The sequence below is a fragment of the Bombina bombina genome, chromosome 2 (genome assembly GCF_027579735.1).
Source record: "Bombina bombina isolate aBomBom1 chromosome 2, aBomBom1.pri, whole genome shotgun sequence".
In the NCBI taxonomy this organism is placed as follows: domain Eukaryota; kingdom Metazoa; phylum Chordata; class Amphibia; order Anura; family Bombinatoridae; genus Bombina; species Bombina bombina.
This window is the reverse complement of record NC_069500.1, coordinates 21,508,129-21,580,217: the sequence shown is the minus strand read 5'-3', so window position 1 is coordinate 21,580,217 and position 72,089 is coordinate 21,508,129. Positions and strand designations below refer to the sequence as shown.

General features: G+C 38.3%; 1 protein-coding gene across 1 annotated transcript; it reads left to right on the top strand.

Annotated features, from left to right (window-relative positions):
• The first annotated feature begins 32,501 nt into the window (after positions 1-32,501).
• On the top strand, positions 32,502-62,008 carry SIGMAR1 (sigma non-opioid intracellular receptor 1). Its single transcript, XM_053700980.1, has 4 exons — positions 32,502-32,759; positions 42,739-42,939; positions 57,873-57,965; positions 59,864-62,008. Exons 1-4 carry the CDS (start codon positions 32,609-32,611, stop codon positions 60,091-60,093), a joined length of 675 nt encoding a protein of 224 aa, XP_053556955.1. The 5' UTR covers positions 32,502-32,608; the 3' UTR covers positions 60,094-62,008.
• The last annotated feature ends 10,081 nt before the right edge of the window (positions 62,009-72,089 follow it).

Sequence of the window (72,089 nt, the reverse complement as noted above, 5' to 3'; positions counted from 1 at the left end):
CCACCCACCAACTAAAGGACTGTGACATTCAGCCGGGAAAAGCCAATGCTTAGGGGATAACACTGAGTTACCTCTAAGCATGATCGCTACTAAATCCCCTCACTCCTCTTGGATCCTGGTAGCTGTTACCCTTACATTCCTTCAGAATACTGTCCACACTCAAGCCTTCATTGATTCAGGGGGGCAGCTGGAAACTTCCTGGATCACCGTTTTATGATTAATGAAGGTTTGCCTCTTCTGCAGAAAATACATTGCCTCAAAATATCTACCCTGGATGACACCCCCTGTGGTTCAGGAGTGATGCATTTTGAGTCAGCACCCCTGACCCTGACTGTGGGAGTCCTTCACACTGAACAGCTGCAGTTTGAGGTCATTCATTCCCCAGCACAGCCTGTCATCTTTGGTCTTCCTTGGCTTCGGGTACACAATCCACAGTTCAACTGGGCTGAGGGACAACTGGCCTCCTGGAGCACCTCCTGTTTCCACTCCTGCCTTGCTAAAGTCATTCCTCTGCCCTGTATTTCCAAAGCCAGTATACAGACTCCTTCAAACCTTCATTCAGTATACACTGACTTTGCATATGTGTTTTGAGATGCAAGATTGACCTCTTTCTCGGAGCCCCACTTCCTAAAGGGAGGACTTATCCACTCTCCAAGGCTGAAACCAAATCCATGGAGGAGTACATCCAAGAGAACCTAGCTAAAGGTTTCATTCACCCTTCCTCCTCTCCTGCTGGGGCTGGCTTCTTTTTTGTCAGTAAGAAGGATGGTGGTCTCAGACCCTGCATTGACTACAGGGCCTTGAACAACATAACCATTAAGAATCGCTATCCCATACCATTGATCACCGAACTGTATGACTCACTCCAGGATGCTCGCTTTTTCACCAAATTGGACTTACGTGGGGCATACAATCTGATCCGCATCTTTCCAGGCCACGAATGGAAGACCGCCTATAACACAAGATCTGGGCATTATGAATACCTTGTAATGCCCTTTGGGCTGTGTAACGCCCCTGCAGTCTTCCAGGCATTTTTCAACAATGTCTTCCGTGACCTCCTCAACCTCACTGTCATTGTTTATCTGGATGATATCCTTGTTTTCTCTTCCACTTTAGAGGAGCATCATAGGCACGTGAGATAGGTACTTCAACGTCTCAGAGACAATTCTTTTGTAGCCAAGCTAGAAAAGTGTGAGTTTGATCAAATTCAGATCCAATTCCTTGGTTATGCCATCTCGAAGGAGGGTTTAGCCATGGATACTGCTAAACTCACCGCAGTTCTAGAATGGCCTCAACCTACCTCTTTAAAGGAATTAAAGAGGTTCTTGGGATTCTCCAATTATTATCGCAAGTTTATAAAGAACTTTTCTCAAACAATCGCTCCTCTCACTGAATTGACAAAAAAACAGAACAAAGACTGTAAATATTGGCCTCCTGAGGCCATAAATGCCTTCTCTTGTCTGAAAAAGGATTTCTGTTCAGCTCCTGTGCTCTACCATCCTGATCCTGATCTACAGTTCACTTTAGAGGTTGATGCCTCCGAGATAGGGGAGCAATTCTTACCCAAAGGGATCCTTTGACTTCCGAGTCACACCCTGTAGCCTTTTTCTCTAAACGCTTTACTCCTGCTGAGAGGAACTACGATATGTGGGTAATCGTGAACTCTTAGCCAATAAGATGGCTTTGACTAAATGGCATCATTGGTTAGAGGGCACCACCAATCCTATTCAGATTCTCACCGACCACAAGAATCTGACTTACCTAGAGAGACTGCTCATCGACTCAACCCTCGACCCAAAGTTCTGAATACAGTTTTCAAAGGAGTATAAGTAACATGTTTATAAACACTTGATATTATCAGACACAGCCCTAAGCACACACAGTGAATATGTATAAGCCTTATATACAGTGCTCATACATCAGCCTCTTGTGCGTAGACATTCTATTCGCCTGAGACAAATATACGTGCACACTATATATGCATAAGCCCCAAGCTCGCACACAGTTGGTACAAATTAGCACCCACCAGACAGTGTATACAAAAAAAGCGCAGTAACTTTCTATAACCACCTTGCACGTAAGGTTGTAGCTAAGTCCGGTGGTCCTGGTGATAGGCAGACTCCATTTGGGGCTCCGGACATATAATCTGACGGGTCAGTGTGAGACCCAAACCAGGAACTAGATGGAGATACGATGAGAGGCGATCAGGTGCAGCCACGCCTATCGCACGGATAACTACACCCAAAAACAAAACACATGTCCACCTCATATTGTTGTCTGGCTATAACCACATTCTCCCTTGTAGAGCTCCACCAGTTTCACTGTAGATCACCCGCTATGGTACAAGTGACCACACCCATTTGTTGGAGTTTTCCCGCCTACAATCTCTCTCAGCTACACACACACTGTAGTTAAAAAAATAAAAAAATAATTTCGGTTTCGTTTCTCGGCCAGGGGAATCCTGAATTTTCGGTATCGGTTTCGGTCCAGAATTTTCATTTTGGTTCATCACTAATTTATATACACACATATTTATATTTATATACATCACACACATATATTTTTATATATATATATATATATATATATATATATATATATATATATATATATATATATATTTATGAACATCACACACATATATTTATATACAACACACACATATTTATATACACATTTATATACATAACACACATATATATTTATATACACACATATTTATATTTATATACATCACACACATATATATGTATATACATCACACACATATATATTTATATACACACATTTATATGTATATACACACATTTATATTTATATACATCACACACACACACATTTATATACACACACACACATATATATATATATATATATATATATATACACACACACATATATATATATGCTGAAGTTAGCTCCTTATTCGGCCAGCTTCTTATTCGAATGCTGAAGTTAGCTCCTTATTCGGCCAGCTTCTTATTCGAATGCTGAAGTTAACTCCTTATTCAGCCAGCTTCATATTCGGAGATTGAAGTTAGCTCCTTATTCGGCCAGCTTATTATTCGAATGCTGAAGTTAGCTCCTTATTCGGACAGCTTCTTATTCGAAGATTGAAGTTAGCTTACTATTCACCCAGCATCCTATTCTGGTTAGCTTCTTATTCATGAAATAAATTATTTATTAAACAACAATTAGCAAAGTTAATATGATATTAATCATAAAATTTGGCACCAAAGGTGGCACCATAAGTTTCATTAATTTCAATGGGAAATTCTGAATAAGGTACCAAGCTTTTCCTAATTTAAATGCATTTCAATGGGAGATTTTGAATAAGTAACCAAGCTTTTAATCTATTAAAACCATCTTGGCACACTCACATTTGGATTGTTTTATTCTAATTGGGCATCCCTCTATATAAAAAAATTCAATGTAGCCTGAGCCAAATGATATTGATCATATAATATGGCATTAAAGCTGTCACCCTAGCATCCATGCATTTCAATGGGAAATTATGAATAAGTAGCTAAGCATTTTCTCTATTAAAACCATATCGGCTCACTCACATTTTACTTGTTTTATACTAATTGGGCATCCCTCTATCTAAAAAAAATTCAATGTAGCCTGAGCCAAATGATATTGATCATATAATATTGCATCAAAGCTGGCATTCTAGCATCTATGCATTTCAATGTGAAATTGTGAATAAGTAGCCAAGCATTTACTCTATTAAAAACATATTGGTTCACTCACACTTGGCTTGTTTTATGCTAATTGGGCATCCCTCAATCTAAAAAGAATCAATCTAGCCTGAGTCAAATTATATTGATCATGTACTATGGCACCAAACCTGGTACCCTAATTTCAATGCATTTCAATAAGAGATTCTGAATAAGTAACCAAGCTTTTAATCTATCAAAACCATCTTGGCTCACTCACATTTGGCTTGTTTTATGCTAATTGGGCATCCATCTATATAAAAAAAAATCAATCTAGCCTGAGCCAAATGATATTGATCATGTAATATGGCATCAAACCTGGTACCCTAATTTCAATGCATTTCAAAGGGAAATTCTGAATACGTAACCAAGCTTTTAATCTATGAAAACCATCTTGGCTCACTCACATTTGGCTTGTTTTATGCTAATTGGGCATCCCTTTATCTAAAAAGTATCAATCTAGCCTGAGCCAAATGATATTGATCATATAATATGGCACCAAACCTGGCACCCTAGCATCCATGCATTTCAATGGGAAATTGTGAATAAGTAACCAAGCTTTTAATCTATGAAAACCATCTTGGCTCACTAACATTGGTTTGTTTTATGCTAATTGGGCATCCCTTTATCTAAAAAGAATCAATCTAGCCAAATGATATTGATCATGTAATATGGCATCATACTTGGCACCCTTTCATCCATGCATTTCAATGGAAACAATTCTGAATAAGGAAGCAAGCATTTCCTTTATTAAAACAATCTTGGCTCCCCACAAATTTAGTTTGTTTTCCAGTAATTGGATATACCTCTATACGAAAAAGTATGGCACCCTAGCATCCATGCATTTCAATTGGAAATTCTGAAAAGGGAACCTTCTTGGCCTACTCACATTCGGCTTATTTTATACTAAACATTCCTCTATATAAAAAAGGTAAATCTAGCCTAAGCCAAATAATATTAATCATAAAATATGGCACCATGCTAGGTACCCTAATATATGCATTTAAAAAAAAAAAAAAAAAGAAAAAGTTGAAATTAGACTGAGCCAAATGATATTGATCATGAAATTTGACACCATACGTTGCACTGTAATATCCATGCATTTCAATGGGAAGTTCTGAAGAAGAAACCAAGCATTTTCTCTATAAAAAAACAACTTGGCTTATCCAAATTTGGTTTGTCTTCTATAGAAAAAAATTTAATCTTGTCTGAGCTAAATCATATTAATTATAAAATAAATGTCACCAAACCTGGCACCCTAACATCCATGCTTTTCAAAGGGAAATGCTGAATATGGAACCGAACAATTAAAATATGACACAAAACATGGAACCACAGCATCCATGCATATCAATATGAAATTATAAATACATAAAAAACATAATTTATACTTACCAGATAAATTCCTTTCCTTCCGGATAGGGAGAGTCCACGGTTTCATTCCTTACTGTTGGGAAATGCCCACCAGGAGGAGGCAAAGACACCCCAGCCAAAAGCTTAAATATCCCACACACTTCCTCATTACCCCAGTGATTCTTTGCCTTTCATCATAGGAGGTGGCAGAGTAGTGGCAGAAGATTTGGGGAGTCCTGAAAAAGGGCATCTGCCCTTTGAGATAGGACTGGAGTTTAAAGTAGTCATGTCAACCTCTCAGTGTCAGAGTATTGATGTAGGGAAAGTTTTTCTGCGAAACCATCCAGACTACTGCTAACAGCTCCTAAGCAATCAGTGTTGACAAGTTTCAGTGCCTGCTTTCTCTCACTCAAGTCCATGTCAAAAGCGCTGTTATAAGACTTTCACACTTGAGAGGCTGTGTTCTGTTTCATAGCATGGATCCTGGAGGTAAGATTGTTTCAATTTTTACACATAAAATGCTATAACAGGGTAACAGTGTGGCTCTTTTTTACCTTGATAGGATCCAGGGTAAATATCCTCTGAGGGGGGTTTATTGAACAGTTGGGGTTAATTAATCAGTGTATTAATTATTTACGTGCTGCTTTGTGTGATTTTTTTCCTGGGCTGATAGACTGTGTTTTTGGCTGGAACAAACAGGTTTCACTTTTAACTTTTACTTTAGTTTTTGAAAGTGTTGCACAGCTCCTATTAATTGCTGTACTTGTAATAACATCTATGTTTATTCCCTCCATTCCGGCTGAGACTTGAACCTGAGGAGAGAGTTCCTCTGTTAACTGTCTGGGTCTAGGAGGTGGTGAGTGCCCCAGCCATGGGGAAATTAAAAAAAACATTTTTATTTGTGTCCTTCTGTGGGTATAACCTGAATTATGGAAGACTCCATTTGCACATACGTATATATATACTTTTCAGTATGTGAGTGAGCACATACACATGTGTACATGAGTGTGTGCATGTATACACTCTTATTATTTTTTCAAACATGCGGTCTTGATTTTCTATACATATACATTCTTATAGATATATATTTTTCTTTTGATCGTTATACACTAGTAGGTATATTATTATTATTTTTCACATGTATCTTTCCTTGTGGTTTTCCATCTATCTAAATATCAATTGTGTTCCACTTTTGCAATATACATTTATCCATCATGTTTTAGATTTCCATGCAATATAATTATCAATCATTTATTGCTTATTTATCAAATATTTTTTTGCAATGAATATTACTATGTATGCATTGACTAAAATCCTAAATTTATACACTTGTATTTATCCAATATACTGTAGCATAGGGAATATCATTGTGTTTAGTTTAAAATGTTGTCTTAGGTACACTTTGACACATCATTTTACCGGTGTGTTCTGATTGAATTAGTTTTATCCAATAGGGGTGAAGTACACCCTTTTTAAGTTTCACATGTAAGCTTATACCTTTATCAGTAGTGAGTACGGTGCTTAGCCGAAATGTGTATACCGTTTTTTCTCAGTGTACCTTGTCCCTCCATGTACTTTTACCTGTTGACCGAATAAAAGTTAAATTTTATACAGCGGCTCCTTCCAGTTTCTTCTTGGTTCCAGTTCGTTTGTCCCTTAGAAGCAGCGCTACTTCCACAGTGATTATCGCTATTGTTTGGCTGTGTTGGAACCTCTTTGTACATGGGATACAGCAAGGATTACATTGGCTGATGAGTGACAAGCCTCCAACTGACAAGCCTCCCTTTTTGCCAGCATTCCATTGGATCACAGGGTGAGAGTGGGACATCCGGTTCACGCGGTGTGAGTGGAGAATCCGGAGCGGCACACGGATGCAGCTTTCCATATGGACCACCTGTGTTTAAAGTTTGATTTTCTTTGCTGAGCGGCATACGGAGAGAAGGGAGCTAATTGACTGCATACACGGACCGACACATTTGCTAAACTCAGGCCTGAGTTGTAGCTTTGGATAAGTACTAAATACAGAGGCATTTGCCCTTTTACACGGTTTATTATGCATGTGCTTTTGTGAACGCTCTCAGTCAGTTGTGATATCCATTGCTCTAATTGAGACATATCTCACTTCACTTTATTTGCTCCCAACCGCCAATTTTCTTACATATATTTATATATGGTTCATAGCTATCACTAACTTAACCCCTTCTATACCTGGCAACTTTTCTGGTTTTGTATTTTCATTCAGTGCTTTGGGGGGCACTGCTAGGTTGTGAAGTGTGGTTTTTTGGAAGGCATTTTCAACATGGAGGATACACAATTTTATTCCCTAATACCGGTCATCCCTAGGGATGAACCTGCTACAGAACTGGCAAAAATATTTTCTACAAGCAAGTCTGATTTTGCATTAACTGATTTATTTCAAGAGATGGATAAATTATGTATTAAAGAAACGAAACTACAATGGGACATTTGGACATTGGGGAAATATCTTGATCTCAATATGATTTCCAGAGGTCTTAGAATATCTAAATACCCCACTTTTGAAGTTGATGATATTGAATTTATTAACTCATGGAATGATATTCTGAATGAATGTTCTGCTAGATTAATAGTTTTGTTGGTGGCTCATAAGATCAAATTGTTAAAGGGCCACTGTAAGTAAATATTTTCTATGCCTGTTACTAACTAACTACCCCAAATACGCTTTTTATCAATAGCATTTCATTAACATATTTCTACCGTATATCAGAAATCTTGTCTGCAAATGTAATTGTTTTCCAAACCCACTCCGTGGGTATCCTTTGCTCTGTACCAATCAGTTTACAATACCTAGGTTTCAAAATGGCGCTTTAAACACAATTTCATTGGTTTAAGTATTTTGAACACACAGTGCTGAAAATAGTGGGCAGGATAACGTGACATCATCGGGGAATAAAAGATATAACTTTTATAACGTTATGAAACTTCGTTTTGGAGAAAATATAGGTCAGTAGGTTTTAATTAATGTTTATTAACTTTAATATGTTAGTTGTTTGGCTTAAAAATTATAACAGAAAGTAATCCTTTAAGTGAAGTCAGAGAAAATATTAATGTGATTCAAATTGAGTTAAACAAATGAAAACATGAAATTGATTACCCCAGGTTTGATGAGGTTCTCAGAAAGTCAGTGGCAGATATCAAAGCTGCAGTAATGAATGCGAAACACATTAAGTACCTGCGAGATCAGGCTGACTATGACACCAACACCATCCACGTTTGGAATAGAACACAGAGGTTCAATACACGCAGACAACACAATAGAAATAGAAGTAGAGGTAGATCCCGCAATAGAAATCAGGGACATAGGTCCAATAGTGGTCAGCGTGTTACATTCTCAGACAGTGATGCTGAATCTGGTGATGACAAATACAATTCAGACGTGGATACAGGTAATAAAGATAGACCAGGTATTCTAAAGAGCACTCATGTACAAGGAACACAGGCTCATGATAATGTCACATATGTCAAACCAAAGGATAAGAACAAAAATAAAAACACAAACAAATATAGTGCTTCAGTTACTGCTAACATTGATAAGACATTATACAATGAAACAGGCATGGCATCCACCTCAGGTCAGGGTCATAACAGTAGCCATCTAGATCAGGTTTTTCCAGTGGTCCCGAGGAACCCTCAGGGGGAGGGAGTATCCAAGGTCAACAGAACCGTTATCCCTTGAGAGCAATGAAACCAATCAACAAGTACACACCCTCAGTGTAATTAATTTGTCTAAAATGATATTAAATGACCAACAAATAAAGCTTCTAAGTTTAGGTCTTGGTTTTGTACCTGTTGTTGGGTTTGATTTGTTTAAGACTATGTTGGATGTGAACCGTTTGGTGTGTAACATCACTCTGAAGAAACATTTTTCAGACTGCAACAGAGATTTTCCATCCATCTCCCAACAAGAAGCGGGTTCTGCTATAACTAGGATAAATTTAAACACTGAATTGTCTTTTTCAGAGACATGTGATGTAATATCATTAGATACTATGGCTAAAGAGAGTCTCACTAACGCAGATGTGAAATGTGTCGACAGGTTTGTGGGTTTTAAAAAAGCTTCAACCTTTTATCCAATCCACAGCAGGGGCCCCCTCATTGAAAAATTCTACAATAGGGTTGAAAAAGATTTGAGAAATCTTGCCCTAACTAAAAATGACAGATTGCATGACAATCTCTCAAGATTGGAAAGGCAAGCCCTCAAAGATTTACAAAACAATGATCAGATTGTGATCCGTACTGCTGACAAGGGGGGCTCTGTTGTGGTTTTGGATAAACATGATTACAACATGGAAGCTTTGCGTCAACTTACTGACTCCACCCAATACTCTATTCTCCCCTCCAATCCCACCAAGCGTTTTCAGGTAGAACTTATGCACCTTCTGGATGATGGTTTGGAACAGGGTTTTCTTGACAAAGACACCATGGATTATCTATACGTTGAGTTCCCTGTGACTCCCGTTTTCCAACATCTCCCGAACGTGCATAAGTCCCTGTCCCAGGTGACTGGTCATCCAATTGTAAGTGGAATTGGATCTCTCTTTGAACATGTTTCGGAATGGCTCGATGCAATATTGTGTCCTCTGGTTCAGATGTTACCAAGTTACTTACAAGACACAAAACATGTTCTCAGAGTGATGAACAATTTAAAGTGGGATCCTACCATGAGTTGGATGACAGTAGACGTAACTGCTTTATACTCGTCTATACCACATGAGTTGGGCCTCTTGGCTCTGGATTTTGTTCTTACCAATTATTCCACCCTGAGTGATAATTTCAAAAAGTATGTTATAAGGGTCACAGGTTTTCTATTGTGTCACAATTATTTTGAGTATGGAGGGGTCTTTTATCTCCAGAGATGTGGGACAGCAATGAGGGCAAAATTTGCCCCCTCCTATGCCAACCTATACATGGGTTAGTGGGAGCTGTCCCACATCTATGGAGAATTGGACCCCTTCAGGCACAACATTTTCTATTATGGTCGCTTCATAGACGACCTTCTGTTCATTTGGACAGGTACCAAAGAGGACAAGGAAGGATTTCTCAGATACATCAATTGCAATGATTGTAATCTGAAATTTACCTCAGAGGTGCATGAGACAACCATTAATTTCCTTGATGTTTCCCTTCAGGGAACTGAGGAAGGTAAGATTGAAAGTAGCATTTACAGAAAACCCATTTCAGGAAATTCTGTATTGCATGCCAGGAGTTGTCACCCTAAAAACATGACATACTCCATAGCTAAAGGCCAAATAATCAGAGCCAAGAGGAATTGCTCAACTCATGAAACATTTATGAGACACAAGAGGGACTTACTTGATCGGTTAGACAATAGGGGTTACCCCAAGAGAGTTGTGAACAGGGCTGTTCGAGAAGTTGAAAAACTAGACCGTAATTCAATGCTTATGGAGAAGAGAAAATACTCACAGGTCAAAAAATCGGATAAAGCACCTTTGTTACTGATTTTAGCTCTGACTACCAGTCCATATGTGACATTATTAAAAGACACTTTAAGCTTCTTGTGGCAGACGACAAGCTCATAAACTGTGTATCCGAAGGGATTAGGTGTTCTTATCGCCGCAATAAGACATTGGGCAATTACTTATCACCTACAGTTTTGAGCAATCCTCGTTCCACAATTAGCTCTTGGTTGACATCTAAGGGTATGTTTAGGTGTGGGAGCAATCGGTGCAAGGCCTGTGACTATATTATCATATCTGACACTTTCACATCTGCAGTCACTGATCAGACATATGACATTAATTTTTGCTTAAACTGTACATCTAGTTTTTTCATCTACCTGATCACTTGCACTTTGTGCAAGATTCAATATGTGGGACTCACAACTAGGGACATCAGGTCCCGTATCAGAGAACACTTATCCACCATCAATGTGGGCAAATCTTCATCACCCATAGTACAACATTTTTGCACGAAACACAACCAAAATGTTTCATCTTTCAGATGGCTAGCTATAGACCACATACCTTGTCCTAAAAGAGGACGAGATAGACAGAGGCTCTTAGAAAAACGAGAGATGTTATGGATTTTTAAATTATCAACTAAAGTCCCTTTGGGCCTCAATGCTGAGTATGATTTAATTAATTATTGGGAGTGAAGATTTCTTTTACTCATCCGGTTGTTCATTTCCATTTTTTTACTTTTTGAACAATTATTTTGCTTAGCTATTGCCCATTCTGTTATTTATCATTATTATTAATTTTTGGTTATTAAATTTTTTTGTTATTATCTTTTGGTCACCATTTTTGGTTATTATTATTATTTTTGGTCATTAGTGATATTTGGTTTATTTCACTTTTTACTTAAATTTATTTCATCCTACTTTATTTGATACACATGTGTATGTTCTCTGTATATGGTTCCATATATACTAACGAATTTTTCAATGAAATATTAAATTAAATTTTATATTTCAACATCGGCTCTTAATGGTTATATACCTTGCCTTTGTATGTCTCACTTATTATCATGTTAATTATTTCGTAGTATATTATGGCCTCACTCTTTTACATATGCATTGTCATATGACATATATTGACTCTACATTTGCACATACGTATATATATACTTTTCAGTATGTGAGTGAGCACATACACATGTGTACATGAGTGTGTGCATGTATACATGTATACACTCTTATTATTTTTTCAAACATGCGGTCTTGATTTTCTATACATATACATTCTTATAGATATATATTTTTCTTTTGATCGTTATACACTAGTAGGTATATTATTATTATTTTTCACATGTATCTTTCCTTGTGGTTTTCCATCTATCTAAATATCAATTGTGTTCCACTTTTGCAATATACATTTATCCATCATATTTTAGATATTCATGCAATATAGTTATCAATCATTTATTGCTTATTTATCAAATATTTTTTTGCAATGAATATTACTATGTATGCATTGACTAAAATCCTAAATTTATACACTTGTATTTATCCTATATACTGTAGCATAGGAAGTATCATTGTGTTTAGTTTAAAATGTGGTCTTAGGTACACTTTGACACGTAATTTTACCGGTGTGTTCTGATTGAATTAGTTTTATCCAATAGGGGTGAAGTACACCCTTTTTAAGTTTCACATGTAAGCTTATACCTTTATCAGTAGTGAGTACGGCGCTTAGCCGAAATGCGTATACTGTTTTTTCTCAGTGTACCTTGTCCCTCCATGGACTTTTACCTGTTGACCAAATAAAAGTTAAATTTTATACAGCGGCTCCTTCCAGTTTCTTCTTGGTTCCACTATGGAAGACTCTGACATGTTAGAAGGTACTCCTCCTATACTAAATCATACCTGTTTATATTGTGAGGAGGCCATGGTTTTCCCACTAACTCAATTATGTTCCACATGCCTTAACACTGTTATAAAGTTTAAGGACGGAAACAAGCCTGCTAAGGCTCTTAGTCCCTCTGAGCCGTCTTCCTCTCAGGACTCGGCGTCCTGTGAGAGTTCTACCCTTGCTACATTATCCACTACACATACAGTTCCCTGTAGCACATCTAATCCTCCATCCAGAGGGGGCCTTCTTCCTGCTGACTTTGTTGCACAGTTACAAATGGCGGTGTCTGCTGCCCTAAGCGTATTACCTCGCTCTAACAAATGCAAGATAATGGTTAAGCATAGCTCTCCTATCCCAGAGTCATCAAAATATTTATCGGAGTTAGCTATTATGTCCAGTTATCCGATGATGAGTTAACCTCTGTAGTTTCAGAGGGTGAACTTTCTGGGTCTGAGTCCTTAGCGTCTAAGCCTCCTGCTGCGGAGGAACCGTCCTTTAGATTTAAAATTGAGCACTTGCATTTTTTTATTAAAGAAGGTTCTGTCTACGTTAGAGGTTCCAGAGGCCGCGCTGCCTGTAGAACCTATGTTACATAAATTTGACAACGTTTACGAAGACAGGAAAGTTCCTTTCACTTTTCCTGTGCCGGTTAAAATGGCACGAATGAGAAAGAATTGGTTCTTCCTTTTCCCCCTTGTCTACTTTTAAAAAGTTGTTCCCGGTCCCAGACTCTCAACTGGATTTGTGGGGCTCCATTCCTAAGGTGGATAGTGCTATTTCTATGCTTGCTAAACGTACTACTATACCTCATGAGGATAGTTCTTTATTCAGAGAGCCGATGGATAGAAAATGGAAACCTTTTTGAGAAAGATGTTTCAACATACAGGTTTTTTTGTCTCAACCGGCAGCTGCAGTTGCTGTGGTTGCCGGAGCGGCTACCTACTGGTGCAACTCCTTGTCAGAACTCATTGAGGTGGAGTCTCCCCTCGAGGATATTCAAGACAGAATTATAACTCTGAGAATTGCTAATTCCTTTATCTGTAATGCGAACATGCAAATTATTTGTCTAAATGCAAAGGCCTCTAGCTTTGCGGTACTAGCCTGCCGGGCTCTCTGGTTGAAGTCTTGGTCTGCAGATATGACTTCTAAGTCCAGACTCCTTTCTCTTCCCTTCAAGGGTAATATTTTTTTGGTCCAGGCCTGGACTCCATTATTTATATTGTTTCTGGAGGCAAGGGTGCCTTCCTGCCGCAAGATAAGAAGAACAAATCTAGGGGACAACAATATTCTAATTTTGTTCATTTCGTTCTAACAAATCCCAACAACAACAATCCTCCTTCAAGCCGAGCAACCAAGGTGTACTTGAAGCTGGCTCAGTCCTGGAATAAATCAAAGCAGAATAAGAAGCCAGCCGAAAACAAATAGGCATGAATGGCGGCCCCCGATCCGGGATCGGATCGCGACGGGGCAGATTGTCTCTTTTTTCAGATGCTTGGTTCCGGGTCATGCAGGATCCTTGGGTCTTGGAGGTCGTATCTCTGGGATACAAGATAGGTTTCAAATCTCATCCGCCCAAGGGCAGATTCCTACTCTCGAACCTGTCTACCAGACCAGAAAAGAGGGATGCTTTTCTAGGGTGCGTTCGGGATCTATACTCCTTAGGAGTTATTGTCCCATGCCTATCAAAGAAAGAGGTTTGGGGTTTTATTCAAACCTTTTTGTGGTCCCAAAGAAGGAGGGAACTTTCCGCCAAATTCTGTACCTAAAGTGCTTGAGCACGTTTCTCAGTGTTCCTTCTTTCAAGATGGAGACGGTACGGTCCATTCTTTCTCTAGTTCAGGAAGGACAGTTTATGACCACCATAGATCTGAAGGATGCATACCTTCATGTTCCAATACACAGGGAACATTTTCAGTTTCTGAAGTTTGCTTTCCTGGATCAGCACTTCCAGTTCATTGCACTTCCGTTTGGGCTAGCTATTGCTCCAAGAATCTTTACAAAGGTTCTGGGAGCACTTCTAGCCATTGCCAGAACCCAAGGAATCGCAGTAGCACCGTACTTGTATGATATTCTGGTGCAGGCACCATCCTTTCGTCTTTCGGAAGAACACTCGGAAAAGAGTTCTCTTATCCCAAATACCAGGGTGGAATTCCTGGGTACTATAATAGACTCCATATCCATGAGGATATTTCTAACAGATCAGAGACGTTGCAAGCTAACTTCGGCTTGGCTTGCCCTCCGTAGCTCCTTGTGTCCCTCTGTGGCTCAGTGTATGGAGGTGATTGGTCTTATCGTGTCCTGCATGGACATCATTCCTTTCGCCGGAATCCGTCTCAGACCTCTACAGCTATGCATGTTGAGACAGTTGAACGGCGATCATTCAGATCTGTCCAAACAGATTGTATTAGACAGCCGGTCGAGAGAATTGCTCTCTTGTTGGCTCTGTCCAGATCATTTGAGGGACGTGCTTGTTAAGAACATCCTGGGAGATTGTGATTACGGATGCAAGCCTATCCGGATGGGGAGCTGTTTGGGGTGCCAAGAAGGCACAGGGGCTGTAGACTCAGGAAGAGTCCTCCCTTCCGATCAATATATTGGAATTACGGGCAATCTTCAACGACTTAAAGGCTTGGCCCCTTCTGGGTTTGTCCCAGTTTATCAGATTCCAATCAGACAACATAACCTTGGTTGCCTACATCAACCATCAGGGGGGAAAGAGAAGTTCCCTGGCAATGAAGGAAGTATCTCGTATACTGGAGTGGGCAGAGGCCCACTGCTGTTCGCTGTCAGCAATCCAGATTCCGGGTGTGGACAACTGTGAAGTGGATTTTCTCAGCAGGCAATCCTTTCACCCAGGGGAATGGTCTCTCCATCCAGAAGTGTTTGTAGATATGCAGAGAGTGGGGGATGACAGAAATAGATCACATGGCCTCCCAGGTATGGGTCTAGGTCGAGGGATCCTCAAGCAGATCTTAGAGATGCACTAGCAGTGCCCTGGAGGTTTAAACTCATATATCTCTTTCCTCCTTTACCGCTTCTTCCTCGTGTAGTGGCCCGCATCAAACAGGAGCAGGCATCAGTGATCCTGATTGCTCCTCCGTGGCCACGAAGGACGTGTTTTGTGGATCTGGTGGGGATGTCCTCATATCTGCCATAGAAGTTACCTTGTTACATGGAACTGCTGATACAGGTTCCATTTGTTCATCTAAATCTAGATTCTCTGAGGCTGACTGCGTGGAGATTGAACACTTAGTCTTAGCCAAGAGGGGCTACTTAGACTGGTGTGAAGAGCGTGTTTTTTTCCTGGCAAAGGGTTAAGGTTGTCAGAATACTATATTTTCTCCAGGATGAACTGGAGAAGGGTCTGTCGGCTATTTCCCTGAGGGGACAGATTTTGGCCCTTTCGGTTTTACTGCACAAGAAACTGGCCGAGCTTCCAGATGTGCAGTCCTTTGTTAGGGCTCTGATTAGGATCAGATCTGTGTTTAGATCTGGGGCTCCACCTTGGAGCCTGAATCTTGTTCTTCATGTTTTGCAAGACTCTGTTTGAGCCTATACATTCTGTTGACATTAAATTGTTATCTTCGAAGATTATCTTTTTTTTGGCTATAGCCTCTGTGCGCAGAGTTTCTGAGATTTCTGCTTTGAAATGTGAGCCCCCTTATCTGGTTTTTCATGCAGATAAGACAGTTTGATGCACTAAATTAGGTTTTCTACCTAAGGTTGTGTCAGACCACATCATCAATCAAGAGATTGTTGTGCCTTCCTTGTGTCCTAATCCTTCTTCTTCGAAGGAATGGTTGCTTCACAATTTGGATGTGGTTTGGGCTATGAAGTTTTATCTTCAGGCTACCAAGGAGTTTAAACAATCTTTCTCTTTATTTGGTGTCTATTCTGGGAAGCGTAAGGGGCAGTAGGCTACTACTACTTCCCTATTTTTCTGGTTGAGAAGTGTCATCCGCTTAGCTTATGAGACAGGGGGACATCAGCCTCCTGAGAGGATAATGGCTCATTCTACCAGAGCAGTGGATTCCTCCTGGGCCTTTAAGAACGAAGCTTCTATGGATCAGATTTGTAAGGCGGCAACCTGGTCCTCCTTACATACTTTTTCTAAATTTTATAAGTTTTTGCTTCGGCTGAAGCAGCTTTCGGGAGAAAACTTTTGCAGGCTGTGATGCCCTAAGAATTAGGGTCCGCCTCTTCTTTTTTTGTTCCTTACCGTTAATCATTCAGTGTCCTCTAGAGCTTGGGTATAGTTTTCCCAACAGTAAGAAATGAAGCCGTGGACTCTCCCTATTTTAGGAAGGAAAACATAATTTATGCTTACCAGATAAATTCCTTTCCTTACGGATAGGGAGAGTCCACGGTCCCCACCCATTTTTTCTTGTCTAAGGGGCGTCTCCCTAATATTTAGCTTATTCTTCTGGCACCATTTATACCCTGATGTTTCTCCTACATTCCTTGTTCCCTTGGCAGAATGACTGGGGTAATGAGGAAGTGGGTGGGATATTTAAGCCTTTGGCTGGGGTGTCTTTGCCTCCTCCTGGTGGGTATTTCCCAACAGTAAGGAATGAAGCCGTGGACTCTCCCTATCCGGAAGGAAAGGAATTTATCTGGTAAGTATAAATTATGTTTTTTATGTATGTAAAGCTCAGTTCCTTATTTATAATGTCATATTGATATGCATGGATGCTGTGGTTCCATGTTTTGTGTCATATTTTAATTGTTCGGTTCCATATTCAGCATTTCCCATTGAAAAGCATGGATGTTATGGTGCCAGGTTTGGTGACATTTATTTTATAATTAATATGATTTAGCTCAGACAAGATTCAACTTTTTTCTATAGAAGACAAACCAAATTTGGATAAGCCAAGATGTTTTTTATAGAGAAAATGCTTGGTTTCTTCTTCAGAACTTCCCATTGAAATGCATGGATACTACAGTACAACGTATGGTGTCAAATTTCATGATCAATATCATTTGGCTCAGTCTAGATTCAACTTTTTCCCATAGTGGGATGCTCAATTAGTAGAACAGAAGCAAATCTGGAGGAGCCAAAAAGGTTTTCATAGAAGGAATGCTCCATTCCATATTCAGAATTTCCTTTAAAATGCATATATTAGGGTACCTAGCATGGTGCCATATTTTATAATTAATATCATTTGGCTTAGGCTAGATTTACCTTTTTTATATAGAGGAATGTTTAGTATAAAACAAGCCGAATGTGAGTAGGCCAAGAAGGTTCCCTTTTCAGAATTTCCAATTGAAATGGATGCTAGGGTGCCATACTTTTTCGTATAGAGGTATATCCAATTACTGGAAAACAAACTAAATCTGGTGGGAGCCAAGATTGTTTTAATAAAGGAAATGCTTGCTTCCTTATTCAGAATTGTTTCCATTGAAATGCATGGATGAAAGGGTGCCAAGTATGATGCCATATTACATGATCAATATCATTTGGCTCAGGCTAGATTGATTCTTTTTAGATAGAGGGGTGCCCAATTAGTAGAAAACAAGTAAAATGTGAGTTAGCAAAGATGGTTTTAATAGATTAAAAGCTTGGTTACGTATTCAGAATCTCCCATTGAAATGCATTGAAATTAGGGTACCAGGTTTGGTGCAATATTACATGATCAATATCATTTGGCTCAGGCTAGATTAATTCTTTTTAGATAGAGGGGTGCCCAATTAGTAGAAAACAAGTAAAATGTAAGTTAGCAAAGATGGTTTTAATAGATTAAAAGCTTGGTTACTTATTCACAATTTCCCATTGAAATGCATGGATGCTAGGGTGACAGCTTTGATGCCATATTATATGATCAATATCTTTTGGCTTTACCTAATTTTAACTTTTTTATGAGGGATGCCCAGTTAGTATAAAACAAGACAAATGTGAGTGAGCCAATAGGAAAAGCTTGGTATTGTGCAGGGATGGTGACGTAGCTACAGCCCAGGAGGTGTGTATGCTATGGACTCCGCCTCCGCCTCCATTTGTAATGCTTGCATCGTGCTCTGTACGTTTTTAAACTGTCAAAATAAAGTTTTTGTTTTTACTTACAACGATTGCTGGAGTGCTGCTCTTTCTACTCGTTAGGAAAAGCTTGGTACCTTATTCAGAATTTCCCATTGAAATGAATCAAACTTATGGTGCCACCTTTGGTGGCAAATTTCATGATTAATATCATATTAAACTTTGCTAATTGTTGTTTAATAAATAATTTATTTCATGAATAAGAAGCTAACCTGAATAGGATGCTGGGTGAATAGTAAGCTAACTTCAATCTTCGAATAAGAAGCTGGCCGAATAAGGAGCTAACTTCAGCATTCGAATAAGAAGCTGGCCGAATAAGGAGCTAACTTCAGCATTCGAATAAGAAGCTGGCCGAATAAGGAGCTAACTTCAATCTTTGAATAAGAAGCTGGCCAAATAAGGAGCTAACTTCAGCATTCGAATAAGAAGCTGGCCAAATAAGGAGCTAACTTCAATCTTTGAATAAGAAGCTGGCCGAATAAGGAGCTAACTTCAGCATTCGAATAAGAAGCTGGCCGAATAAGGAGCTAACTTCAGCATTCGAATAAGAAGCTGGCCGAATAAGGAGCTAACTTCAGCATCATTATATATATATATATATATATATATTTATACACACACACACATATATATAAATATATACAGTATATTTATATATACACATTTATATACACGCGCACATTTATATACACACACATTTATATACACGCGCACATTTATATACACACACATTTATATACACATATCACACACATATTTATATACACACATCACACACATATTTATATACACACGCATTTATATACATACATCACACACATATTTAGATACATCACACACATATATTTTTATACACACACACATTTATATACACACATATATTTATATATACACACACATTTATATACATACATCACACAAATATATTTTTATACACACACACACATTTATATACACACATCACACACACATATTTATATACACACATCACACACACACATATTTATATACATCACACACATATATGTTTATACAAACACACATATTTATATACACACATCACACACACATATTTATATACATCACACACATATATGTTTATACACACATATTTATATACACATATTTATATACACACATCACACACAGACATATTTATATACATAACACACATATATGTTTATACACACACATATTTATATACACACATCACACACACACATATTTATATACATCACACACATATATGTTTATACATCACACACATATTTATATAAACATATTTATATACACACACATCACACACACACATATTTATATACATCACACACATATATGTTTATGTACACACATATTTATATACATCACACACATATACAGTATATTTATATACACACACATATTTATATACATCACACACATATATTTATATACAAACATCACACACACACACATATTTATATACACACATCACACACAAACATATTTATATACATCACACACATATGTTTATACACACACACATATTCATATACATCACACACATATATGTTTATACACACACACATATTTATATATATCACACACATATATGTTTATACACACATATTTATATACATCACACACACATGTGTATATACACATATTTATATACACACATCACACACACACATATTTATATACACACATCACACACACATATTTATATACACACATCACACACACATTTTTATATACATCACACACATATATATTTATACACACACACACATTTATATACACACATCACACACACATATTTATATACATCACACACATATATATTCATACACACACATTTATATACATCACACACATATATATTCATACACACACACATATTTATATACACACATCACACACACACACATATTTATATACACACATCACACACATATATATATTTATACACACACACATTTATATACACACATCACACACACATATTTATATACATCACACACATATATATTTATACACACACACACACATATTTATATACACACATCACACACACATATTTATATACATCACACACATATATATTTATACACACACACACATATTTATATACACACATCACACACACATATTTATATACACACATCACACACACATACATATTTATATACACACATCACACACACATACATATTTATATACACACATCACACACACATACATATCTATAAACACTTAAATATTTATATGTATCACATACATATTTATATACACATATATATTTATATACACACATCACACACACACACACACATATTTATTTATATACACACATCACACACACAAACATACATATTTATATACATCACATACATATTTATACACACACATATTTATATACACATATATATATATATATACACACACACACACACACACATCACACACACATACATATTTATATACATCACATACATATTTATATACACACATCACACACACATACATATTTATATACATCACATACATATTTATACACACACATATTTATATACACACATCACACACACATACATATTTATATACATCACATACATATTTATATACACATATATATTTATATACACACATATATATTTATATACACACATCACACACACATACATATCTATATACACACATACATATTTATATACATCACATACATATTTATATACACATATATATTTATATACACACATCACACACACATACATATCTATATACACACATACATATTTATACACACACATTTATATACACATATATATTTATATACACACATCACACACACACATATTTATATACACACATCACACACACACACACACATATTTATATATACACATATATATTTATATACACACATCACACACACATACATATCTATATACACACATACATATTTATACACACACATACACATATTTATATACACATATATATTTATATACACACATCACACACACATACATATCTATATACACACATACATATTTATACACACACATATTTATATACACATATATATTTATATACACACATCACACACACACACACACATATATATTTATATACACACACATCACACACACACACACATATATTTATATACACACATCACACACACACACACATACATATTTATATACATCACATACATATTTATATACACATATTTATATACATACATATTTGTATACATATATATTTATATACACACACATCACACACATACACATATTTATATACACACACATACACATCACACACATACACATATTTATATACACACACACATCACACACACACATACATATTTATATACACACACATAAACATATTTATATACACATATACACATATTTATATACACACTCACATATTTATATACACACTCACATATTTATATACACACACATACATATATTTATATACACACACATACACATATTTATATACACACACATCACACACACATATTTATATACACACACATACACATATTTATATACACACACATACACATATTTATATACACACACATCACACACATACACATATTTATATACACATATTTATATACACACATCACACACACACATATTTATATACACACACATCACACACATACACATATTTATATACACATATTTATATACACACACATCACACACATACACATATTTATATACACATATTTATATACACACACATACACATATTTATATATACACACACATTTATATACACATATTTATATACACATCACACACATACACATATTTATATACACATCACACACATATTTATATAAACACACATCACACACATACACATATTTATATACACACACATCCACATATTTATATACACATACACATATTTATATACACATATTTATATACACACATACACATATTTATATACACACACATCACACACACATATTTATATACACACACATACACATATTTATATACACACACATACACATATTTATATACACACACATCACACACATACACATATTTATATACACATATTTATATACACACACATACACATATTTATATACACATATTTATATACACACACATACACATCACACACATACATATTTATATACACACACATACACATATTTATATACACACACATCACACACATATTTATATACACACACATCACACACATACACATATTTATATACACACACATCACACACATACACATATTTATATACACACACATCACACACATACACATTTATATACACACACATCCACATATTTATATACACATACTTATATACACATACACATATTTATATACACACACATCACACACATACACATATTTATATACACACATACACATATTTATATACACACACATACACATATTTATATACACACATTTATATACACACACATATTTATATACACACACATCACACACATACACATATTTATATACACACATACATATATTTATATACACACATACATATATTTATATACACACATACATATATTTATATACACACACACATATTTATATACACACATACACATATTTATATACACACTCACACACACACATATTTATATACACACACATACACATATTTATATACACACACATCACACACATACACATATTTATATACACATATTTATATACACACACATCACACACATACACATATTTATATACACATACACATATTTACACATATTTATATACACATATTTATATAGATCACACACACATATTTATATACACACATCACACACACACATATTTATATACACACACATACACATATTTATATACACACATTTATATAGATCACACACACATATTTATATACACACATCACACACACACATATTTATATACACACACATACACATATTTATATACACACATTTATATAGATCACACACACATATTTATATACACACATATTTATATACACACACATATTTATATACACACACATCTATATACACACATCACACACACACACACATATTTATATACACACACATCACACACAAACACATATTTATATACACACATTTATATAGATCACACACATATTTATATACACACACATCACACACATACACATATTTATATACACACATATCTATATACACACATCACACACACACATATGTATATACACACACATCACATACATACACATATTTATATACACACACATACACATATTTATATACACACACATCACACACATACACATATTTATATACACACACATACACATATTTATATACACATATCTATATACACACATCACACACATATATATTTATATACACACATCACACACATACACATATTTATATACACACATACATATATTTATATACACACATACATATATTTATATACACACATACATATATTTATATACACACACATACACATATTTATATACACACACATCACACACATACACATATTTATATACACATATTTATATACACACACATCACACACATACACATATTTATATACACATACACATATTTACACATATTTATATACACATATTTATATAGATCACACACACATATTTATATACACACATCACACACACACATATTTATATACACACACATACACATATTTATATACACACATTTATATAGATCACACACACATATTTATATACACACATCACACACACACATATTTATATACACACACATACACATATTTATATACACACATTTATATAGATCACACACACATATTTATATACACACATATTTATATACACACACATATTTATATACACACACATCTATATACACACATCACACACACACACACATATTTATATACACACACATCACACACAAACACATATTTATATACACACATTTATATAGATCACACACATATTTATATACACACACATCACACACATACACATATTTATATACACACATATCTATATACACACATCACACACACACATATGTATATACACACACATCACACACATACACATATTTATATACACACACATACACATATTTATATACACACACATCACACACATACACATATTTATATACACACACATACACATATTTATATACACATATCTATATACACACATCACACACATATATATTTATATACACACATCACACACATACACATATTTATATACACACATACATATATTTATATACACACATACATATATTTATATACACACATACATATATTTATATACACACACACATATTTATATACACACATACACATATTTATATACACACTCACACACACACATATTTATATACACACACATACACATATTTATATACACACACATCACACACATACACATATTTATATACACATATTTATATACACACACATCACACACATACACATATTTATATACACATACACATATTTACACATATTTATATACACATATTTATATAGATCACACACACATATTTATATACACACATCACACACACACATATTTATATACACACACATACACATATTTATATACACACATTTATATAGATCACACACACATATTTATATACACACATCACACACACACATATTTATATACACACACATACACATATTTATATACACACATTTATATAGATCACACACACATATTTATATACACACATATTTATATACACACACATATTTATATACACACACATCTATATACACACATCACACACACACACACATATTTATATACACACACATCACACACAAACACATATTTATATACACACATTTATATAGATCACACACATATTTATATACACACACATCACACACATACACATATTTATATACACACATATCTATATACACACATCACACACACACATATGTATATACACACACATCACACACATACACATATTTATATACACACACATACACATATTTATATACACACACATCACACACATACACATATTTATATACACACACATACACATATTTATATACACATATCTATATACACACATCACACACATATATATTTATATACACACATCACACACATACACATATTTATATACTGTACACATATCTATATACACACACATACACATATTTATATACACACATCACACACATATATATTTATATACACACATCACACACATACACATATTTATATACACATATCTATATACTCACATCACACACATATATTTATATACACACATCACACACATACACATATCTATATACACACATCACACACATATATTTATATACACACATCACACACACATTTATTTAGATCACACACATATCTATATACACACATCACACACATATATATTTATATACACACATCACACACATATATATTTATATACACACATATCTATATACACACATATATATTTATATACACACATCACACACATATCTATATACACACATCACACACATATCTATATACACACATCACACACATATATATTTATATACACACATCACACACATATCTATATACACACACATCACACACATATATATTTATATACACACATCACACACATATATATTTATATACACACACATATTTATATACATCACACACATATATATTTATATACACATCACACACACACACATATTTATACACACATCACACACATATATATTTATATACACACATCACACACATATATATTTATATACACACATCACACACATATATATTTATATACACATCACACACACACACACACACACATATTTATATACACACACATATCTATATACACACATCACACGCATATATATTTATATACACACATCACACAAACACACATATTTATATAGAACACACACATATTTATATAGAACACACACATATACCATATATATTTATACACATCACACACACATTTATACACACATATTTATATACATCACACACATATATATTTATATACACATCACACACACACACATATTTATATAGAACACACACATATACCATATATATTTATATACATCACACACATATATATTTATATACACATCACACACACACACATATTTATATAGAACACACACATATACCATATATATTTATACACATCACACACACATTTATACACACATATTTATATACATCACACACATATATATTTATATACACATCACACACACACACATATTTATATACATCACACACACATATTTATATACATCACACACATATTTATACACACACATACACATATTTATATACACACACATACATATATTTATATACACATCACACACACACACACATATTTATATACATCACACACACATATTTATATACATCACACACATATTTATACACACACATACACATATTTATATACACACACATACATATATTTATATACACATACACATATTTATATACACATCACACACATACATATATATATACACACACACATACATATATATACACACACATACATATATATACACACACACACACACATATATATTTAAACACATGACACACACATTTATTTAGATCACACACATATATATTTATACACATGACACACACATTTATTTAGATCACACACATATATATTTATACACATCACACACACACATATTTATATACATCACACACATATATATTTATATGCACATCACACACACACATATTTATATACATCACACACATATATATTTATACACACATCACACACATATATATTTATATACACATCACACACACACATATTTATATACATCACACACATATATATTTATACACACATCACACACATATTTATATACATCACACACATATTTATATACACACATCACACACATACATATATGTTTATACACACACATATTTATATACACATATTTATATACACACATATCTATATACACACATCACACACATATTTAAATACACATCACACATATTTATATAGAACACACACATTTATATACACACATCACACACACATTTATATAGATCACACACACATATCTATATACACACATCACACACACACATATTTATATACACACATATTTATATACATCACACACATATATATATATTTATATACATCACACACACATTTATATAGATCACACACACATTTATATACACACACATATCTATATACACACATCACACACACACATATTTATATACACACACATTTATATACACACACATATCTATATACACACATCACACACACACATATCTATATACACACATCACACACACATTTATATAGATCACACATTTATATACACACACATACACATATTTATATACACACACATACACATATTTATACACACACATACACATATTTATATACACACACATTTATATACACACACATATCTATATACACACATCACACACACACATTTATATACACACACATTTATATACACACACATTTATATACACACAACACACACACACATATTTATATACACACACATTTATATACACACACATATCTATATACACACATCACACACACATTTATATAGATCACACACATACACATATTTATATACACACACATACACACATTTATATAGATCACACACATATTTATACACACACACACATATTTATATACACACACATCACACACACACATTTATATACATCACACACATATATATTCATACACACACACATATTTATATACACACACATATTTATATACACACATTTATATACACACACATATCTATATACACACATCACACACATATATATTTATACACACATCACACACACATTTATATACACATCACACATCTATATACACACATCACACACACATTTATATACACACATCACACACATATCTATATACACACATCACACACACACATATCTATATACACACATACATATTTATATACATCACACACACATTTATATACACACACATATCTATATACACACATCACACACATATCTATATACACACATCACACACACACACACACATATCTATATACACACATACATATTTATATACATCACACACACATTTATATAGATCACACACACATTTATATACACACATCACACACATATTTATATACATCACACATATTTATATAGAACACACACATTTATACACACACATATATATATTTATATACATCACACACATATATATATTTATATACATCACACACACATTTATATACACACACATATCTATATACACACATCACACACATATATATTTATACACACATCACACACACATTTATATACACATCACACATCTATATACACACATCACACACATATCTATATACACACATCACACACATATCTATATACACACATCACACACACACACATTTATATACACACACATATCTATATACACACATCACACACACATTTATATAGATCACACACATACACATATTTATATACACACACATACACACATTTATATAGATCACACACATATTTATACACACACACACATATTTATATACACACACATCACACACACACATTTATATACATCACACACATATATATTCATACACACACACATATTTATATACACACACATATTTATATACACACATTTATATACACACACATATCTATATACACACATCACACACATATATATTTATACACACATCACACACACATTTATATACACATCACACATCTATATACACACATCACACACACATTTATATACACACATCACACACATATCTATATACACACATCACACACACACATATCTATATACACACATACATATTTATATACATCACACACACATTTATATACACACACATATCTATATACACACATCACACACATATCTATATACACACATCACACACACACACACATATCTATATACACACATACATATTTATATACATCACACACACATTTATATAGATCACACACACATTTATATACACACATCACACACATATTTATATACATCACACATATTTATATAGAACACACACATTTATACACACATATATATATTTATATACATCACACACATATATATATTTATATACATCACACACACATTTATATACACACACATATCTATATACACACATCACACACATATATATTTATACACACATCACACACACATTTATATACACATCACACATCTATATACACACATCACACACACATTTATATACACACATCACACACATATCTATATACACACATCACACACATATCTATATACACACATCACACACACACATATCTATATACACACACATTTATATACACACATCACACACACATATCTATATACACACATCACACACACATTTATATACACACATCACACACACACATATCTATATACACACATCACACACACACACATATCTATATACACACACATTTATATACACACATCACACACACATATCTATATACACACATTTATATACACACATCACACACACATATCTATATACACACATCACACACACATATATATTTATACACACACACATTTATATACACACATCACACACACACCACACACACATATTTATATACATCACACACACACATATCTATATACACACACATTTATATACACACATCACACACACATATCTATATACACACATCACACACACATTTATATACGCACATCACACACACATATCTATATACACACATCACACACACATATATATTTATACACACACACATTTATATACACACATCACACACACATATATATTTATACACACACACATATCTATATACACACATCACACACACACATATCTATATACACACATATTTATATACACACATACATATTTATATACACACATACATATTTATATACATCACACACACATTTATATACACATATTTATATACATACATATTTATATACACACATACATATTTATATACACACATACATATTTATATACATCACACACACATTTATATACACATATTTATATACATACATACATATTTATATACACACATACATATTTATATACACACATACATATTTATATACATCACACACACATTTATATACACATATTTATATACATACATACATATTTATATACACACATACATATTTATATACACACATACATATTTATATACATCACACACACATTTATATACACATATTTATATACACACATACATATTTATATACATCACACACACATTTATATACACATATTTATACACACACATACACATATTTATATACACACATACATATTTATATACATCACACACACATTTATATACACATATTTATACACACACATACACATATTTATATACACACATACATATTTATATACACACATACATATTTATATACACACATACATATTTATATACACACATACATATCTATATACACACATACACATATTTATATACACACATACACATATTTATACACACACATACATATATTTATATACACACATACACATATTTATACACACACATACACATATTTATACACACACATACACATATTTATATACACACATACACATATTTATATACACATATACACATATTTATATACACACATACACATATTTATATACACACATACACATATTTATACACACACATACACATATTTATACACACACATACATATATTTATATACACACATACACATAGTTATATACACACATACACATATTTATATACACACATACACATATTTATATACACACATACACATATTTATATACACACATACACATATTTATACACACACATACACATATTTATACACACACATACATATATTTATATACACACATACATATTTATATACACACATACATATTTATATACATCACACACACATTTATATACACATATTTATACACACACATACACATATTTATATACACACATACATATTTATATACACACAAACATATTTATATACATCACACACACATTTATATACACATATTTATATACACACACACATATTTATATACATCACACATATTTATATAGAACACACACATTTATATACACACATCACACACACATTTATATACACACATCACACACACATATTTATATACACACATCACACACACACATATTTATATACACACATCACACACACATATTTATATACATCACACACATATATGTTTATACACACATCACACACACATATTTATATACACACATCACACACACATTTATATACACACACACACACATATATTTATATACACACATCACACACACATATTTATATACACACATCACACACACATATTTATATACACACATCACACACACATATTTATATACACACATCACACACACATATTTATATACACACATCACACACACATATCTATATACACACATCACACACACATATTTATATACACACATCACACACACATATTTATATACACACATCACACACACATATTTATATACACACATCACACACACATATTTATATACACACATCACACACACATATCTATATACACACATCACACACACATATTTATATACACACATCACACACACATATTTATATACACACATCACACACACATATTTATATATATACACACATATCTATATACACACATACATATTTATATAAATCACATATATATTTATATACACACACACATTTATATACACACACATCTATATACACACATTTATTTAGATCACACACCGTCCTCAAACCCTCTGCCCCTCCCCACTTGGTGCGTCCTTGAGCGTCTAGTGCAAGCTGAGCTGTGATTGGGCAGTCGTGCCATGTGCTGTGATTGATGTCTTCATGTGATTGGCTGCTGTCGCTCCGTACTGTCAGGCTATTGGCTGAGGTCTTGGTCAGGGGATGTGGGCAGCGAGGCGGCAGCTGTGACAGAACTTACTGAGACAGGCCCCGCTCACCGGCTGCAGTCACTGTTAGACGTCTCACGCCGCAGCTCGTTACTCGCAACTCCCCGTATCATGTTCCCCCGCGCCTGCTCCCGGGCCGTGCTTCCTGCGGTGCTGCTCGCTGTCCTGGCCGTGTCAGTGCAGTTAATCCGGGGCTGGCTCAACACGAAATCCTATGTCTTTACCCAAGCGGAGATCGCAGGGCTGGCCAAGGAGCACTCTGGTATTTACCGGGCATTGACGGGTATACTGACTGGCATGTACTGACTGCTTTACTGACACTGACTGGTATGACTGGCATGTACTGATGAGTATACTGGCACAGACTGATGTACTGATGGGTATACTGGCACAGACTGATGTACTGATGGGTATACTGGCACAGACTGATGTACTGACAGGGCATGTACTGACTGCTTTACTGACACTGACTGGCATGTACTGATGGGTATACTGGCACTGACTGCTATACTGACAGGGCATGTACTGATGGGTATACTGGCACTGACTGCTATACTGACAGGGCATGTACTGATGGGTATACTGACACTGACTGCTATACTGACAGGGCATGTACTGATGGGTATACTGGCACAGACTGCTATACTGACAGGGCATGTACTGATGGGTATACTGGCACTGACTGATTTACTGACAGGGCATGTACTGATGGGTATACTGACACTGACTGATTTACTGACAGGGCATGTACTGATGGGTATACTGGCACTGACTGCTATACTGACAGGGCATGTACTGATGGGTATACTGACACTGACTGCTATACTGACAGGGCATGTACTGATGGGTATACTGGCACTGACTGCTATACTGACAGGGCATGTACTGATGGGTATACTGGCACTGACTGCTATACTGACAGGGCATGTACTGATGGGTATACTGGCACTGACTGCTATACTGACAGGGCATGTACTGATGGGTATACTGGCACTGACTGCTATACTGACAGGGCATGTACTGATGGGTATACTGACACTGACTGCTATACTGACAGGGCATGTACTGATGGGTATACTGGCACTGACTGCTATACTGACAGGGCATGTACTGATGGGTATACTGGCACTGACTGCTATACTGACAGGGCATGTACTGATGGGTATACTGGCACTGACTGCTATACTGACAGGGCATGTACTGATGGGTATACTGACACTGACTGCTATACTGACAGGGCATGTACTGATGGGTATACTGACACTGACTGCTATACTGACAGGGCATGTACTGATGGGTATACTGGCACTGACTGCTATACTGACAGGGCATGTACTGATGGGTATACTGGCACAGACTGCTATACTGACAGGGCATGTACTGATGGGTATACTGGCACTGACTGCTATACTGACAGGGCATGTACTGATGGGTATACTGGCACTGACTGCTATACTGACAGGGCATGTACTGATGGGTATACTGGCACAGACTGGTATACTGACAGGGCATGTACTGATGGGTATACTGACACTGACTGCTATACTGACAGGGCATGTACTGATGGGTATACTGGCACAGACTGCTATACTGACAGGGCATGTACTGATGGGTATACTGGCACAGACTGCTATACTGACAGGGCATGTACTGATGGGTATACTGGCACCGACTGCTATACTGATGGGTATACTGGCACAGACTGATATACTGACAGGGCATGTACTGACTGCTTTACTGACACTGACTGGCATGTACTGATGGGTATACTGGCACTGACTGCTATACTGACAGGGCATGTACTGACTGCTTTACTGACACTGACTGGCATGTACTGATGGGTATACTGGCACTGACTGCTATACTGACAGGGCATGTACTGATGGGTATACTGGCACTGACTGCTATACTGACAGGGCATGTACTGATGGGTATACTGGCACAGACTGGTATACTGACAGGGCATGTACTGATGGGTATACTGACACTGACTGCTATACTGACAGGGCATGTACTGATGGGTATACTGGCACAGACTGCTATACTGACAGGGCATGTACTGATGGGTATACTGGCACCGACTGCTATACTGATGGGTATACTGGCACAGACTGATATACTGACAGGGCATGTACTGATGGGTATACTGGCACAGACTGCTGTACTGATGGGTATACTGGCACAGACTGATATACTGACAGGGCATGTACTGATGGGTATACTGGCACAGACTGATATACTGACAGGGCATGTACTGATGGGTATACTGGCACAGACTGATATACTGACAGGGCATGTACTGATGGGTATACTGGCACAGACTGGTATGTACTGATGGGTATACTGGCACAGACTGGTATACTGACTGGCATGTACTGACTGCTTTACTGACACTGACTGGTATGACTGGCATGTACTGACTGCTTTACTGACACTGACTGGCATGTACTGATGGGTATACTGGCACAGACTGATATACTGACAGGGCATGTACTGATGGGTATACTGGCACAGACTGATATACTGACAGGGCATGTACTGATGGGTATACTGGCACAGACTGATATACTGACAGGGCATGTACTGATGGGTATACTGGCACATACTGCTATACTGACAGGGCATGTACTGATGGGTATACTGGCACAGACTGGTATACTGACTGGCATGTACTGACTGCTTTACTGACACTGACTGGCATGTACTGATGGGTATACTGGCACAGACTGGTATACTGACTGGCATGTACTGACTGCTTTACTGACACTGACTGGTATGACTGGCATGTACTGACTGCTTTACTGACACTGACTGGCATGTACTGATGGGTATACTGGCACAGACTGATATACTGACAGGGCATGTACTGATGGGTATACTGGCACAGACTGATATACTGACAGGGCATGTACTGATGGGTATACTGGCACATACTGCTATACTGACGGGGCATGTACTGATGGGTATACTGGCACAGACTGCTATACTGACAGGGCATGTACTGACTGCTTTACTGACACTGACTGGCATGTACTGATGGGTATACTGGCACAGACTGATATACTGACAGGGCATGTACTGATGGGTATACTGGCACAGACTGCTATACTGACAGGGCATGTACTGATGGGTATACTGGCACATACTGCTATACTGACAGGGCATGTACTGATGGGTATACTGGCACAGACTGATATACTGACAGGGCATGTACTGACTGCTTTACTGACACTGACTGGTATGACTGGTATGTACTGATGGGTATACTGGCACAGACTGATGTACTGATGGGTATACTGGCACAGACTGATGTACTGACAGGGCATGTACTGATGGGTATACTGGCACCGACTGCTATACTGACAGGGCATGTACTGATGGGTATACTGGCACCGACTGCTATACTGACAGGGCATGTACTGACTGCTTTACTGACACTGACTGGCATGTACTGATGGGTATACTGGCACAGACTGATATACTGACAGGGCATGTACTGATGGGTATACTGGCACCGACTGCTATACTGACAGGGCATGTACTGACTGCTTTACTGACACTGACTGGCATGTACTGATGGGTATACTGGCACAGACTGATATACTGACAGGGCATGTACTGATGGGTATACTGGCACAGACTGCTATACTGACAGGGCATGTACTGATGGTTATACTGGCACCGACTGCTATACTGACAGGGCATGTACTGACTGCTTTACTGACACTGACTGGCATGTACTGATGGGTATACTGGCACAGACTGCTATACTGACAGGGCATGTACTGACTGCTTTACTGACACTGACTGGCATGTACTGATGGGTATACTGGCACAGACTGATATACTGACAGGGCATGTACTGATGGGTATACTGGCACAGACTGATATACTGACAGGGCATGTACTGATGGTTATACTGACACTGACTGCTATACTGACAGGGCATGTACTGATGGGTATACTGACACTGACTGATATATTGACAGGGCATGTACTGATGGGTATACTGGCACAGACTGCTATACTGACAGGGCATGTACTGACACTGACTGGTATGACTGGCATGTACTGATGAGTATACTGGCACTGACGGGTATACTGACTGGCATGTACTGACTGCTTTACTGACTGGCATGTACTGACTGCTTTACTGACACTGACTGGTATGACTGGCATGTACTGATGGGTATACTGGCACAGACTGATATATTGACAGGGCATGTACTGATGGGTATACTGACACTGACTGATATATTGACAGGGCATGTACTGATGGGTATACTGACACTGACTGATATATTGACAGGGCATGTACTGACTGCTTTACTGACACAGACTGATGTACTGATGGGTATACTGGCACAGACTGATATATTGACAGGGCATGTACTGACTGCTTTACTGACACTGACTGGTATGACTGGCATGTACTGATGAGTATACTGGCACAGACTGATGTACTGATGGGTATACTGGCACAGACTGATATACTGACAGGGCATGTACTGACTGCTTTACTGACACTGACTGGTATGACTGGCATGTACTGATGGGTATACTGGCACAGACTGATGTACTGATGGGTATACTGGCACAGACTGGTATACTGACAGGGCATGTACTGATGGGTATACTGGCACAGACTGCTATACTGACAGGGCATGTACTGATGGGTATACTGGCACAGACTGATATACTGACAGGGCATGTACTGACTGCTTTACTGACACTGACTGGTATGACTGGCATGTACTGATGGGTATACTGGCACAGACTGATATACTGACAGGGCATGTACTGACTGCTTTACTGACACTGACTGGTATGACTGGCATGTACTGATGAGTATACTGGCACAGACTGATGTACTGATGGGTATACTGGCACAGACTGGTATACTGACAGGGCATGTACTGACTGCTTTACTGACACTGACTGGTATGACTGGCATGTACTGATGGGTATACTGGCACAGACCGGTATACTGACAGGGCATGTACTGACTGCTTTACTGACACTGACTGGTATGACTGGCATGTACTGATGGGTATACTGGCACAGACTGATATACTGACAGGGCATGTACTGATGGGTATACTGGCACAGACTGCTATAATGACAGGGCATGTACTGATGGGTATACTGGCACAGACTGCTATAATGACAGGGCATGTACTGATGGGTATACTGGCACAGACTGGTATACTGACAGGGCATGTACTGATGGGTATACTGGCACAGACTGCTATAATGACAGGGCATGTACTGATGGGTATACTGGCACAGACTGCTATAATGACAGGGCATGTACTGACTGCTTTACTGACACTGACTGGTATGACTGGCATGTACTGATGGGTATACTGGCACAGACTGGTATACTGACAGGGCATGTACTGATGGGTATACTGGCACAGACTGCTATAATGACAGGGCATGTACTGATGGGTATACTGGCACAGACTGCTATAATGACAGGGCATGTACTGATGGGTATACTGGCACAGACTGGTATACTGACAGGGCATGTACTGATGGGTATACTGGCACAGACTGCTATACTGACAGGGCATGTACTGACTGGTATACTGACACTGACTGGTATCATTACTGGCATGTACTGATGTGTATACTGGCACAGACTGCTATACTGACAGGGCATGTACTGATCGGTATACTGGCACAGACTGCTATACTGACAGGGCATGTACTGATGGGTATACTGGCACAGACTGCTATACTGACAGGGCATGTACTGACTGCTTTACTGACACTGACTGGTATGACTGGCATGTACTGATGGGTATACTGGCACAGACTGATGCACTGATGGGTATACTGGCACAGACTGGTATACTGACAGGGCATGTACTGACTGCTTTACTGACACTGACTGGTATGACTGGCATGTACTGATGGGTATACTGGCACAGACTGATGTACTGATGGGTATACTGACTGGCATGTACTGACTGCTTTACTGACACTGACTGGTATGACTGGCATGTACTGATGGGTATACTGGCACAGACTGCTATACTGACAGGGCATGTACTGACTGGTATACTGACACTGACTGGTATCATTACTGGCATGTACTGATGTGTATACTGGCACAGACTGATTTCATTACTGGCATGTACTGATGGGTATACTGGCACAGACTGCTATACTGACAGGGCATGTACTGACTGCTTTACTGACACTGACTGGTATGACTGGCATGTACTGATGGGTATACTGGCACAGACTGATGTACTGATGGGTATACTGGCACAGACTAGTATACTGACAGGGCATGTACTGACTGCTTTACTGACACTGACTGGTATGACTGGCATGTACTGATGGGTATACTGGCACAGACTGATGTACTGATGGGTATACTGGCACAGACTGGTATACTGACAGGGCATGTACTGACTGCTTTACTGACACTGACTGGTATGACTGGCATGTACTGATGGGTATACTGGCACAGACTGATGTACTGATGGGTATACTGGCACAGACTGGTATACTGACAGGGCATGTACTGATGGGTATACTGGCACAGACTGCTATACTGACAGGGCATGTACTGATGGGTAGACTGGCACAGACTGATGTACTGATGGGTAGACTGGCACAGACTGCTATACTGACAGGGCATGTACTGATGGGTATACTGGCACAGACTGATGTATTGATGGGTATACTGGCACAGACTGCTTTACTGACACTGACTGGTATGACTGGCATGTACTGATGTGTATACTGGCACACACTGATATACTGGCAGGGCATGTACTGATGGGTATACTGGCACTGACCGATATACTGACAGGGCATGTACTGACTGCTTTACTGACACTGACTGGTATGACTGGCATGTACTGATGGGTATACTGGCACAGACTGATGTATTGATGGGTATACTGGCACAGACTGCTATACTGACAGGGCATGTACTGATGGGTATACTGGCACAGGCTGCTTTACTGACACTGACTGGTATGACTGGCATGTACTGATGGGTATACTGGCACAGACTGCTTTACTGACACTGACTGGTATGACTGGCATGTACTGATGGGTATACTGGCACAGACTGCTTTACTGACACTGACTGGTATGACTGGCATGTACTGATGGGTATACTGGCAGAGACTGATGTATTGATGGGTATACTGGCACAGACTGGTATACTGACAGGGCATGTACTGATGGGTATACTGGCACAGACTGCTTTACTGACACTGACTGGTATGACTGGCATGTACTGATGGGTATACTGGCACAGACTGATGTACTGATGGGTATACTGGCACAGACTGATGTACTGATAGGTATACTGACGCTGACTGATATACTGACAGGGCATGTACTGATGGGTATACTGGCACACACTGATATACTGGCACAGACTGATGTACTGATGGGTATACTGGCACAGACTGGTATACTGACAGGGCATGTACTGATGGTTATACTGGCACACACTGATATACTGACAGGGCATGTACTGATGGGTATACTGACACTGACTGATATACTGACAGGGCATGTACTGATGGGTATACTGGCACAGACTGCTATACTGACAGGGCATGTACTGATGGGTATACTGGCACCGACTGCTATACTGACAGGGCATGTACTGATGGGTATACTGGCACAGACTGCTATACTGACAGTGCATTTACTGATGGGTATACTGGCACAGACTGCTATACTGACAGGGCATGTACTGATGGGTATACTGGCACAGACTGCTATACTGACAGTGTATATACTGATGGGTATACTGGCACAGACTGCTATACTGACAGTCCATATACTGATGGGTATACTGGCACAGACTGCTATACTGACAGTTCATATACTGATGGGTATACTGGCACAGACTGCTATACTGACAGTTCATATACTGATGGGTATACTGGCACCGACTGCTATACTGACAGGGTATGTACTGATAAGTATACTGGCACCGACTGATATACTGACAGGGCATGTACTGATAGGTATACTGGCACCGACTGATATACTGACAGGGCATGTACTGATGGGTATACTGACACTGACTGCTATACTGACAGGGCATCTACTGATGGGTATACTGACACTGACTGATTTACTGACAGGGCATGTACTGATGGGTATACTGACACTGACTGATTTACTGACAGGGCATGTACTGATGGGTATACTGGCACAGACTGCTATACTGACAGGGCATGTACTGATGGGTATACTGGCACAGACTGCTATAATGACAGGGCATGTACTGATGGGTATACTGGCACAAACTGGTATACTGACAGGGCATGTACTGATGGGTATACTGGCACAGACTGCTATACTGACAGGGCATGTACTGATGGGTATTCTGACACTGACAGGGCATATAATGATGGGTATACTGGCACCGACTGATATACTGACAGGGCATGTACTGATGGGTAGACTGGCACAGACTGCTATACTGACAGGCATGTACTGATGGGTATACTGGCACATACTGATATACTGACAGGGCATGTACTGATGGGTATACTGGCACAGACTGATGTACTGATGGGTATACTGGCACAGACTGGTATACTGACAGGGCATGTACTGATGGGTATACTGGCACACACTGATATACTGGCAGGGCATGTACTGATGGGTATACTGGCACACACTGATATACTGGCAGGGCATGTACTGATGGGTATACTGGCACAGACTGGTATACTGACAGGGCATGTACTGATGGGTATACTGGCACTGATTGATATACTGACAGGGCATGCACTGATGGGTATACTGGCACAGACTGATATACTGACAGGGCATGTACTGATGGGTAGACTGACAGGGCATGTACTGATGGGTATACTGACAGGGCATGCACTGATGGGTATACTGACAGGGCATGTACTGATGGGTATACTGACAGGGCATGTACTGATGGGTATACTGACAGGGCATGTACTGATGGGTATACTGGCACTGACTGATATACTGACAGGGCATGCACTGATGGGTATACTGGCACAGACTGATATACTGACAGGGCATGTACTGATGGGTAGACTGACAGGGCATGTACTGATGGGTATACTGACAGGGCATGTACTGATGGGTATACTGACAGGGCATGCACTGATGGGTATACTGACAGGGCATGTACTGATGAGTTTACTGACCGGACATGTAATGATGGGTATACTGACCGGGCATGTAATGATGGGTATACTGACCGGGCATGTAATGATGAGTTTACTGACCGGGCATGTAATGATGGGTATACTGACCGGGCATGTAATGATGGGTATACTGACCGGGCATGTATTGATGGGTATACTGACCGGGCATGTATTGATGGGTATACTGACCGGGCATGTACTGATGGGTATACTGACTGGGCATGTATTGATGGGTATACTGACTGGGCATGTAATGATGGGTATACTGACCGGGCATGTATTGATGGGTATACTGACCGGGCATGTACTGATGGGTATACTGGCACAGACTGATATACTGGCCGGGCATGTACTGATGGGTATACTGGCCGGGCATGTACTGATGGGTATACTGACTGGGCATGTATTGATGGGTATACTGACTGGGCATGTATTGATGGGTATACTGACTGGGCATGTATTGATGGGTATACTGACTGGGCATGTATTGATGGGTATACTGACTGGGCATGTATTGATGGGTATACTGACCGGGCATGTACTGATGGGTATACTGGCACAGACTGATATACTGGCCGGGCATGTACTGATGGGTATACTGGCCGGGCATGTACTGATGGGTATACTGGCCGGGCATGTACTGATGGGTATACTGGCCGGGCATGTACTGATGGGTATACTGGCACAGACTGATATACTGGCCGGGCATGTACTGATGGGTATACTGGCCGGGCATGTACTGATGGGTATACTGGCACAGACTGATATACTGGCCGGGCATGTACTGATGGGTATACTGACCGGGCATGTAGTGATGGGTATACTGACCGGGCATGTACTGATGGGTATATTGACACTTGCTGCCTGGGGATAGGGAATGATTGAAGCACAGTGTGACTGCCGCTTTCTAATATGTCACCATCACACTGTCTTCTTATTCTTTATTCATCCTTTTTTACTCTTTCCTCTGGCTTCGGGACTAAATGATAAAGTGTCAGAAACTGATACCGATCTAGATTTGACTTTTTACCTAATACAAATTCTTTAAACGGCTCTTCCCAGGTCTTGATTATGAAGTTGCCTTTTCTAAGATAATCATTGAGCTACGGAAGAAGCACCCAGGACACATATTGCCAGACGAGGACTTGCAGTGGGTGTTTGTCAACGCTGGGGGCTGGATGGGTTCCATGTGTCTCCTGCACGCCTCACTCACGGAATACGTCTTACTGTTTGGCACAGCTGTGGACACCAGTGGTCACTCAGGTGCGTGGCCACTCTTACATGCTGCAGTTTTAGTTCATTTAATGGCTTTTAAAGGGACACAAAACCCAGTTTTTTCATTCATGGTTAAGGCAGAGCATGCGGTTTTAAAACCCTTTAATTTACTTCCATTGTGTACTTTTCTTTGTTCTCTTGGTATCTTTTGTGTAAAAGCAGGGACGTAAGGAGCGTGCACGTGTCTGGAGCACTATATTATAGTTTTGCAAGAATGTTATCCATTTGAAAGAGCACTATATGGCAGCACTGTAGAAGTAAATTGGAAACTTTTTTTAAAACCTTATGCTCTGTCTGAAGTTTGTTTCATATCGCTTTAGAGCTGTTTGGCCTCAGCGTATTAGTAATTAGCTTGCTAGTTACCTGACCATTCAATTAAAGGGACATTAAACACTTTGAGATAATAATATAAAATAAATCATTCGCATTTAAAAACGCTGCAATATGCTTTCATTATTTACTTTGTCCCCTTTTCCTGTAATTCCATTCTCAGCTCATGTTAGAAATGGAAGTGCAGGACACTGTTATATTCCACACAGCCATTGGCTGCACACTCTAGTGACCTATTTATAACTGTCCCTAATTGGCCACAGCAGAGAAGATAACCTAAGTTACAACATGGCCGCTCCCATTGGTTTATAGACACTAAAACTTTACACTTATTTTGTCACTATTTAAACAACCAATACAACTTTAAAAAATAAATCTACGTTATTCTCAGACTAATCTTTTCTTTTAATGTTTCAATCTATTCAGCTTTTATTTAGTGTTTAATGTCCCTTTAAAGGCTAAAGACAGTTAACATCTGCATTAGGCAGTGAATTGATTTAATTAGTTGACTCTCTGTAGATGTGAGTGGTCTTACAGGTAACCTTTATATTTGCATCCGTTTTGTTTTCTACTGTTCTCAAGTTTTAATATAATTGGAAATGTATTTTAAAAAAAGAAGACGCCAACCTTCAGCTTTGGATACAAACCGGTTGGGTTACGGAGTTCATGAATAAATCACTTTTTACACTTTATTTTGTGTACATGGCACTACTTTTTATAGGGACATGAAACTCTCTTTTTTTTTTTTTCTTTCAAATGTACTTCTATTATCTAAATTGCTTCATTCTCTTGATATTCTTTGTTTAAAGCATATCTAAATAGGCTCAGTAGCTGTTGATTGGTGGCTGCACATAGATGCCTTGTGTGATTGGCTCACACCTGTGCATTGCTATTTCTTCAACAAAGGATACCTAAAGAATGCTAGCTGGTGATTGGTGGATACACTCCTATGCCTGTTTGTAATTATGTCACTAGATGTTTTCAGCTAGCCTCCAATAATGAATTGCTGTTCGAGTGCTGACTTTAACTATGTGTTTAATACTTTTGCAGGGATTAAACACACAGTATAAACAAGCAATCGTGCAATAATGTTCTAATATAGGAGAGGATTTTCTTTTTCCATGTTTTTTTGTAATCCTTTATTTTGTACAAATAACAGTGCTTGTATGTTATACTTACATTAAACTAATTTCACATTTACTGTCCCTTTAACATTCTGCTGTAACTGCCAAATACCCGGGGTGATTAAATGTTACAGCAAGTAAAAAGTTAATATCATTTACTTAACCTTTGACCTTATTGGCTCTGAGCGCATGACCTGCAAGTGTGAGGAACTGAGATAATCCCAACCTCTCACCCAGCATCAAAGTGCAAGGCCATTGGTACAGCAAGTGCACGTGCTCGACATAGGGAGTCATAGGGAATACGTGTCAGTGTCACTAGTGTAGTGCATGTGCTCGACAGTCATAGGGAATACGTGTCATTGTCACTAGTGTAGTGCATGTGCTCAATAGTCATAGGGAATACGTGTCATTGTCACTAGTGGAGTGCATGTGCTCGACAGTCATAGGGAATACGTGTCATTCTCACTAGTGTAGTGCATGTGCTCGACAGTCATAGGGAATACGTGTCATTGTCACTAGTGTAGTGCATGTGCTCGACAGTCATAGGGAATACGTGTCATTGTCACTAGTGGAGTGGTAAGTGCTGGCTCTGATGCGCTAGATTGTTAGCAGTAAACATTAGTTTTGTAGGATCCTTTATAGAGGTTAATGTCTCTTCCTGATGTAAGCAGTGAAATAAGCTGCAGTATTGTTAGGTGTTTGTAGGATCCTTTATAGAGGTTAACGTCTCTTCCTGATGTAAGCAGTGAAATAAGCTGCGGTATTGTTAGGTGTTTGTAGGATCCTTTATAGAGGTTAACGTCTCTTCCCGATGTAAGCAGTGAAATAAGCTGCGGTATTGTTAGGTGTTTGTAGGATCCTTTATAGAGGTTAACGTCTCTTCCTGATGTAAGCAGTGAAATAAGCTGCAGTATTGTTAGGTGTTTGTAGGATCCTTTATAGAGGTTAACGTCTCTTCCCGATGTAAGCAGTGAAATAAGCTGCGGTATTGTTAGGTGTTTGTAGGATCCTTTATAGAGGTTAACGTCTCTTCTTGATGTAAGCACTGAAATAAGCTGCAGTATTGTTAGGTGTTTGTAGGATCCTTTATAGAGGTTAACGTCTCTTCTTGATGTAAGCAGTGAAATAAGCTGCGGTATTGTTAGGTGTTTGTAGGATCCTTTATAGAGGTTAACGTCTCTTCCTGATGTAAGCAGTGAAATAAGCTGCGGTATTGTTAGGTGTTTGTAGGATCCTTTATAGAGGTTAACGTCTCTTCCTGATGTAAGCAGTGAAATAAGCTGCGGTATTGTTAGGTGTTTGTAGGATCCTTTATAGAGGTTAACGTCTCTTCCCGATGTAAGCAGTGAAATAAGCTGCAGTATTGTTAGGTGTTTGTAGGATCCTTTATAGAGGTTAACGTCTCTTCCTGATGTAAGCAGTGAAATAAGCTGCAGTATTGTTAGGTGTTTGTAGGATCCTTTATAGAGGTTAACGTCTCTTCCTGATGTAAGCAGTGAAATAAGCTGCAGTATTGTTAGGTGTTTGTAGGATCCTTTATAGAGGTTAACGTCTCTTCCTGATGTAAGCAGTGAAATAAGCTGCAGTATTGTTAGGTGTTTGTAGGATCCTTTATAGAGGTTAACGTCTCTTCCTGATGTAAGCAGTGAAATAAGCTGCGGTATTGTTAGGTGTTTGTAGGATCCTTTATAGAGGTTAACGTCTCTTCCTGATGTAAGCAGTGAAATAAGCTGCGGTATTGTTAGGTGTTTGTAGGATCCTTTATAGAGGTTAACGTCTCTTCCTGATGTAAGCAGTGAAATAAGCTGCGGTATTGTTAGGTGTTTGTAGGATCCTTTATAGAGGTTAACGTCTCTTCCTGATGTAAGCAGTGAAATAAGCTGCAGTATTGTTAGGTGTTTGTAGGATCCTTTATAGAGGTTAACGTCTCTTCCTGATGTAAGCAGTGAAATAAGCTGCAGTATTGTTAGGTGTTTGTAGGATCCTTTATAGAGGTTAACGTCTCTTCCTGATGTAAGCAGTGAAATAAGCTGCAGTATTGTTAGGTGTTTGTAGGATCCTTTATAGAGGTTAACGTCTCTTCCTGATGTAAGCAGTGAAATAAGCTGCGGTATTGTTAGGTGTTTGTAGGATCCTTTATAGAGGTTAACGTCTCTTCCTGATGTAAGCAGTGAAATAAGCTGCAGTATTAGGTGTTATCTAATTGCTGCACAATTTAAATAATGTTAAAGGGCCATAAAACATGTTGAGCTCTGTGCATATCCTAAAAGGGCTAATTAAGTAAAAATAATTTGCATAACAAAAATGTTTAAAATTTCTGGCAAGTATTTTAAAATAATTTTCAAAAATAAGCAAAATTAGTTACATAGCCATGCTGTCTGGAGATGTCTGATCCACCCCCCTTATCAGTGTTTAGCATCAGAAACACAGGCATTGTTCACAGCAGCTTATTTGCTTATAGGCATGCTCCAGCAGTTAAAGAGTTTACACGTCTGCATTCTACCAAAGGTGGCTATAGATACAGCCATAGAAGGAATTGTGTGGGGGGAGTTAGAGCTGTACAAAACTTAAAAGAAAGGGTTAATGGCGAGGCACTGCAGTATAAATTTGCTGGTAAAGTAATTAAAGGTAAAGTGCCGTTAAAGGAAATCTGGCTGGCAAAAATATTTTAATTTTATTCTGTGTTGGACTAAATTATACACTAATCTGAAAAGGGCTGTAAACTGTCTTTAAAATGGATATGAAATGGTTTGTGTCATTGTGGTAATAAAAAATATATAATTATTATTATTATTATTATTATTATTATTAATTTTTTTTTTAGCTTAAAGGGATATGAAACCCAAATGTTTTCTTTCATGATTCAGATAGAGAAGCAACTTTCTTATTTACTCCTATTATCAAATTTTCTTTGTTCTCTTGGTATGCTTTGTTGAATGAGCAGCAGTGCACTACTGATTGCTGACTGAACACATGGGTGAGCCAATGACAATCGGTATATATATCTGCAGCCACCAATCAGCAGCTAGAACCTAGGTTCTTTTGCTGCTCCTGATCTTTCCTAGATAAACCGTTCAGCAAAAGGATAACAAGAGAAGGAAGCAAATTTGATAATAGAAGTAAATTGGAAAGTTGTATTCTCTATCTGAATCATGAAAGAAACATTTTGGATTTCATGTCCCTTTAATTTGTGCAGTGTTCATTACCTAGCAGTTTTTCCTTTGAAGTGTTGCTAGGAGACTGCTAATCTACCTGCAGTCCGTTATTGCTCATATTTAGTAGAGGACTTTTGCTGCCAAATCATGTGATAATGAAACCAAAGTTCTGTAATGTCTGCTCTTTTATCTAGCTGCAGGCAGTGGCTAAACTGAGAGTTTCTAAGTGCTCATTTACCAAGAAAACAAGGAAGTTGTTTGCTGTTTTTTTTTTTAACACAATAGGTTTCTATTTTTGTTTTGTTTTTAATATTGTTTTTTTAGTTTTATACTAAAGAAGCATTTGCATCATCATTATTATTATTATCGGTTATTTGTAGAGCGCCAACAGATTCCGCAGCGTTAAATATATAGATGACGTAGGTGATCTGAACACAGTAAACATTGTAATTACATGACATTTATGTTATAGAAAAACATACCAGCTAAGTCTAAATATTTTAAAATAAATTAACATGTTCAAATTAGGGCTGTTCGATTAATCGCATATGCGATTTAAAACCGCTATTAATCGGCTCGATTTAAAAACCGCGAGAGTACGCAATTTAAAATAAATTCTTTGGCATGAAAACGGAGGCGGAGAGGGAGGATGAGAGTCAATGACACATCCCCAATGTTTTTTTGGACAGTCACTCAGCTTAATGACTAACACGTGAGGCAGTGTGCATTGTACTACCTTTACTGCACTTAGAAACACAAATCATGCTGCTGGTGTTGAGTTCACTTGTTTGTATTATGTACTCTAACTATAACTGTTCTTAATGTTCTGTTATGTACTACAGAAGAATAGCTGTGTGATGTAATATGACAGGCTGCAGGATGTCAGGATTGACCTTGTCAATGCCACATCCCTCATGTTTGCCTGGACAGTCACTTAACTAAATGAATAGCAAATGCAGCAGTGTGTGCATTGTACTACCTTTACTGCACTTATACACAAATCATACTGCTGTAAAGTCAGCACTTTTCAGGTTTCTCCATGCTTACACTGCTTCATATGTTAATCGTACCACAGCTAGACTGACTGCCCAAGAAAACATGACAATGTTGTGTCAGAAGACCTAAGAACTAGCTAGTGTCTACTATGTACTATTTTGTAGTTTGTATTTTTATGCTCCCAGAGTGTATTGGACATTGAGAAACTTGTACATTAAGATTCTGTAGTGTTAAATAAAATTTGTATTGCAAAATGAAGGTGTTATAGTGATTTTTAAGAAATTTGCAATTAAAATCACAATCAAGATTTTATTTTTTGTGGGGGGGTCCAAAATCGCGATTTTCATTTTTGCGCATATCACCCAGCTCTACTTGAAATTACAGATAAGGCTAACCACAGATATTTTGTTAGTATAAAGTTCATGGCTTTGCAGTAGTTATCAGTTAGTCAATTAACGACATAGATGTAGCATGGTTAGCCTTGATAAGTCAGCCATATGCATTTCCAGCATTGGAAATGAATAAATCCTTCATTTTAAGATTATATGAAAAATAAATAATAAAACTGTGTAGTGAATAGAGTACGCTTAGTGAATATGTGTAGTAAAACTACTTTTTAATATAACTAAACATTATATATACAAATTTCATGCTGTTCACCTTTAGAGAAACCTTAGCAGGCACTAACTGAGCGCACTTCGGACGCTGCTTTAGTCTTCTCACTATGATTTCGCTTGCTACCGGCAGGAAGGATTCAGTGGTGCTTGTGGAACAGCAGCTGGTTGGCTGCACTATGTAATAGCCTCACACAGATGGCAGTCAGTGAAATAAACGTGTAAAAGGGGCACTTACCTAGCTGCTCTATATACTGCGGCAGATGCAGTGTGTGTCCCTTGTAAGTATGAGATACTGTTCTAATTTGCTTTGCTAAGCTCCGCAGCCTTCTCTGACAGCCTTTAAAGGACCAGTTCACGCAATCTAAATGGTGTTATTTAGCATGATTATCGCAGTATTATTAAAAGAAAAGGAGAACACTGTTTTGTTTTGTTTTTTAGTTTGCTTCTTAGCCTTTCTGCTCGGCAACCCCGGAACACCCTGATAAAAGGGTTGTGCTTCCAAAATGTGTAACCTTGGCCTATCAAATAGCTTTATTCAATTGCATGCTAAATAGCAGAGAATCGCGATCTCTACATCAAGGGAGTGGGCGCACGTGACAGGGGCGCGCTTCAAAGGAATCCAAGTGCATTTCCAACTGTCAGCAGTGCGGGTACAATTGTATATTATGAATTACGGGCAGAAGTCTGTCAATCGCAGCTAAAAATATATGGTACATTACCGTGACAAGTGATCATTGGCTGAACTATCAACTGCGGCTAAAAACATATGGTACATTACGGGGACAAGTGATCGTTGGTTTGTACTATCAATATGTACCATATATTTTTAGCTTCAATTGACAGACTTCTGCCGGTAATTCCTAATATACAATTGTACCCGCACTGCTGACCGTTTCAATCCACGGTGCTAACAGGGATATAAGGATCTACTTACCTTTAGTATACAGATGATACTGAAGTGCTGCCTTCTGACACCGCTCAACAATTCCGGCCACTAGCAAAATAAATATGCAATGAAGAACGCGGACGCGCTTTTATGCAGTGCTTGTCTGTGTTCACAGTTCTGGGTGCCATCATATTGAGGGCGGGTCACAACAGCGATGCAATTTAGGGCTAAACGTAAATATTAATATGGCAAGCAAGGATATAGACAAGCCTGTTGAAATTCATCGTAGTAAACATTTTGTATTTATTGTTTCAGTCTGTCATATGTTAATCAATTTCAATTAAAAATAAAACATTATTTGGGAAAACTGTCCCTTTAAGGATTAGTTGTGCTGAGCAAGGATTATGGCACTGTGTCTTCAGCTCTTTTAGTCCATCCACCAGTCGTGCACTGTGCCTTCAGCTCTTTTAGTCCATCCACCAGTCGCGCACTGTGCCTTCAGCTCTTTTAGTCCATCCACCAGTCGCGCACTGTGCCTTCAGCTCTTTTAGTCCATCCACCAGTCGCGCACTGTGCCTTCAGCTCTTTTAGTCCATCCACCAGTCGCGCACTGTGCCTTCAGCTCTTTTAGTCCATCCACCAGTCGCGCACTGTGCCTTCAGCTCTTTTAGTCCATCCACCAGTCGCGCACTGTGCCTTCAGCTCTTTTAGTCCATCCACCAGTCGCGCACTGTGCCTTCAGCTCTTTTAGTCCATCCACCAGTCGCGCACTGTGCCTTCAGCTCTTTTAGTCCATCCACCAGTCGCGCACTGTGCCTTCAGCTCTTTTAGTCCATCCACCAGTCGCGCACTGTGCCTTCAGCTCTTTTAGTCCATCCACCAGTCGCGCACTGTGCCTTCAGCTCTTTTAGTCCATCCACCAGTCGCGCACTGTGCCTTCAGCTCTTTTAGTCCATCCACCAGTCGCGCACTGTGCCTTCAGCTCTTTTAGTCCATCCACCAGTCGCGCACTGTGCCTTCAGCTCTTTTAGTCCATCCACCAGTCGCGCACTGTGCCTTCAGCTCTTTTAGTCCATCCACCAGTCGCGCACTGTGCCTTCAGCTTTTTTAGTCCATCCACCAGTCGCACAGTATTTGTATCTGCAGCTTCTAATCAAGCAGGTGAAGGCAGCTGATCTCGCATGACACACAATTTTAACGGCTTTACAGTTTACCAAGAAAACAAAGCAAATTTATAAAAGTATTCTTCATTGAAGGAGCTGCAGTGCACTACTGGGAATTGAGCCCATCAGTAATGACAAGGGGTATATTTGTGCAGCCACCAATCGCTAGCAAATTTCCACTAGTGTTAAACTTTAAATGAAATGAAATAATTTGTTCCAGCCACCGATAATTAAAAGACCTTTATTTCTTCATCAACTAGGGTCTTAGACAAACATACAACGTTTCAGGCCTGCTATAGGCCCTTAGTCATGTAGCAGGCCTGAAACGTTGTATGTTTGTCTAAGACCCTAGTTGATGAAGAAATAAAGGTCTTTTAATTATCGGTGGCTGGAACAAATTATTTCATTGCTTGGAGTGTTTGCAGGATAAGGCAGATCCTGGGTTCCGTGCCCCACAAGCCACATATCTCTTGGTGCTGTTTTCCACACTTTTCTTTGAGGATTAAACTTTAAATGAGCCAATGGCCAGAGGCAAATATTTGACGCCACTAATCAGTAGCTAGCTCCCAGTAGTGCATTGCTGCTCCTGAACCTTCTAGATATACTTTTCAACAAAGGATAAAATAAGAACAAAGAAAATGAGATAATAGAAGTAAATTAGGAAGTTGTTTACAACTGCATGTTTTATCAATCATGTATGTTTAATTTTGACTTTACTGCCCCTTTAAGTGGTGAAGGGCCATTCCAATCACAAAGTTACATGCTAAAGTCTGAGCATTTCGTATATTTACTATAAGGACCCTTTAAGGGACACTAAAGTCATAATAATTCTTCTTTCACCATTCAGACAGAGCAGCAGTTTATTTCTTTTATCAGAGCACAGGTTCCTTATACACTGAGGCACCAGCCACTACTGAGAATGTGCAAGAGCTCGGCATATACCTGTGAGATCAACTTATCAGTGAAATCATGTCATTTCACATATCGGCGGAGTAAAACCATAGGTAACACGGTGTCCCCTACCAAAATCATCACCAAAAGAAACCAAGAGTCTTCCTGGTTAACTCAGAAAGACATGTTTAAATGTCACTACAGAGCTTGTGTGGCTTGTGAAAAGGTGGAGACAGGGAGCACTTTTAGCTCCACAGTAACGGGACAGGTGTTTACGAAGAACATGTCTCAATTGCAGGTCCACATTTACCATCTACCTGGCCACATGCACATCAAGTAGTACGTAGGCCTCACGACCCGCGAGGTCAGGTCAAGAATTAGAGAGCATCTCTCAAACATTAGATCAGGCACGGCCAGCACCCCTTTGGTCCAACATTTTACCAATCTGCATGGGAAAAGTTCAGATACTTTTCGTTGGACGTGCATTGAAAAAATCATGAAATCGCCAAGAGGGGGGGATAGGGAAAAATTCCTTGCCAAACGTGAGATCTTTTGGATATTTAAACTGCAAACAAGATACCCCTCAGGTCTTAATTCCATGTATGATTTGATCAATCACTGGGAATGATGTGGGACCTGCAACTTCATCACAGCCTGACCACCACAGTGGGATTTTGAGACCCTGTCTTTCTCAGCCTTACACACAATATTTATAGATTTAGCTTTTTAGCTACCCTTATCTGCTATCAGGTATTACAGTTGCTATAGAATAATCTCACTCTGCTCTGAAAATAAATAATAAATAAATAAAAAAAAAAAAATTTTTGTACTTGACCATTGTTTACAGTGATACATTAGGAGCAACATATTTAGCGTTCCCTTATCTATCATTATTTTTAAAGTTTTAGGGTATTCTGTATAGCAATGACTCTACAGAGAAAAAGGGATCATATGTTTCATCAAATTAAAACATAAACTGTGTACAGCTTTACAGGAAGATCATCCTCATTATAGATTTAATACGGATTTGATTTCCCCTTTTATAGAAAGCATGTGAGAATCTTTTCCACAATTTACTGCTCAGTGATATATGTAATTCTAAGCAGCATTGATTTTTGTTTTTCTTTCATGTAATTAGCAAGAGTCCATGAGCTAGTGACGTATGGGATATACATTCCTACCAGGAGGGGCAAAGTTTCCCAAACCTCAAAATGCCTATAAATACACCCCTCACCACACCCACAATTCAGTTTTACAAACTTTGCCTCCTATGGAGGTGGTGAAGTAAGTTTGTGCTTACGTCAGATGGTACTTCGTTTAAAGATCCTTTAGATAGGAAAATTGAATCCTTTCTAAGAAAAGCTTATCTGTGTTCAGGTAATCTTCTTAGACCTGCTATATCTCTGGCTGATGTTGCTGCAGCTTCAACTTTTTGATTGGAGACTTTAGCGCAACAAGTAACAGATCATGATTCTCATAATATTATTATTCTTCTTCAGCATGCTAATAATTTCATCTGTGATGCCATTTTTGATATTATCAGAGTTGATGTCAGGTTTATGTCTCTAGCTATTTTAGCTAGAAGAGCTTTATGGCTTAAAACTTGGAATGCTGATATGGCTTCTAAATCAACTCTACTTTCCATTTCTTTCCAGGGTAACAAATTATTTGGTTCTCAGTTGGATTCTATTATCTCAACTGTTACTGGTGGGAAAGGAACTTTTTTACCACAGGATAAAAAATCTAAGGGTAAAATCAGGGCTAATAATCGTTTTCGTTCCTTTCGTTTCAACAAAGAACAAAAGCCTGATCCTTCATCCTCAGGAGCAGTTTCAGTTTGGAAACCATCTCCAGTCTGGAATAAATCCAAGCCTTCTAGAAAGGCAAAGCCTGCTTCTAAGTCCACATGAAGGTGCGGCCCTCATTCCAGCTCAGCTGGTAGGGGGCAGGTTACGTTTTTTCAAGGAAATTTGGATCAATTCTGTTCACAATTTTTGGATTCAGAACATTGTTTCAGAAGGGTACAGAATTGGTTTCAAGATGAGACCTCCTGCAAAGAGATTTTTTCTTTCCCGTGTCCCAGTAAGTCCAGTGAAAGCTCAAGCATTTCTGAATTGTGTTTCAGATCTAGAGTTGGCTGGAGTAATTATGCCAGTTCCAGTTCTGGAACAGGGGATGGGGTTTTATTCAAATCTCTTCATTGTACCAAAGAAGGAGAATTCCTTCAGACCAGTTCTGGATCTAAAAATATTGAATCGTTATGTAAGGATACCAACGTTCAAAATGGTAACTGTAAGGACTATCTTGCCTTTTGTTCAGCAAGGGCATTTTATGTCCACAATAGATTTACAGGATGCATATCTGCATATTCCGATTCATCCAGATCATTATCAGTTCCTGAGATTCTCTTTTCTGGACAAGCATTACCAGTTTGTGGCTCTGCCGTTTGGCCTAGCTACAGCTCCAAGAATTTTTACAAAGGTTCTCGGTGCCCTTCTGTCTGTAATCAGAGAACAGGGTATTGTGGTATTTCCTTATTTGGACGATATCTTGGTACTTGCTCAGTCTTTACATTTAGCAGAATCTCATACGAATCGACTTGTGTTGTTTCTTCAAGATCATGGTTGGAGGATCAATTCACCAAAAAGTTCATTGATTCCTCAGACAAGGGTAACCTTTCTGGGTTTCCAGATAGATTCAGTGTCCATGACTCTGTCTTTAACAGACAAGAGACGTCTAAAATTGATTTCAGCTTGTCGAAACCTTCAGTCACAATCATTCCCTTCGGTAGCCTTATGCATGGAAATTCTAGGTCTTATGACTGCTGCATCGGACGCGATCCCCTTTGCTCGTTTTCACATGCGACCTCTTCAGCTCTGTATGCTGAACCAATGGTGCAAGGATTACACAAAGATATCTCAATTAATATCTTTAAAACCGATTGTACGACACTCTCTAACGTGGTGGACAGATCACCATCGTTTAATTCAGGGGGCTTCTTTTGTGCTTCCGACCTGGACTGTAATTTCAACAGATGCAAGTCTCACAGGTTGGGGAGCTGTGTGGGGATCTCTGACGGCACAAGGAGTTTGGGAATCTCAGGAGGTGAGATTACCGATCAATATTTTGGAACTCCGTGCAATTTTCAGAGCTCTTCAGTCTTGACCTCTTCTGAAGAGAGAATCGTTCATTTGTTTTCAGACAGACAATGTCACTACGGTGGCATACATCAATCATCAAGGAGGGACTCGCAGTCCTCTGGCTATGAAAGAAGTATCTCGAATTCTGGTTTGGGCGGAATCCCAGCTCCTGTCTAATCTCTGCGGTTCATATCCCAGGTATAGACAATTGGGAAGCGGATTATCTCAGTCGCCAAACGTTGCATCCGGGCGAATGGTCTCTTCACCCAGAGGTATTTCTTCAGATTGTTCAAATGTGGGAGCTTCCAGAAATAGATCTGATGGCGTCTCATCTAAACAAGAAACTTCCCAGGTATCTGTCCAGATCCCGGGATCCTCAGGCGGAAGAAGTGGATGCATTATCACTTCCTTGGAAGTATCATCCTGCTTATATCTTTCCGCCTCTAGTTCTTCTTCCAAGAGTAATCTCCAAGATTCTGAAGGAATGCTCGTTTGTTCTGCTGGTAGCTCCGGCATGGCCTCACAGGTTTTGGTATGCGGATCTTGTCCGGATGGCCTCTTGCCATCCGTGGACTCTTCCGCTACGACCAGACCACCTGTCGCAAGGTCCTTTTTTCCATCAGGATCTCAAATCCTTAAATTTAAAGGTATGGAGATTGAACGCTTGATTCTTGGTCAAAGAGGTTTCTCTGACTGTGATTAATACTATGTTACAGGCTCGTAAATCTGTATCCAGAGAGATATATTATAGAGTCTGGAAGACTTATATTTCTTGGTGTCTTTCTCATCATTTTTCTTGGCATTCTTTTAGAATTCCGAGAATTTTACAGTTTCTTCAGGATGGTTTAGATAAGGTTTATCCGCAAGTTCTTTGAAAGGACAAATCTCTGCTCTTTCTGTTCTTTTTCACAGAAATATTGCTAATCTTCCTGATATTCATTGTTTTGTACAAGCTTTGGTTCGTATAAAACCTGTCATTAAGTCAATTTCTCCTCCTTGGAGTTTGAATTTGGTTCTGGGGGCTCTTCAAGCTCCTCCGTTTGAACCTATGCATTCATTGGACATTAAATTACTTTCTTGGAAAGTTTTGTTCCTTTTGGCAATCTCTTCTGCCAGAAGAGTTTCTGAATTATCTGCTCTTTCTTGTGAGTCTCCTTTTCTGATTTTTCATCAGGATAAGGCAGTGTTGTGAACTTCTTTTCAATTTTTACCTAAAGTTGTGAATTCTAACAACATTAGTAGAGAAATTGTGGTTCCTTCATTATGTCCTAATCCTAAGAATTCTAAGGAGAAATCATTGCATTCTTTGGATGTTGTTAGAGCTTTTAAATATTATGTTGAAGCTACTAAGTCTTTCCGAAAGACTTCTAGTTTATTTGTTATCTTTTCTGGTTCTAGAAAAGGCCAGAAAGCTTCTGCCATTTCTTTGGCATCTTGGTTGAAATCTTTAATTCATCTTGCCTATGTTGAGTCGGGTAAAACTCCGCCTCAAAGGATTACAGCTCATTCTACTAGGTCAGTTTCTACTTCCTGGGCGTTTAGGAATGAAGCTTCGATTGATCAGATTTGCAAAGCAGCAACTTGGTCCTCTTTGCATACTTTTACTAAATTCTACCATTTTGATGTATTTTCTTCTTCTGAAGCAGTTTTTGGTAGAAAAGTACTTCAGGCAGCGGTTTCAGTTTGAATCTTCTGCTTATGTTTTTCATTAAACTTTATTTTGGGTGTGGATTATTTTCAGCAGGAATTGGCTGTCTTTATTTTGTCCCTCCCTCTCTAGTGACTCTTGCGTGGAAAGATCCACATCTTGGGTAATCATTATCCCATACGTCACTAGCTCATGGACTCTTGCTAATTACATGAAAGAAAACATAATTTATGTAAGAACTTACCTGATAAATTCATTTCTTTCATATTAGCAAGAGTCCATGAGGCCTGCCCTTTTTTTGGGGTGGTTATGATTTTTGTATAAAGCACAATTATTCCAATTCCTTATTTTATATGCTTTCGCACTTTTTTATCACCCCACTTCTTGGCTATTCGTTAAACTGAATTGTGGGTGTGGTGAGGGGTGTATTTATAGGCATTTTGAGGTTTGGGAAACTTTGCCCCTCCTGGTAGGAATGTATATCCCATACGTCACTAGCTCATGGACTCTTGCTAATATGAAAGAAATGAATTTATCAGGTAAGTTCTTACATAAATTATGTTTTTTGCATTGTAAAAAAAAAAAAATTTGTTTCAGTCACTAGGCAGAACTGCATTTAATCCTGAGGAAATAAATGGGTTAATTTACAAATGAATGTTGTCAAACCATTATCCAATAGGAGTCATTGTTCATTTTTTTTTTTTTTTTTTTTAAAGGGCAGGGTTTCACCTGCAAAAACAAGCAGCTTTGATAACGGCAACAGCCGAAACATGTCAGCAGCTGTAGGAGCTGACTCCTATTAGGAGAATGGCACCCTGTTGTTGTTCTTTTTAACCAAATGAAAAATAAAGTTTTCTTTTATTTTACAACAAATTGGACTGGTGCTCCGCTATATTTTTTGCAATTCTATTTACTGTTCCTTAAATAAAACCATAATGTTTTGTAATAATAACTCAATAACTCTGTTTCAGGCCGTTACTGGGCGGAGATCTCAGACACTATACTCTCAGGGACATTTCGTCAATGGAAAGAAGGGACGACCAAAAGTGAGATCTTCTATCCAGGTGCGTGAAATAGGTTTAGCATGAAGGTTTTCTCCCTGCATGCAGATCTGCAGTCTAACTGGTGGCAAAGCTTCATTTTATCTTATTCTCCTGCCCTGCTCACTATTTGTGAGGATTCACCAGTTCTCTTCCTTATTCCCATACTTGGTACCATTCCAACCTAAGCTGTCACACCTGTACGCTCCGCAGCAATATTCTCCCTAATCGTGACAATCTCTGTGCAATCGTATTCCAAACAAGTTGTTAGCAACAGCCCTTTAGCACAATCTGTTTCTCTTCCATACATAGTGACTTCACCCTCAGCAGTAACACTGACTGCCGTCCCTCTCTACCAACAAGAGAATTAAATGTGATGTGGCCCTCCAATATGCCCCTCATTGCTAAACACCCCTCCAATTATTCTCCCCACACACACCCTAAAATCTAAGGCCCCTAGGAAGGAAACCTGTCCTCAATCACTGGAAGTGAGTTAACAATGGTTTATTTCATTATTATATTTATTTGGCTAATTCTAAAAATGTAATGCAGGTAACCCCTTGTAAATGCAAAGTCTATTACACCTTTCACTTTACAGATAATCATTAATCATATTCTAGGATAATTCCCTGACTTTTACTTGTTTGCAAAACAAAAAATCAATATTTTTTTGCTGTTAATTAGTATTTCCCTGAAAATATCTTTGACTATTGGGGGGAAAACAATTCTCAGGTCTCATTCGTTTGTCTATTTTGCTGTATGTATAGCTAAGACTTGCAATGAATTACTTACTAAGTGTCACCATAATAATATTAATGATTAATATTTCATAGTTAAATGGATGTGTGCGTTGGCATTTTGGATTTGAAATGAGCAGAGAATGTCACCTTTACCTGTAAATTAAACGTTTGTGGTGGGATTGCCCCAGGTTACAAAACATATGGGTTCAACTGCAGAAGCTACTAAGTAAACTATTCCAAGAACCCATTACCCAGACAATAGCACAGGCCCTTCTGAATCAACATCTCACACCCTTTAACTCTGCAACCAACACGCTCATTTAAAATCCTCTGTACAGTTACTAGAACATATATTGCCAGACACTGGAAAGTGGGGGCCCCAATGGGGCAAGAAGTAAATGATAAAATAGACAACATCTATACAATGTCAGTACTGGCCTCTAGGATTCAAGGAAATGGCAAACAGTTTTTCAAGATAAGGTTTGACTGGATTATGCAGGGGAATTGATGGTTAACAGGAATTCCCTTTAGGATAATTAATAAATCAAGTGAAGTTATAGATAAAGATAGATGTACCCCCAGATGTGGCCTTCAAGAGGTTTTCATGGTAATCATACCCCAATTCTTCACTCTCAAGCAGTTAGAATTATATTTATAAAGGTAACTTTCAGACCAAGCGACCACAGCACAGAATCAAGAAAAGGACTTTATGAAGCCATTACTAAGGACCTTTACAAGAATTTGTTCTTTGGCAAGTATCTGTCTTGCTTACAGTTAAGTCAAACCTAGGCTTGACTTTATGACAATATGCTTTGTATGGCTGTTTGTACTGTTACAACTGTGATATTATGATGTTAATAAAAAGTTTGTGCCAGCCCGTTAGTCTGCTGTAATTTAAATGGAGTTGCGATCTCTATAGAAGTCTCAGCACCTTTTAATCATAACATTTTGAGTTTGCATTTTTTAATGTGATCTGACCGTAATCTTATAGATTAAGAATTCTAATTAGAAGTTTTTTTATGTGATCTGACCGTAATCTTACAGATTAATTAACAGACTTCTAATTAGAAGTTTTTTATGCCAGTGCTCTGACCTGTTGACCAGATTTAAAAGTTTAGGTGTTTAAGCCTTTTACATCCATATCTTTGTTTCACTGTACGTCTCTGCCTATTCCCCCCCCAGGTGACACCATTGTACATGAAGTAGGAGAGGCCACCTCTGTCCAGTGGAGCTCCGGCACGTGGATGGTGGAGTACGGTCGTGGGTTTATCCCGTCTACGCTGGGCTTTGCTTTGGCTGACACCATTTTTAGCACCCAAGACTTTCTGACTTTATTCTACACTGTCAAGGTTTACACAAAAGCGCTCATCCTGGAGACCAGCACTTGCTTTTCTGAGCTGGGAATATTTTAACCGTGAAGAGAAGATAACCACTTGCTTTCATGCTGCGTCCAACTGGTATTTCTGCCACTTCAATGCTGGATAAAAGGAGGTGTTACTGACCAGCTCACGTTCTGTAAACTCAGTTAAACGTGATAATTCAATTTCACATTAATAATGACAACAGATTGGCATCCTGCTTATTCAGTGTCACAGTCCAACGATTAAAACTAAGCTGTGCTCTGATGCCCACTCTAAGCGCCAACAGTGGGCATATCCCAGCTCCCTCATCCAAAGGAAACCATTGCCTAATCTTCTACACAAATTGTTTTGTACATGGTGTCCTGTGGACACCTTGTTGGGTTCTTTTTGTGAGGTTTGTTCACTGTCCTGACCCATCTTCTTATTGTTTTATGGACCAGAGAGCGACAGTAGAATTGTCTTAGGGATAACCGGTAGCAATTCTCTTTATTGCACATTAAAGAGGGTATTTTAAAATGGTGTACAGGTCTGTTTCACGTTTATATAATGAACAAACCATTTTGTTTCCATTCTTCTATGTCCTTGTCAATTAAATATGTTCTGCTAGTTGTAAAGGGGCATTCTAGACCCTATGTCACTAGTGTTTATTTTACAGATAAATCCTTCCTTCCGTAAACTACCAAGGTAAACCCTGGCTCTGCTGCTTTTCACTGCGCTCTAGGTTTATGGCCCCCAGCATTAGTCGCTTATTGCTTTAATGTCCCTTGTAAACTATGTGTTTACACCCTTTAGCAGACCTATGTAGGAGCTGTTGCACATTACAATTTCTGGTTACATATTGTACTAATTAGCTAATATATATAGCTGCAGTTTGTTGTAGCTTCCAAGCTATGTGTTTAACTTTAGGGGGGCACACTAGACTACATTTTTATGTTCATTTCAATGTCCCTTTAATGACACAGGGACTAGAATGTTCTAAGATTAAATGTAAATAACATAAAACCTAATTTTTATGCCAACAATGAACCTATACTATAGACCTCATAGGAATTAGTTGCCTTTTTTCCCTTTATACAGAATACACAGCAAGGCTTTTATTTCAGAATGATATGAAGAAGACACGTGCACAGCAGTTTTATTTATAGCAAATGATCTACACTTTCTGTGCAATGACAAGTGATCATGTGTTCAAGGGACGTTAAGAACTAAATACATTTTATAATCATAGTATTGTTATTCCCCTCCTCCCTCGCGGCATGGGGCCGCCATGTTGAAAACTAGCTTTCACTTTTTCCGATGCGTAAGTATTTGCACACGTGCAGCAAGTCTCCCTCCGATACCTGCAGTGTAACCTAGATTACAAAATGACATCACCCATAATTAGAGGGGGAGGTGCATGAAATGTATTTAGTGTTATAGAGTTGCACTTCTAATGCTCCTATAGTCTCTTTTAAACCCCAAATAGAGCAGCAATTTTAAGCAACTTTCTAATTTACTCCTATTATCAATTTTTCTTAGTTCTCTTGGTATCTTTATTTAAAAAAGCAGGAATGTAAGCTTTGGAGCCGGCCCATCTTCGGTTCAGCATCTGGGTAGCACTTTCAGATTGGTGTCTAAAATGTAGCCACCTATCAGCACTACCCAGGTGCTGAACCAAAAATGGGCCGGATCTTAAGCTTACATTCAAATAAAGACACCAAGAGAACGAAGAAACATTGAAATTAGGAGATAAATTAGAAAGTTGCTTAAAATTGCTGAAAATCTGAATCATAAAAGTTTTATTTTGACTAAACTATCCCTTTAACTGTAGCTCTAAAAGATGATTTTTGTTTTTTAATGATGTCACAATCATCATCACATCTGGTTTTGTTTTTGGGGATACCATTTCCTTACAAATATCTGTTTTGTTTAGAGAGAGAAATATATGCAATTGTTTAAATAAAGCATCCAACACTATTTTGTAAAACCCTGTTGGTCTAAGAACATTGTTTTAGTTTCCATAAATAATTCATATGCAAGATGGCCGCCATCGCTATAAAAAGTAAAGCGATTAGAGAAAACCCGAGTTTTACAACAATCATTTCTTTATGTGGCTGTTAAACTCTGTTTTATATGTTGTTGTTTTTTATCTTTTTTCTTTGCAAATGGAAATCTCCCCATTATAGTTTGGCTGCATTGTTCCACCAAAGTGTCTCGCTCTGGGGTGAATCCTTTTTCTCCTTGTACAAAATATAAAATAATTTAGCTGGTGAGGAAGATTTTTGTACCAGAAGTTTTGTTTCATGAAATAAAAATCTGACCTTGTCTGATAATGAGACCAGGTTCTAAGGAGACTATAACTCGCCTATGAGAAGCTCTGAGAAATATCCACAATGGCGCTTCTGTTCCGCACCTCTACATGGGGCAGTTCTCCTAGGTATTTGCCTTTACAGAAAATGTTATTTGTGCACTGTGGTCCGTAGAGTAATTCTCTTCGCAAGAGGAGTCCTTTATCCAGTGACCCTGCGTTTTCTGGAATATCCTCTTTGGTCAGTTGGTGCTGGATGCGAATTAAGAAAATGACAAAAACATACAAATAAAGACTTTAGCGTACGTACTATGCCGGGTATTTTCCCAGTGTTTGTGGTCTGTAGCCTGGTCTGCCCCAGGTCAGTGATGTTACTGTACCCAGCACAGGTGCTTCTGAGAACAAACTGAGCCACTAAGTAACCCCCTGTGCTCATGTATGGGAATGCGCAGACTGGAAACCACTGGAAGAATGTATAAAACAGCAATATATATACTGTTTGTTTGTTTGTCCTGTGTATTACATTGTCTTAAAAGCAAAGCGACTTCACTGTGTCGTATCCTTTTTTTTTTTTTATTTCTGAAAACCTCATTGCCACAGTGTGTTCATATATCTGATCTTAGTTCTTAGTCTACTCCATTTCTAGGGGCCCAATCTTCACATTGTACAGCTACCTTTTAGTACTACTGAGATATATATATTCATACCAATCTTAAAGGAGTATGAAACCTATATTTTTCTTTTATGTTTCATATAGAGCAGCAATTTTAAGCAACTTTCTAATTTACTCCTATTATCAATTTGTCTTCGTTCTCTTGCTATCTTTACTTGAAAATCAGCAATGTAAGCTTAGGAGCCGGCCCATTTTAGTTCAGCACCTGGGTAGCGCTTGCTGATTGGTGGCTAAATGTACCCACCAATTAGCAAGCGTTACCCAGGGTACTGAACCAAAAATGGGCTGGCTCCTAAGCTTAGATTCCTGTTTTTCAAATAAAGATAGCAAGAGAACTAAGAAAAATCAATAGGAGTAAATTAGAAAGTTGCTTAATATCACTGCTCTATCTGAATCATGTCTCATGTTGATAGGACATTATTAATCCCTGTGACAGCCCCTTACACCCGTGTGACACTAACTACTCTGTCTCCTTGTGCAATGTCTGTCTCTTGCTGCTTTTGTCATTTTCTACTGTTCCAAAGCCATGTTTGATTTAGCTATAATTCTATTTTTAAAGAAAATAAAAATATTGAATACTCTTGTGTTTTTATTTATTTATTAAATCTTTGTCATATGCCGCACTATGTACATTGGAGTGGTTATGTAATTAGGACAAAAGCAGTTTAATATTTCTGTGCTTGATCATAGAAATGTGCAAATTACTAGGTGCCCCCCCCCCCCCCTCCGTTCTTAAAATGTCACTTTTAGCTATGTAGGTGGATAACTCTATTGCTTGTTAGAGGCACCAGCGGTATCTACCTTAAAGGGATATTAAACACTTTGAGATGGTAATATAAAATAATAAATCGTATTTCTAAAAAAGCTCTGCAATATATTTTAATTATTTATTTTGTCCCCCATTCCAGTTAATTCCATTCTGAAATTGTGAGCTTGGCAGTTCATGTTAGAAACTAAAGTGCTAAACACTGTTATATTCCGCAACAGCCATTGGCCTCTATTTATAAAAGTATGTCGGACCTGATCCGCCAGTGCAGATCAGGTCCGACAGACCTCGTTGAATACGGCGAGCAATACGCTCGCCGTATTCAACATTGCACCAGCAGCTCACAAGAGTTGCTGGCGCAACGCCGCCCCCTGCAGACTCGCAGCCAATAGGCCGCCAGCAGGTAGTGTCAATCAACCCGATCGTACTCGATCAGGTTGATTTCCTGCGATGTCTGTCTTTGTGACCGCTGCTTAATAACTGCTGTTTCTGGGAGCCTGCAGACTCACCAGAAACACGGGGCATCAAGCTCCATTCGGAGCTTGATAAATATACCCCATTGGCTGCACACTCTAGTGACCTATTTATAACTGTTCCTAATTGGCCACAGCAGAGAAGGTAACCTAAGTTACAATTTGGTAGCTCCCATTGTTTTATAGACACTAAAACTTTATACTTATTTTGTCACTATTTAAACAGTTACTGATATTTTAAAAAATCCATCTACATGGTATTCTAAGACTAATCTTTTCTTTGAATGCATCATTCTACCTTGCATTTATTTAGTGTTTAATGTCCCTTTAAAGGGAGTTTTGAAGTGGGCGGCCGGAGTGCACGGTATTAGAATGGCGAGGCTAGAATAAACAGTAAGTTACAGCGCATCTTCATTAGAAGTTATCAATTAAAGTCCCTGTAAAATATCGCTTCGATTATGGATTATGTCAAGTTTACTATCCTGTTAAAGGAACAAATAAATCAAAATGAGAATTATATGACTCAGATTGAGCATGTCATTTAAAGATGTTTTTATATATATTTATGTTGTCAAATGTTTGTTCTCTTGTCATCCTTTGTTCAAAAACATACCTAGGCAGGCTCAAGAGCAGCAAAGCATTACTGGGAGCTAGCTGACTGGTAGCTGCACAGATTTGGCTTACCCAATGTGTTCATCTAGCTCCCATTACTGCATTGTTGCTCTGCAGCTGGAGTCCATAAAACATAACTTTTATTGATAGTTTGCATTCAACTTCAGGGGTATATACACGTAATAGGGTCTGTGCGTATGTCCCCTGTAACGGTACCAACCGGATACCAAGGGTTAACACCAGGGAACAATGTCCTGCATAGGGAATCAGCAATTCACAACCCAGCCAGTTTTCAGGTTTTAAACAGAATAACACTTTATTTGAAGGCAGCATACAGATTTATACAGGTTTTTGACCCCCCCCCCCCCAGATGGGGGTTGAAAGAATGTTGTACATTAGATAAAAGGGAGAAGCGCCCTTGACATGATACAATAGGATTATATTACTTAAACACTTCAACCACAGGACACTCTTGACTCTCCTTATCACTTAGGCGTTTCTCTCTGGGGGTGATCAAACAATAGAATGCTAAGCATTAATTAGATTGTAGCTGGAGCCAGCCACTTGTGGTTAGAAAATAAAGTTAACACTTTCAGTCCTGACCGAAGGGTCTGTCACAGACAACCTTTCTTACGTTATAGTCCAGAAGTGGCTAGGTTTGCCACATCCCCCTAAAGTTTTGTGCAAACTATCAATAAAACATGGACTTGTAGACTTTCCTTTTGCATTGGATATTATTTTCACTCCGAGTTGCTCTGTTCCAGTATTGGGCCCTAGTGACAGCCCCCTCTATTACACACCTTACCCGTAGATCATAGCGAGTGCAAAGTAAAACAGCGTGGATACAGACGGAGGTTGACGGGTAAGAGGTAGCTGGTGAATCCTCATGGTTTGGAGCTACAGTCCTCGGCTGCTGAGCTTTATTCCGTTTCTGCTGAAATTGTTGTAGGACATAGTGCTTAATCTACGAGGGATAGTGTAAGCAACATTTGGATATGTTGCTCATTGATTGGTTTGGTCAACGGACATTGACAGTCACTATTACAAACTCTTGTTTTCTTAAGGGACATACAACCACTGCTGTTAATCTGCAATAATAAAGTACTCTTCATATTAAAACATTTTCTTTTTCACTTTTGTGTCACTTTAAGTTTCAAAATATTGATTATATGAATAACTCGGCAATGTTTCTAGATAGCTCCTTATTCTCCCCTTCTTCCAAGACCCCTACCCACAACACTATAATGTTTGATAGTAGCATCATTACCCCAACACCTTATGCACTCATGAAGCTTTAGAGTATAGATGGTGCAGGTCCTATGTGTATCGATCTTGGTATTAAGATCTCACTGTGGACAAAGAGACTTTGCTTGATGTGTATGTATTAAGCCTGATAATATAAGTGCAGTATACTCACTCATAGTTATCAGATGTCGGCCAGTCAAGAAGGGTCCCTTCAATGGATGATGAAACAGCCAAGCTGGGGATAAAAGTACTCCGGTATTGAAAGTGGAAGGACTCTGAGAATAAAAATAGTATATACTCACTGATCGGTGATATCACAAAAAAAAACAACAGAAGTAGTTGTAAGTTTAAAAGGAACAAAACATTTATTAATAGCTTGAATCGTCTTTCTCAAGAGTCAAATTTTTTTTTTTTAGGTTTTAAATATTTTATTAAGGATAATAAAATTGCAATACAGGGTTTGAATGAACTTTTCAATAGCAAAACAATGGTACATAAATATAAACAATATTGGGATACTCAAAACCCACTAGGCATGCAGTAAACAACATAAATACTTGGTAGACCATGGTAAATTTTACCCGTGATAGACTGGTGTCCAGCATACACCTCAAGCTAATAAGGTGAGAGTAAAAAGGAAAATTTATCGGATTGTTAGGGCCTTCTACGAGGCCTTGCTTAAAGGGCTCAGGAATAGCCCCATGGGTTTCGAGTAGAAAAGTTTGAAGGCGACGTGGAAACAAGGAGAGGGTTTGCTTTCCCTCTTAAACTCATGTAAATATATATTTATATAAAGAAAAGGGGGAACATAAAAGTTAGGGGAGGGAAAGGGGGGGAACAAGGAGGATAGGAGGGTGCTTAGTACTTAAACTAGGTCAATTTGTGTAGGTCTTTATCGTCTGCAGGGACAAGGTCTTAAATTAGGTATCACTAGAGGTAGTGTTGGGCTTCCAGTCAGTATTGTTTTGTTCCTTCCAGTCTGACCAAACCAATTTGAATAAGTCAGAATTGTTTAATTTATAAAAGATGTCCTTCTCCATGGTATATATATATATATATATATATATATATATATATATATATATATATATATATATATATATATATATATATATATATGACATGGTGTTACAAACTGTAGCCCAGCTGGGGGATGACTCCTTTTTCCATGAACAAGCTATAGCATGTTTAATGGTCGTAAATAGGTAAATGGAAATGTATGCATGGTGTTTGGGTAAAGCATGAAGGTGTAAGTGCAGGAGGGTTGAATCACAGGGCACTCCCACCAGATATGCAGCGCATTACCTCTATGCCCACATTTCCTCCAACACTCGAGAGACGCACTCGGGAACAGCTTCGCTAACCTAGTAGGTACATAGTACCAATGGGATAGAAGTTTGTAGTATACTTCATACAGCGTTGTGCAGTGAATGGCTTTCTGAGTCAAGGAAAAGGCACGCTCCCACCTTTCAGACGGAACACGCATACTTAACAATGTCTCCGTTCGGGCCAGATAGGCTGGCATTTCAGGACTTTGCGAGCCGCTTAGCAGCATATAATGCAGGGTGAGGGGCCTGCAGAGCCTGCCTGGCCCCCTGATCCCAAGTGGACTCCCACAAGGTTAACGGGTGGGGTTCGGTTTGCATCCCCAGCTATTTAAAAAGCTCTTAATTCTGTGGAACTCAAAGGGCAAGTAGAGAGATACTCCTGCTCCATCACCGATTTGGAAAAGCTGCTTGTAGGAATCTCGGGAGGTCGTAGACCACAAGTCCGACACTAGGTTGCCCCCATTTATTAGGGTGAGAGTCCCGTAGACCTGAGAGGAGACCCGGGATAGAAGTAATAGGGGAAGGGTGTGGGGCAATATTAGGGTGGTGTCTGATTTTGTCCCAAAAATCTAGGCATCCCATGATAACTGGATTAATTAACTCCAACTCTCTACGACAGTGCTGTGGAGTCCAGATTAGGTCTCGTAAGCTAAGATGATGAGGTAAGGAGGCTTGCTCAATTGATCTCCATTTGGAGTAAGATAATTTAACTCCCCATTAGGACACATGGGTGAGCATAGCACCCTCATAGTATCGGAAGACTAACGGAGAGGCAATACCTCCGGAGGTTCTAGAGAGTTGGAGAAATTTATGTGCGACTCTGGGAGACTTGTCCTGCCAGATAATTTCGTGAAACCACTCTGAAATTGGAGCAGAAGGTATTTGGGAATCTTGATGGGAAGGCAGCGGAACAAGTAAGTGAGTCTAGGGAGAAACAACATTTTTAAAGTAGTGACCCTACCGAGCCAGGATACATGCTGCATGTTCCAGTCTCTCCTCAAGGATCGAAGCAATGCAAGAAGGGGAAGGTAATTATCTTTGATGATTTGGGGGAAACTACTATATAGTCTAATTCCTAAGTGTAAAACAGATTGATCCGTCCAAGTGAAGTTAAACCTTTTTTTCAGGGAGGCCAATTGAGCACTTGTGAAACCTTGTGTATACACTTCCGTCTTTGACAGGTTCAATTTATAATAAGAATGGGCACCGAAAGAGGCAAGCGTGTCCAGTAGTCTAGGAATATTCTGCATGCGCTGAGCCGAAAATAGCGTGACATCGTCTGCAAAGAGTGCGATTTTGTGCGAGGTGCCAAACAGGGTGACGCCCTGAATCTGGGAGTCAGCTCTTATTTGTTCTGCCAAGAGCTCGATTGACAGGGCAAACAGCAGCGGAGACAGGGGGCAATCCTGCCTAGTGCCATTTGTGATCTCAAAAGAGGGAGAATGGAAAACTAGACCACCTACCGAAGCTGTGGGAGTCGAATATAGGGCTTTGACTGCCCCTATAAAATCACCAGGGAGACGAAAGCGTTCAAGGACCGCCCATAGGTACTGCCATCTTACTCGGTCGAAGGCCTTCTCGGCATCAAGAGAGATGACCGAAAGCAGCCTCTGGAGCCGAGCAGAAAGAGAGAGAATGTTGAGGAGCCTTCTCGTGTTATCAGGGCCCTCTCTTTGGGATACAAAACCCACCTGGTCTGGGTCAATTAGTGAGGGGAGTAGCTTAGCAAGCCTGTTGGCTAAAATCTTGGAGTAGAATTTTATATCAGTATTTATTAAAGATATGGGCCTATAGCTGGTACAAAGGGTTGGGTCCTTGTTCGGTTTTAGAATGGTTACTATACTGGCTTCCAGAAATTCTTTGTGAAAGTGGCCCTCTTTTCTAGCTAAGTTGTAAAACTTCAGCAGTAAAGGAGAGAGCTCCCGAGCAAATATTTTATAGAAATGAACCGGGTAACCGTCTGGGCCAGGAGACTTGAAGGACTTCGCAATTCTGATAACCGTCAAAATTTCTGAGAGTGAAAAAGGGGAACTAAGAAGGTTGCGTTGTTCAAGGGAAAGTGTGGGGAGTAACAGGGTCTCAAGATAAGTGCGCAGAACTTCCTGTGGAGTAGACCTAGGCGATTCAGATGCGGCTATATTATATAATTTAGTATAATAATCAGCAAATGCCTCCCCTATTTGGGACGGATCTTGGAGAAGGGATTTTGAGGTTCGTATGCAGTGAATTCGTGAAGCCCCTGCCCTATTTCTTATTTTGTTAGCTAATAAGGAATCAGCCTTATTGCTTTTGTAATAAAACAGCTGTTTTAGTTTTGTGAGGTTAATCTGGGTTATACGAAGCTCAAGCTGGGAAATATGGTTCTTAACTTCAGTGATTTGAGATGTGGGCTTGGGAGAGGGTGAGGCCAGCTTGCTTCCTGAGATGTGCTTGTTTGGTAATCAGAAGCCCTCTGATTGTGGATTTAGCTGCACCCCATAAGGAGTCATCCCTAACAGAAGCATTGTCATTGGTTTGTATGTAGTGTGTAATATCCCTACGGAGCGCCTCCCTAAATGGAACATCCTCAAGGATATGATGGGGAAGTCGCCAGTTGGGCCTTGAGCAAGTAGTATTGGTCGAGATTATATCGGCTTGTACCAAGTCGTGGTCAGACCAGGCGCTAAGGGAAATTCTGGCCTGCTTAACTAGGTAGAGAGAGTCTGCAGTAGAAAATATGTAATCCAGTCTGGAGTACAGTCTATGAGGATTAAATGTCGAAACCTATTAGATAATTGTTTGGCTAATGTAGGTGCTACCGTCGCTGACGTGGTTTTTCTGTCAGCTGTATTGTCCCAAACCATATTGAAGTCCCCAGCTATAAGGACCCTACCCTGTTGGACCTGTGCGAGTACATGAAGAATGTGTTTGAGGTATCTTGGTTGGTTACTGTTTGGAAGGTATATAGAGGCCAGGGTATAAGTAACATGGTTTAACTTACAGACTAGGATGATATATCTCGCCTGAGGGTCTTTAACGACTTGTATTTACTCAAAGGCAAGTCGCTTATGCAATAGGATCGCCACCCCTCTAGCTTTCTTGGTGAAAGAGGCTGTTTCAATGTGTGTATAAGCCTTGGAGCTAAGTTTGAGGGGTTCGCTACCCAGCCAGTGCGTTTCTTGGAGAAAGACCACGTCAGGGTTATGGTGTTTTAGTGACCCTAATAATAGGCTGCGCTTATGAGGGGAATTGAGACCTCGAACATTATGAGTTAACAACCAAATAGTGGACATAGTTAGTAGTGGGAAAAAGAGAGTAAAGCTACGTCACTGGGGATAGGGTACGTAGTGTAGCAACAGAAGGGGGATAATGGTAAAGGGCGGACACTAAGTGAGTGTCCTAAAATGTGGTGGAAATAATCCACCTAATAGAGTCCTCGCACGGACTTCTAAATAGGGGCGGAGAATATTAAGTGAAAAACTTAAATGTGTGAGGCTGAGAACATCATCAGCCCCGCTCTGTACCTTAATGATAATGAACTATAAGTAAATAACAATTAACTATAACTTAATCAGCGAAACATCAATAAAGCATATAGACAAAATACATAGTGCAAAGTTAGACCTATATCGGAATTGTATATAGGACAGACCTACAGAGGAAAGCAGTTGACAGGGATCAACTGCGTTAACTAGTTTCTGTGAGTTGGAGAATCTTTGGTCTTTTGACTCTTTGGTCTTTAACAGACCACTCAGGCACTGATGCTGGTAATTTGGGATGAGGAGAGTCCCGTTGCGGGGGAGGCTCCGGCCGAAAACCCCAGTTCGCCAACAGAGATAGACCCTGAGCTAGGGTTGTAGCCAAATATGTTTGATTATCTTTAGTGATAATAAGCCGGGTGGGGTATCCCCATCTGTATTTGATGCTATTTTTCCACAGAGTGACAGTGACAGGCTCGAAATGTCTCCTTTGCTGAAGGGTGTGAGCTGAGAGATCAGGTAGGAGTTGTATCTCTTTAAATCTCTCGCTTACAGGAGGTTTTTTGAAGGCTGCTTGGATCAGTTTGTCCTTGTTCAAGAAGCTGTGGAAACAGACTATTACGTCCCGTGGTTTGTCAGAGGCCACCGTTTTGGGGCGCAAAGCCCTGTGTGCTTGTTCCATGGTATTAGTTAGGCCTTTGGGAGTACCTATTAGTTCACAAAACTTTTACATCAAAAACTCTTGTAACTCAGCTGGGGCGATCGACTCAGGGATTCCCCTGAACCTGATGTTATTGCGCTTGGATCTGTCCTCTATGTCTGCTAGCTTAAGTTTTAGCTGGGAGATTTGTTCTGCTAAATTTTCTGAGTAGGAGAGAAGGTTAGACTGGTCCACCACCATATCATCCTGTTTTCGTTCTAAGGAATCCACTCTCTCTCCTATTTCAGCGATCTCCTTTTTAAGTTCAGCTGAACTACGTTGTATTTCTTGCGTTAAAAATTTGGTCTGTGAAGCTAACATTTTCTGCAAAGTTATTTCAGTGATAAAGTGCTGTGAAGCAGACACAGAGTGAATAATAGATTGAGACTCCTCATCCTGTGAGACAGGGTCACTTAGATCTCTTTGGGCTTCCATACGTGAATCTTTGGACTGTTGTGCAAAGTGGTCATAGACCGTCTTCTTAGATTTCAGTGTTGATTTGGGA

Excerpts from the sequence above, each read along its gene's own strand:
- SIGMAR1 (XM_053700980.1), top strand. The coding sequence starts at position 32,609 with ATGTTCCCCCGCGCCTGCTCCCGGGCCGTGCTTCCTGCGGTGCTGCTC. Across the intron at positions 42,940-57,872 it reads GGACACCAGTGGTCACTCAG|GCCGTTACTGGGCGGAGATC; the intron begins GTGCGTGGCCAC and ends ACTCTGTTTCAG. Across the intron at positions 57,966-59,863 it reads AAGTGAGATCTTCTATCCAG|GTGACACCATTGTACATGAA; the intron begins GTGCGTGAAATA and ends TTCCCCCCCCAG.